Source organism: Colias eurytheme, chromosome 22, assembly GCF_061535395.1.
Source record: "Colias eurytheme isolate Ceu_HAF_F1 chromosome 22, ilColEury1 Martin Lab GWU primary, whole genome shotgun sequence".
NCBI classification, from domain to species: domain Eukaryota; kingdom Metazoa; phylum Arthropoda; class Insecta; order Lepidoptera; family Pieridae; genus Colias; species Colias eurytheme.
In genome coordinates this window covers 4651437-4723525 of record NC_143001.1, presented here as the reverse complement: position 1 = coordinate 4723525, position 72089 = coordinate 4651437, and the positions used below count along the sequence as shown (strand labels likewise).

The window sequence follows — 72089 nt, the reverse complement described above, 5'->3', positions numbered from 1 at the left end:
TAACGAACAAGTCTATATTTCAATCATCGTTATATCCAAACTTATGCTATATTCGAAGGCTTTGAACCAAATATTAAGCCCGTAGTAATATATTCATGGGTCTAATACTCGAATTACCGTCATTCCTTCGTTACATATTGTCGGGATAATCAATACATTTGACAAATAGCTTGTCGATTATAACTATTAAGGCTGCGTATTAATTTTATACGAACAATTATTGTCATATGCGACTACTCGCATATGACAATAATTGTTCGTATAAATCGTACAATCGTATTCATACTAAAAATCCATACTAATATTATAAATGCGAAAGTAACTCTGTCTGTCTGTCTGTTACTCAATCACGCCTGAACTACTGAACCAATTTGCATGAAATTTGGTATAGAGATATTTTGATACCCGAGAAAGGACATAGGATAGGTTTTATCCCGGAAATCCTACGGGAACGGGTTTTTCTCTGAAAACGCGGGCGAAGCCACGGACGGAAAGCTAGTTATTTATATGGAAAAAGTACATTCCTTTAGAGTTCAGGTGATTTGTGTTTTCAAATTAATTTCATTGGTTTGAACTACTTCTAATGGCTTTTTGCTTTTTTATTTACTAAATTATTAATGAATGAATAACTTTAACTGTTTTAATAATTTTAACGTTATATTTTAAGTTAATTAAACAGAATTATTTATAAGTTGAGAAACTGTAATAAAAACTACCTAATTTACAATTTTAGACGAAACATAATATAGATGTTACTTGTATTTTTTTGAGCTAAAATTACATTAAATTAAGAACAAACGCTGCAAAAACTGTTAAAAGCTAAATATAAGCTTTTATATATTATATATTAAAGATCACATTAAAATAATATCAATACAAGAAAAGCTATAGTAAAACCTTAACATCAGAACCTAAAACGGTATACAGGCGTTGATAGGCATTTCAAAGATTAAACATTTTTGCGCCGAGCGCGATCTTGAATAGCAGGCAATATCAAAGCTTCATCTATTGAGCGAACAAAAATTTCTAGTCTAGTCTAGAAAACGATATACATCTTGACATAGGATTCCCTGGAGAAAGGAGTGGAAGTGTTTAGAATTCGACAGGTAAGGATTTGAATCATAACGTTTTTGTTTTTAAAAAAAGGAAACCCCTTGAGTATAGTTAACATAATATACAATAATTATTGTTCCTTTCCAATAATTGTAATTATGTACATTAGTAAAGTGGACGCTGCAAACAATATTATCTAGGTTTGATAAAATAAAATATGCTATGCATAAAAGGATAAGAGATTAAAATTCAGTCATGTAGAGTGAGATTAAAGTTTTTTTCACGTTAATCTCCAAGTTGTAGTAGTAATAATGGTCAAATTAGTAGATTCTATATTTTCCTATATATATATATATATATATATATATATATATATATATATATATATATATATATATATATAAGATATACTAGCGGTCCGCCCCGGCTTCGCCCGTGGTACATGTTTACGTTTTCTCTAAAAACTAATCTTTCCATGATAAATTATCGTGGGGACGTGATACAAACAAAAGATATAAAACAAGGGCATCTTCGTATATCTTGTATCCACATAAGTTTCGAACTGAGGCGTTCAGGGGGAGCTTTAAGTACAATGCAACTAAATGCTGGAATAACTTGCCGCCTCCGTTTCGCAATATTCAATCGTTATCAACGTTTAGATTAAAGTACAAAAACTATCTTATTCAGACGCAGTTAGATCAGCATTAGTTGCATTGTAACCTCTTCTACCAACTAATCACTTTTAAGCTAGGATGGTGCCCTTCACTCGTCGAAACATGCTTTCCTTGGGTTCACGTCCATGGTTGTCAGTTTATATACCTATTGTAGCAGAATCCTTTTTAACTTTCATTGCTTTGTTTTATTTATATATTTATTTACCAATTTAGTGGTTCTACTTAATGTATTATGCATTAAATTCTTTTATATGTAATATATTATAATACGTGTATGTGTGTATATATATTATAGTATATTATTATGTCTATATTTTACATTATACTATTAATATTGTATTTATTTTCTTTTCTTTAATTAAAATATATTATGACGAAGTATTGCTCTCGGGGCTCACTGAAAATCGGTGCTGTGACGTTTTTTTTGTTTACGTCACAGATGTTCACCGAGTGATTTCCCCTTTTAATGGCATCATGCTTCACAGACTACACACTTCAATGTGTATTTTTAAGTATTGTAGTAAGTAAGTATTATAAGTATTGTATAAATTGCTTTGAATTATGTACGTGTGAGGCTATGTGCCATTAAATAAACGTTTTTTCTTTCTTTCTTTCTTCTTTCTTTCTTTCTACATAAGAACCATCGTCGTACTTCAAGGAATATAATAAAAAAAGAATTATCGAAATCGGTCCACCCGTTCTCGAGTTATGCGCTTACCAACACATTTTGCGATTCATTTTTATATATAAGAAGACTAGCGGTCCGCCCCGGCTTCGCCCGTGGTACATGTTTACGTTTTCTCTACATAAAAACCATCCTCGTACTTCCAGGAATATAATAAAAAAAGAATTATCGAAATCGGTTCAGCCGTTTTCGAGTTATGCGCTTACCAACACATTTTGCGATTCATTTTTATATTATACTAGCGGTCCGCCCCGGCTTCGCCCGTGCTACTTACGTTTTCTCTACATAAAAACCATCCTCGTACTTCAAGGAATATAATAAAAAAAGAATTATCGAAATCGGTTCAGCCGTTCTCGAGTTATGCGCTTACCAACACATTTTGCGATTCATTTTTATATATAAGATAAGACTAGCGGTCCGCCCCGGCTTCGCCCGTGGTACATATTTACGTTTTCTCTACATAAAAACCATCCTCGTACTTCAAGGAATATAATAAAAAAAGAATTATCGAAATCGGTTCAGCCGTTCTCGAGTTATGCGCTTACCAACACATTTTGCGATTCATTTTTATATATAAGATGTATACCACTATTCGTCTCTAAAATATTTTATTATAATCATCACTAGGTACTTCTTATAAAAGGAAGTAAGTGTCGCTGTCTGTCCCTGTGTATGCCATAATCTTAAAACTATGCTACGGATTTTGATGTTTTTTTTTTAATAGATAGTAGTAAAAATGAATCTAGGTAACATCATACTCTCACAAAAACACGTGACGCAATGACGAATTCCGATCTAGCCGAGATAATAAAGCCTATTCCTGGATACCCGACCTCGTTGTTAAGACCATTCATATTGCAAATGATTTATTGAATATTCATGTTCTGAAATAGCAAATTCGTTGATGAAATTTCAATGCAATGGTTATGACGCTGAAACCAAAGTGGATTCAAGCAAGGATTATCCATTGATTTGGCTTATCTTAGATTTGGACAATTGTTAGGAATTTCTGTGTTTAGGTATTGTAATGATGTGCTATTAATCACTGCATAGTAGAAAACAAAGTCGCTTTCTCTGTCCCTATGTCCCTTTGTATGCTTAAATCTTTAAAACTACGGAACGGATTTTGATGCGTTTTTTTTTAATAGATAGAGTGATTCAAGAGGAAGGTTTTAGTATATAATTTAATAGGTTTTAGACAAAGCGGGCGTAGCCGCGGGCGGTAAGCTAGTAAGTGATAAATTATACGATACTTGATAAGAGAAAGTTTGGTATGATTTGATAAAACAAGAGAAACGTAATTATTAACGTTTTATATCTCTGTCTGGATAAAATTTAAAAACACATCATAATTATAATTATAACATTTCGATTATGGATTGAAAATTATAAAGTATAATTTAAAAACTCGACCCAACTTTTATTTTTAAATGAAAATGGAAGAATTTTATTTATGATTTATTTATTAATTTATCAATTTAATATACGACACCAATAAAATTATTTACAATCATACAAAATGGGTTAACACGGTAGGTACATAAGGGGGCCTTATCGCTTACTAGCGATCTCTTCCAGACTGCCCAAGGTAAGAGATAAAGAAGAAGAAAATGTTACGCGGGTGGCTGTGAAAACTGAAGATAGAATACATAAAATTTATTTTTACTACATAAAGTTTATTTTACATTTTTCTCATTATAATAGAGACTTAGGAAGATAAAAATCTTTAATTCTAATAAAATAATGTTCTATTTAAATTCCACGTTAATATATTGCTACAATTTGTAGAGAATATTATTTTAATCGCTAGCTCGAGGCAGAGGTTTTCTCAGTATTCTATTTAAAGACTTGTTTATAACTAATTTAATGTTTATCATAAACAGATTTTGCCGCGATATTTAAATAGTCGCTGTGATGTTTAATATTTTTATTTTTATTTTTAACTAGCGGCCCCGGCTTCGCCCGTGGTACATATTTACGTTTTCTCTACATAAGAACTATCCTTGGACTTCCGCAAACATTAAAAAAAAGAATTATCGAAATCGGTTCAGCCGTTGACACGCGATGCCGTGACAATGCGAAACGGGTTTCATTTGTATATATAAGACTAGCGGTCCGCCCCGGCTTCGCCCGTGGTACATATTTACGTTTTCTCTACATAAGAACCATCCACCATACTTCAAGGAATATAATAAAAAAATAATTATCGAAATCGGTTCAGCCGTTCTCAAGTTATGCGCTTACCAACACATTTTGGGATTCATTTTTATATTATAGATATATAGATATAAAGGAATGGAATACGTACGTACATGGATCATGTACGTACGTACATGTATGAATATCCATGTATGTGTACCTACATATTATGTATTTTGATTACTTACCGTTAAAACTTAATCACGTTAAAGCTTGTGCCGAACTAAATAAAAAAGAGCGTGTGTGCCGAGCACCCGTGTCAGAAGTGGAACTTCATTGGCAATATTCAAACATACCAAAATCGTCGCCTTGATCCGTGACGTGACGTTATTGTCATGTCATGACGCGACCTCGAAATTTTACTGCGAACGCGCCTAAAGAAGTTCACTTCCATAAAATAATCATAAAATTCGGTTCACCCAGTACAAAGTACTGAAGTAACATACCCGAAAAGTACAGTCGAATTGAGAACCACCTTTTATTGAAGTCGGTTGCAAAAATTATGAAATAGATTAATCACTTCAATCTTCTAAATCATCGAACTAAAGTTATAAACTACTAAAAACAAAACGTTTTAATATCCTCTAGCACAGACTAATAATAATATACTGCCTCTAGACGTCGAAAATTTATGACAAAGTATGTCCTCGAAGCCTTAACGTAATTTACTTTCAAGGTCTCAATCGCAATTTGATTTCTATTCATAAAACATAATTCAGCATATTTTCAACAAAATTATGGTTCTACACTGAAATAAGTATACGATAGCGTCAAATTACAGTTCTTTAGTGGTTGTAATAACCTAAAATCAAAATATGTCTAAAAATTTTAGATCTAGGAAAGTTATTAGTACTGAAATTATTGTGGAACATTCAAGAAAAATATAGACTTAATTGTAAATTAATAAATTAATTAATTAATTAATTTTCTTAATTTTATTGTAATTAATCATACTACTGTGTGATTTCTTGTATTTTTTCGTGTGTAATATTGTTCTTATTTTCTTATTATTATTACGACTTATTACGCACTTGTTCTAGATTGGTTTAACGATAAAAATATTATGAATAAAATGTCTTAAATTGTGTGGTTTTTTGTATAATTTATCTTAAATAAGATTGGCATTTTATTCAGCTCTTGGTGCTAAATCGCTAAAAGTATTTAATAATTTGCATACTAATTCCATTTTAAGAACTGAAATCAATTATATGTTATTATTTAAATCTCCTTGAATCTTGAAAAAGAGGTTTTACAATAATAGAAGATGCAATGTCTCGAAAGAATGCTTCAAATGGTATGTGAAATATTTCCTTATTACATGACAACACATTCTTTGTTAAATTTGCAAAATTGTTTAATACTTTTAAAGTAACTTTGCTATAAAATTAAAATGTTTATTAATTGAATGATCTTGTTTCTATACATTACTTTGGCTGCATATTTTGGTGTAGGTATTTCTTAAGACATCATGTAGATTCTATAATTATCTGTATCTTAGTTGTTAATTAAAAGTTAGTCATTCATATATTATCTATTATAAACAGTCTATGCCATATTTTTTTTTTTTTCATTCAATACTTTTCGTGTTAATTTTTCTGCTTGTCACACCTAAGGGCGTATTCAGAAAGAAAGCTTGAAACTTATAAGCGCTTATCGGCGCTTGTCATGTTCATATATTTTCATTGTCACATTGTCAGCGCTGGTAACCTGCGCAGGAAAATATATGAACATGACAAGCGCCGATAAGCGCTTATAAGTTTCAAGCTTTCTTTCTGAATACGCCCTATAGATAGATAGCAGATAATATAAATCCATAGCCACAAATGTTGCCGTATCCAAGGCAACAGGTAGACTATATATTATTCTATCTTGAATTCAATGGACTAAGCTGTGTACAATGTCTTTATTACAAGAGTTTATTGTTGCTGATCTTCAATATTATGGAGGTAAATCCCTTCTTAATAGTAGAGGTTATGAATTTTTAAAGGTAAAATGTTTGAATAGGAGAACGAATATACCTAATGACAATATCTTATATATAAAATTCTCGTGTCACAATGTTAGTCTGCATACTCCTCCGAAACGGGTGGACCGATTCTCATGAAATTTTCTGTGCATATCGGGTAAGTCTGAGAATTGGCCAACATCTATTTTTCATATGTACCACGGGCGAAGCCGGGGCGGACCGCTAGTTATAATATATTTGTTAGGTTATGTTAGTACCTATAAGTACTATATTATTTATCTATACTGTATTAAAAGATATCATAATATTATATCTCTACTTATACGATTATACCTGAAGAGTTTGTTTGTTTGTTTGAACGAGCTAATCTCAGGAACTACTGGTCCGATTTGAAAAAATAACGTTGATGTTTGAAATGACATTAATGAAATCTTATTTATATTATGTTTACATAGAGCTTCTTTGCGTTTATATTTGGGAGATTTTTTAGTAAACTGTATCAGATTTTTACATGTGTTAATCGAATTTAAAAATTAAGCTTTTATACCAACATGTTTCATCGTTACACAATATTATGTTTATTACCATTCATACAATCAAGGTACATATAGGAACATAATGGGTATAGGTTTTAAAAAGCGGTCAAATCCCGAATGAACAAAAAACCGTGTTCCAAGCCAGGACAATTAACCTGGAAGCTATCACAACTTTAATGAAACTCCACAAACTTTTTGGTAACAAAGAAAGCGTGTAACAAAGTTCTTTGTGAATTGTTAGACGGTAAAATCGGTGTTTGCTATGTGCTGTGAGAGATGTTACGCACTAGTTTACGCCCGCGGCTTTTTGCTTTGCTCTAAGGAAGTAAATGAAAGTCGCTAAAGTAGGATTTTGAGGGTATGTAACAATATAATATAATATACTTACGGTCATATTATTATGGATGTGTATTTTTATACAGCTTATGCTAGATAGAATACCGTCAAAATCGGATCAATACAGCAAAGCCCATACCTACACTAGAACAGACAAAAAAAAGCAATTATTTCCTAAATAGTGGAGTAAGAGCGTTTTAAAAACCACCTACTGCGATTTGCTTATTTTACTTATTTATCAGAGAGATTTATTTTGATATTTGAAGTAGAGTCCTCCATTTGATTTAGGGCCGATTTTTCAATGCTTGGATAAAACTTATTCGTCGAATAATGTATAAAACTACCATTTTAAAAACGTATTCTAATTGCCCGTATTTGACAGTTTACGTGACATTTTAATATTATGGTGTAATACTTTATTGGACGGATAAGTTTTATCCAGGCATTGAAAATTCGGCCCTTATTCGCATAGATCTAAAAATGGATGCATTGATGCATCGTTTTCGTAATGAAAACCTAATTACCGATGGATTTATTTTGTCCAACACAACAAAGCTTTTATGGAATTATTATGTGTTGTTTCTATTAAAATTTATTATTCTATAAAATATTTGTAACACATCTCATTGCATACATAATTCTATCATAATAAACACCAATATTAAATGAGTATTGGTTTAGAATCAGGAAAAACTAAATATATGAAAACGACACATACAGTTTAGGGAAGCGGGGTAGATTATTGCTTATAGTATTATGATCTAAAGAGGCTTATGTTCCCTTCAGAGACAATAAAAAAGGCTATTGGTAACATTACTTCGGTGGATAATCTTTACATATTAATATATGTTAAAAGGATTTTTGTCATATAAATATAGACTCTGTAGGAGTTTTTCTTTCATGAGTGGAATAATTGTTTCCCTGTTGCTGGAAGGAATTGTACTCGATAAAGTCTACTAGAACATACTGTATATTAATTAACTTTGCTTATATGTAATACCTGTTCATGCTTGCCATACTAGTACTGCAATATAGTACTCATTCTATCATATCTTCTTCTCTTATATATAAAAATGAATCGCAAAATGTGTTGGTAAGCGCATAACTCGAGAACGGCTGAACCGATTTCGATAATTCTTTTTTTATTATATTCCTTGAAGTACGAGGATGGTTTTTATGTAGAGAAAACGTAAATATGTACCATGGGCGAAGCCGGGGCGGACCGCTAGTAATATTATAAAAGCGAAAATTTGTGAGAATGAATGGATGTTTGATACTCTTACACAAAAACTGCTGAACCGATTATCATGAAATTTGGCACGCACACAGAAGGTAACTTGGTTTACATAGAATAGTATTTATCCCGGAATCCCACAGGAACGGGTACTACGTGGATCTTTCTTCGAAAACGCGGGCATAAGCTAGTTACAAATATTCCCAAAACTCAGTCATCAATTTCACGTTACCGAACGAAAAATATCTAATCCACAGATAGGATCTAGAACGTTCATGACATGAAGTAAATCGACTCAAACAGCTTCGGTTTCGGTCCACTTACGGCGGCAATTAATTTGGTACCGAATTCAATTACAAAAGATCACTCCAGAGATCCCCTGATGAACAACATTGAGATTCGGCACGAGCGACTGTCGCCTATACCACTTGGAGATAAGAACGATAATGCCCTGATGGGAGCTGATAAGAAAAATCTCATTCGGAAATATTTTGTTGGTAACTGATAGCAGAATAATGCAAGCGAAGAAACAAAATGGCCGGATTGTGAGCGTGAATCAATTTTGCATGTTCGCGAATAAATTAACGTCAGCAGTGTTATTTTGCATTTTATAGTATCTAGAACTCTTTGTATTACTATTATTGTGAACAAAATTTAACACAAAAAGATTTTTATAAACGCAGAATACAGTATTACCATAGTCTAAGTAAGTGATAAAACAAGTAACATCAAATTAAACATCCTCAAAGGTCACCTTTATCACACAAACAAACAAAAGAATACATGTTATAGTACAGCACAATAATATCTTAATAAATAATATATAAAACCACATACAAAACATGTACCATTAAAACTTAAACAAAACTATCAAAAGCCACACCATATCAAAACAAATTTGCATTCAAAACACAACATTAAAATGAAGACAACCTTGAAGCACTAGGGAATGAAAAGCTCAAATAGCAGTTGCAAATTGCAGTCACAACTCGTTACATAAAATTTATCTAACTGTTTGCCACGACATATGAAATGAACCTCGTGCAGAGAACGTATTACCCGACTTGTGACCTGAAAATAGGAAAGCAAAGTTATAATTAGGCCACTAACCGTCAACATTACCTAAATCGATGCTTGCTTGTCCTCATTCTTCGTTGTGTGGTATGAGTATAAGCGCTTGAATTGAATCTATAGTAATATTATAAAGCTGAAGAGTTTGTTTGTTTGTTTGAACGCGCTAATCTCAAGAACTACTGGTCCGATTTAAAAAAATATTTCGGTGTTAGATAGCCCATTCATCGAGGAAGGCTATAGGCTATATATCATCACGCTAAGACCAACAGGAGCGGAGCCACGTGGGTGAAACCGCAGAGCGAAGCTTGTTTTTTATATATTTATTGATGACTACTGTTGGTTGTTGATTTACTTGCGTTATAAGAACCTATGTATTATGTAGTTATCAGTGCTAGATGAAATTTGCCTAGATAGATAATCTTACTATCTAACTTAATGTTGGTGTTGTATTTTAAAATTGTCCTGAAAACACAACAAAAATATATATTTATCACATAAAGCACATTATAAAAAATAAACTTTGCTGTACTTATGCAGTTTATTAATTGTTGGAAACTATGACAATAGTGTATCCTTTCTCTGACAGTATAACCTCTATGTGTCTTACAATATTCATATTTAATATTCTACTAAGAAACTTCAGAAACTTTAGTTCTCGGGGTTTCTTGGTAGTTGAAGTCATCTTTTGCAGTGCTCAAATAATCATAAATTACCTGGTAATTTTCATTTCATCTAAGAATAGCATTAGTAAAAGTTAGTAATTGTTGTTTTGACTATCCAAGAAAATGTATTAATTACGTCGTGGGCAATGGAGTGGAACTAAGAAAACGTGTTCAATAAAAGGCTTAAGCGACATCTCATCTCATCATTTTTTGACGTGACCACGTCTTATAATTCGATAGAGCCGGCTGCACGCACGTAAAAACATGACTCATGCGGCGTTACCTCGCTCTGAAGCGTTCCATGTAAGGCTTGAAGTGCAAGCGAGAGCGCGGAACGAGCGACAAAGAAGCACAATCGGACGTTGTCACGTTCAACTATCGTCAGTAAACCGACTTTACAGACAACCAATTTTTTTTTTAGTTTTTACTTACAATCACGATGATGATTTTAATTAATACCTGTTTATAAACAAACAGGCATTCATTACTGTAATCATTTTCTTACATACGTAGTAATTCCAAAAAGTAATAAAATCCCCCCTGATCCACCATAATCTCACAAATAACAATCAACAGAAAGCTACTACTTTTACTTTAAAGAAAAATCGATTTGAAATGCATTTGTCCCTTTGCAACAACAGCACAGAATTCCACTTAAATTAATGTGGATATTGATTTTGTAAACAAAGCGCTCGACAATGCCACTACTTGTAAAATGAAGTAGTAAATAAAATCCAACTTGAATCCTATATTCAGCGGAATGCGAGCTCTATTCATGCTGCAGCGAAACAAAACAGATTTTCCTCGTAAATAACTGTTTTTCGCCTTTTTCTCTCAACTTGGTCGCTTGCAAATTTGGCGTGAAATTGAATCGCATTGCAACATGAAGGTATCTGTATTGTAAATCTAACTTACCATCGATGCGCTTATTTTGTGCTTCGAACGCTTTTGTATGGAAACTATTAAAGTTGGTAATGTTATTTTAAACGCTGAAGTTTGTCGAGTTTTTGGTTTAATGTCTATGGGTGATATAGGGAGTGTGTTTTTATGTATTGAATTGAAAATGATATTTTATTTTATGCGTATAATAATAGTATATATTTTAAAAATTTAAATAAACCTATACCTACTTATATAAGACTAAGGATATACTTTAGTATTAAAATGTATCTTATTCCATAATACAAACATTACTGATCGAATGATTAAATTGTTGCAAACAAAAATTTAAAGGTTCATAATGCAGTACTTCTAACATTTAGCATAGTACAAGCGAATATAATACATGGACAATGCATGAGTTAGAATCGTATTTGTGTATATGTATATTATTATGTATGTGTGTGTAATGTGACTCATTATATCAGTAAATTAATCAGTCAGTCTGAGTGACTGATTGAGAGATCAATCGAGTGAATAGGGAAGTATTTAAATAAAACAATCTCTGTTTACACTAGTCGAATAATACATTACGTACAGTCTTAAACTGATGTATTAATTTTGGTATTGTTACTAACATAGATATATAAGAATATCGTTACTAATAAGTGAACCAATGATGTTTCAATGAATATATGAATTATTATTATTAAACAGTACTAACATAAGCCTACGGCTTCGCCCGCGTAGTTTAAGGAAATTTCCGTAAGAATGAGATGTCTTTTGACGAGATGTTTCTCCTCGATAAAAAGCTTGTGACATACTCAGCTTCATAATTATCACCAGACAGTATTATCATAAAAATATCCTACTCTAAACCACATTATAAATGCGAAAGTTAGTGAGGATGGATGGATGTTTGTTACTCTTTTACGCAAATACTACTAAACCGATTACAATGAAATTTGGAATGTAAGTAGCTGAAGACCCAGAATAAGACATAGGCTACTTATTATCCCGGAAATCCTACAGGAACGGGAACTATGCGGGTTTTTCTTTGAAATGTGGTTGAAGCCGCGGGCGGAAATCTAGTATTTTTTTTTTATGTCAGAGCAAGCAACGGAGCAGGTGGGCCACCTGATGTTAAGTGGTCAAGTATGGTACAATTCTTCAGTTGCAACGTGAAATAAAAACAAACAAACACAATTTCACATTAATAACACTAGTAAAGATAGGGTTAATAGGAAGAGAGAATTCATATTTTATAATACTAGTATCTAGGGATAGACAGATAGAACACACGTTTTTTTCTTAACACATGCGACAAATAGAAGCTTGCTTTTCCCATTATTTACTGGTCTTTACCGGGCATCCGTTGTGAATGTACAACGTTCTGGCAATGTAGTTTGAATTTCAAAGCGAGGCTACCTAGGCAATTTGCATCACACAGCCTATGAAAAAGAGACGTTATTTGGCTGTATACTTGATTCGTACAACACTATTATTAAATGAAAAGGTATGTTATAAATGAATGTTCTGGTGTTTATGTAAAGTTATGTGGGTTATATCTAGTAGCTTTCTACAAATTTGTATTATGTAGAGGTTTTTGTTTTTAATATTGAAAAGAGGATAAATATTTCTTGTTGACTATGTAGTAGAAAATTATGATTTAGTTTTAATGCATTAAAAAAAATCGATTGCTTCGGCAGATTGCCGTGTACAAACAAAATAAAGACAAATAGAAAGTACTAAACATTGCTTATATTTACATAGGCTACGTTTATTAAAACACTAGCTTTCCGCCCGCGACTTCGCCCGCGTTTTCAAGGAAAAACCCGCATAGTTCCCGTTCCCGTGGGATTTCCGGGATTGCGTCATTTTCCCGAGATAAAAAGTAGCCTATGTCTCGGATATCAAAATATCTCCATACCAAGTTTCATGAAACTTGGTTCAGTAGTTTAGGCGTGATTGAGTAACAGACAGACAGATAGAGTTACTTTCGCATTTATAATATTAGTATGGATATGCTAATTGGATTGATCCTTCTTGAAAACGGCAGTTATTATACCAAAACAACGAAATATAAACAAACAGTATGAATTATCAAGAAAAATACATACTCTTAGATGAACAGCCATTACAAAAAGATCCATTATGGTTTGGGTCTTTCCTAATGAGAGTGTGTTTTTGAAACGCAATCTATCAAGCCTGCTTCGTCGACAATTTTGTAGGTAATGAATCGAAAATCGCTGAGATGAAGTTTTATACAAATAGGTCATAGGTCAATTAAAGGTAGTTTTCGATAATTGGTATTTAACGTTTTTGGATAAGCTATACGACATTCAATACCTAAATAAAGTATTAAATAAATTGATCGACGTATGAATTTTAAGAGGTTATCAATCTTGTACATATTATATATTGTGTATAACAAAAATGGATCGCCAAATGTGTAAGTTGCTAAGCATAAAACTCGAAAACGCCTCGATTAATTCGGCTAATGGTTTTAACGTTTTTCTTGAGGCACAAGAAAAGATTCTTATGGAGAGGCAACAAGAAAAAAATGCAATAAGGCAGAACAGCGTCTCTATTTTATGCATTTTAAACGATTATTAATTAGAGTGTTCGCATTATGTGAAGAAGTTAATTCATTAACCTCGTAATTGATGATAGAAAATTAATTTATAAGAAACAGAATATTGTTATAATTTGTGAAGGTTTATTATTATAATTTGTGTAAGTGGTGAGCTAAATTAAGAGCCATAATATTAGACTTTTCCATTTTAGTTATTGATTTCTCTTTAAGTATATTGCGTAGGTGTACCTATACCTACTTATGAAATAGGTATACAATTTAACATCTCAATGATATTGAATTATATAATATATGTAAGTCAGATTATATTAAAAATAGGTATAATAAAGCCCGGATTTTCACAGACCAAAAAATGAAAACCAAGTCTTCATAAATTTCTATTAAGCGACATTTAAATAAAAAGTGCGTATATTAATTTAAATTAACTCTTAAATGTACAGTCAGAAGCATAAATATATTACCATTTGCAGATTAGCAATAATATCTGTCATAAGAACGGGTTCAATAATATCTGTCTGCCCGTATACAGCAAAAATATCTGACATTAGTAGGCAGCATAATAAAGTGGCATCAAAATTATGTGACGAAAATGTTACAGCAAATAATTGTGACAACCTCTCGAAGCATAAATATGTGACGTCACCTAGGAGGCAATAATATCTGACACAATTTTATATTTCTATATTGTAAAATAAAATTGATTCCTCACAAAAAGCATAAATATGTGACACTAGCTTTCCGCCCGCGGCTTCGCCTGCGTTTTCACAGAAATACCGCATAGTTCCCGATTCCGTGGGAATTTTGGGATAAAACCTATCCTAAGTGTTAACCCAAGTTACCCTTTATTTGTCTGCTAAATTTTATTGTAATCGGTTCAGTAGTATTTGCGTGAAAGAGTAACAAACACACACACACACATACACATCCTCACAAACTTTCGCATTAATAATACTAGATTAGTAGGATAGGAAGTAGGATTATAGTAGGACTAGTAGGATAAGATAGGATAGGATTTTAAAAAGGCAAAACGTTATTTATTGAATTAGTGTTATGTATTTTGCTGGGGTAAGAATATGAACAAAAGACACATTATATTTTGTAAATATTTTTTTTAATAAAATTACGATAATATGATAACTTGCCATAATTTTCGATACTCAATAAAATAATAGCAATATTATAGGCTTAAGGGCTAATTATTATAGGTAAATGAAAATGAATAACGGAGCAATCGTGTCAAACGCCGCTAACGTCAAATATAACAAAACATGTGACAAAACAATTTCTAAATAATACATGAAGGTTACACTGAACCTTCAAATAAAATAAATCTACCCAAGTGGGCATTCATATAAGTATATGAATACTTTAATTTTGTCATGATATGATATCCTTCTAATATTATAAATGCGAAAGTTCGTGAGTATCATGTAAATTTAGCACACACATAGAAGGTAACTTGGATTAACGCTTATGAGAGCTTTTATCCTGGAAATCCCACAGGAACGGAAACTATGCGGGTTTTTCTTTGAAAACGCGGGCGAAGTTAAACTAGTAGGATATATGTAATATCTAGACATACAATATGTAGTATACAACGACGGCACATATTAATTAATATGGTAATAATGTTTTAAAACAATGTAGTTAAAATAAAATTTATTTATTTTGTACTAGCGGTCCGCCCCGGCTTCGCCCGTGGTACATATTTATGTTTTCTCTACATAAGAACCATCCTGGTACTTCAAGGAATATAATAAAAAAAGAATTATCGAAATCGGTCCACCCGTTCTCGAGTTATGCGCTTACCAACACATTTTGCGATTCATTTTTATATTATAGAAGATTAATTCAATATTTAATTAAAAATAAAATTGTGTCAGATATTATTGCCACCTAGTCGGTGTCACATATTTATGCTTTGTGTGAGGAATCGATGCAAAATACAGAAATATGAAATTGTGTCAGATATTATTGCTTCCTAGTTGATGTCACATATTTATGCTTTTTGTGAGGAATCTATGCAAAATATAGAAATATGAAATTGTGTCAGATATTATTGCCACCTAGTTGATGTCACATATTTATGACTAGCGGTCCGCCCCGGCTTCACCCGTGGTACATATTTCGAAATAAAAGGTAGCCCTTGTTCTTTCTCAGGGTCTAAAGATTATTTGTGCCAAATTTCATCAAAAACGGTCCAGTAGTTTATGCGTGAAAACCATACATACATACATACATACAAACCTTTCCTCTTTATAATATTAGTATAGATTTGTATGAGGAATCGATGCAAAATACAGAAATATGAAATTGTGTCAGATATTATTGCTTCCTAGTTGACGTCACATATTTATGCCATGAGAGGTTGTCACAATTATTTGCTGTAACATTTTCGTCATATAATTTTGATGCCACTTTATTATGCTGCCTACTAATGTCAGATATTTTTGCTGTATACGGGCAGACAGATATTATTGAATTAGTTCTAGTGACAGATATTTTTGCACATCGCCCCCTAGGCATATATTATTGCTCGTGACTGTACTCCCGCAGAATAAAAAGTCGTACGCAAAAATGTTGTATTGTAAAGGCTTTTTGACTTAGTGATCCTAAGAAAATACCTTAAAAAGCTTTTAGCCTGTCCGTCTGGGAGCTTACTTATATTATCTAATAAATATCGAAAGTTTGTAGGGATGTATGGATGTTTGTTACTCTTTCACGTAAAAACTACAAAACCGATTACAATGAAATTTAGCACACATATAGAGGGTAACTTGGATTAACACATAGGATAGTTTTTATCCCGGAAATCCCACGGGAACGGGAACTATGCGGGTTTTCCTTTGCAAACGCGGGCGAAGCCGCGGGCGGAAATCTAGTTATGTTATAAAACCTCCTTACATTGGCTTAGTATTTTACTAATGGTTAGGTTCGATAGATCGATCATTTATGGTGCTTTGGGGTTAGAGCATTTTATGAAATATTTTGGTTCGTTTTTCAGACATTTTTTTTAGAATCGTGTAAGTGACATACATTTTTTAGGTAGGTGTGTGACAGTTAACATATGTTTGAATAAAAAATAAGTACACACAGTTACGGTAGTTGTAGTGTAGTTAAGGTAGTTGTAGTTAGTGGGTAGTTTGTAATAAAGAATTAATTTTAAAACTTTTATTGCTACATTTTGTATTAGTTGAGTGTTTTATACTTATATTATAATGTTATTTAACGTTAGCTTTGTTCATTTATAACAGAAAACCTTAGCGATTTAAAAATGGCCTTATCATAATATTAGCAACACACGAACATTTGAAAGTCATTTTACCAAAGAACAACGTCTGTAATTTATTGGTATATTTATGCTTGATCATTGGCAAGAATTTCCTTGCAAACAGTGACCATAACATATTAAATGATTTTACAGTCCCCAATTGAAATAAAATTCATTTCCGTGGGACATACCTCCGCCATACGGACTACTGATATCCACTTATTCGGCATGTTTTTTTGAACACAATAAGAACCAAAGACATTCTTTGCTTCGCAACATTTATGCTCAGAGAAATCCTTTAGGGTGCTTTTCCACAAGTGATGTGCTATGCAGCTATAAGTTAATGTAAATAAACTATTTGACTGATGACTGGTACCTATGTTCACATGACTCATATCCACATGACGCTTCCGTAGCACGCACCCGTGGCACGTATCCGTAGCACGTGTCCGTAGCACATATCCGTAGCACGTATCCGTAGCACATATCTTTAGCACATATCCTTAGCACGTATCTGTAGCACGTATCTTTAGCACATATCATTAGCACGTATCCGTAGCACGTATCCGTAGCACGTATCCGTAGCACGTATCTTTAGCACATATCCTTAGCACGTATCCGTAGCACGTATCCGTAGCACGTATCTTTAGCACATATCCTTAGCACGTATCCGTAGCACGTATCCGTAGCACGTATCCGTAGCATGTATCCGTAGCATGTATCCGTAGCACGTATCCGTAGCACGTATCCGTAGCACGTATCCGTAGCACGTATCAGTAGCACGAATCCGTAGCACGTATCCGTAGCCCGTATCCGTAGCACGTATCCGTAGCGCGAATCCGTAGCACGTATCCGTAGCACGTATCCGCAGCACGTATCCGTAGCACGTGTCCGTAGCACATATCCGTAGTAAGCATCTGTAGCACGTGTCCGTAGTAAGCATCCGTAGCGCGGATCCGTAGCACGTATCCGTAAAACGTATCCGTAGCACGTATCCGTAGCACGTATCCATAGAAAGCATCCGTAACACGTATCCGTAGCACGTATCCATAGTAAGCATCCGTAACACGTATCCGTAGCACGTATCCGTAGCACGTATCCATAGTAAGCATCCGTAACACGTATCCGTAGTAAGCATCCGTAGCACGTATCCGTAGTAAGCATCCGTAGCACTAGTCCGTAGTAAGCGTCCGTTGCACGCATCCGTAGCATGCATCCATAGCACACATTCATAGTAAGCAACTTTCTATATATTATACATAATTATTTTAGTTAAATCCGGTTACATCAGTGTCACATACATTGTATGAATATGATTGGTATCAAACGCATTCACAGTAACAAGCATAGCACAATCTCTGGTGGAAAAGCACCATTTTGCTCTGAGATCCTTTATTCAAGGTGACAAATTAGTCCATGTTAGCTGCATGCATTTTATCTCGGATTTATTTAAGTCACAAGCTTGTTATGTATGAGGTTTTATTCTGTGTGACTAGCAGAATTGTTGCAGAAAATGTATTGTTTTTATATTATGTAAATAAATGTTATTAGATAAGGGTTGTCTGTTAGATTTTATTAAGACCTTTTTAGAATTTTTACAAATTTTGTTGTGATTATCACCTAAATTCTACTATAAAAATAATAATGGTCGCTGCTTAATATTTATGATTTATTTTCAGTTGAATACTATGTAGTTTTCTGTAACAATGTGTAGTATATGTTTCATTAACACCTTCTGGAACACATTTATCAAAACAATAAAACTAAAGTAAAATGTACGAAATAAAAACAAATATTAACCGTGAAATGTACAATTGGTCAAGTAATATTGAAATCTTCATAGTAATAAGCGTTCTTAGTAGCTCAAGAATCCATTCTAGAATTTATTAGAATACCTTTTTCTGCTTTGAGATTTCTTAAAGTACACTTTTATATTTCTTCATCCGTTTATTGCATCGCACTTCATTGTGTAGAACATTTACAAGGGATTTCATTTTATTATTTAAGTTTCTTACTTTGTAAACTTCTTTTAACGGATTAAAATTCGACCAAATTCAATGGTCCATGTAATGATAACATGTTTGTTAAGGACGTTTAAAATTGGGCGGATTATAAGATTTGCTCAGAATTAATTTCAAAAGCTGAAAACAGTACATTAACAAATAAACAAGCAATTTACATGTTCTTTGTGCTGAAGTTAAGTTGAGGTTGAGTTTACACATAATTAAAAACGATTACATATCAAACTTATTAAATTAAACGGCATAATTATTAAATCAACTAAGTACAACATATTATAAACTTATAACACAGTAGATCGTTTTTATTTTATTAAACGACAATTTTGCCTACATCCCATAATTATGATTGATCCGTGAACACGCGCTTTCCTCGGCCGAGCCACGTCCACACTGAGCTGCTTCGCGCAGCAATTGCTTCGCGAGGCTGCTCGCTCTGTGTGAACGTGCCTATTAAAAGACCGTGCTTAACAATGCATAGAATTCGGAATGGTTGGCGGCTAACGATTTGTGGAATTGTTGCTTTACCCTTTATTCCTAATTCATTTAGTAATGGTAACTATATTGTTTGTTATAAATGACTGAGCTGGTTTTGATGTGATTACGTAGTTGTAGATAGTTTTAAAGGTGTTGAAAATGACGCTTGTTTTTAAAAAACGTTCTGTTAAAATATTAAAAACTTATTGTATAATTTTACTCTGTATTATAATGAACTCGATACAATACATTTTTAACAAACAGCATAATTTAAAGCACGTTGAAAATATAATTACCCAAATGATTTAATTCCATTTGTTTTTAATCATTCGTTTATCCATTAATTGACCATTAATATTAAAACATGGATTACTACGCCTGCATGCTACTGCAACACTGCATAATTAATGATACGATTAACGCAATTTAACTGCCTGTTATAAATATTAAAATAATATTGTTATTGATAGTTATTATTAGCCTTTAAATAAAAAGCGAAACTCCATATAATAATACTAGCGGTCCGCCCCGGCTTCGCCCGTGGTACCTACATGTTTAAACTATCCTATCTCTCAAGTTGGATCGAACTGCACATGGTGTGCGAATTTTATTATAATCGGTTAAGTGGTTTAGGAGTCCATTGAGGACAAACATTGTGACACGAGATTTATATATATTAAGAAGATTATTACATACTATTTAGCTTTCAGCATGCGGATACGCTTGCATTATCTATAGATAAACAAAAAGTTATACTAAAATTATCCTCTTGAACCACTTTATCTTTTAAAACAAGGCTTAAAATATTAATATAGTTAGTATGAAAAGAATTTATAACCAAAATAGACTCAATTCGATTCCCAATCGCTACATAATTGCTACCAATTTAGTCATCTATAAAATAATTCTAATTACAATGCCAATAAATATTCATAAGACGTAATTATGATAAACCCACGAGTGAGGAAGCCAATTTGACAAATTTCCACACACAATTTGCTAGGGGAAGTTTTAATTGCAGATCGGACGATTTGTATGCAAATTATCAGTAATGTTTTTGTTTCATTTTGTTACTGAAACTGGTAATTAAATGAAATGTTTTATTGTTTTTGCGTGAACTTGTTAGAGCTTTGACATGAAGAAAATATTAGATAGGAGATACAGGCATAAATAAATTAAGCAATTATATGTAAGATTTTTGATTGCTACAATTTTAAACAGAACTATCCTATCAGTTTTAAAAATACTCTTTTTACCATAGTATAAAGTTATGGTTACAAAGGGTATATTTCATTACATTTTTGTTACTATGGTCAATAAACATATAAGTACTGCGTCAAAATGCATCCAAATTTCTTCTGCTTTTGTACTACCTGTTCATAACTGGACTCAATTTTCCTAAGAACCAACAATGATTACTTTCAAGATGTTGTTGGATCGTTAGTATGCAAATTCGACGTATGTTTGCATTTAATTTTGTTTCAAGGGGATTATTTTTATACGTGAATTTCGGAAGCTTCTAGAATGTTCCAAAGAGATGTAATCTATATTATGAAGTTTGTTTGTTTGAACGCGCTTAGCTCAGGAGTAGTTGTTTAAATATAGTTAACCTAGTGAGGCAAGAACTTATAGTGGTACTAAAATATTATAAAAAGGGCTAAAAGAATAGGTAGTTTCAAAAAGTTATCTTGAATATATGAATACTTTAATAATTCCTTGATACTATTTCGAAATAAAAATCCATTTATAAAATAATATTTATAATACCTGAAAACCATTTCAATAGATTTACACCTACAATTTCCATTTAGCTAAAAATGAGTTATGTCTATTTTAGTTCATTCATCAAATTCGAACAGTTCTTTACTATGCAAAATTTTGTTATTGGAAAAGTTATTCTATAACAACCGTGATAAGAGATAAATTTCTTTGTTCGCAATTATTACGCGTAATATAAGGTTTAAGTGAAGGTAATAAAGGTGAAAATTGATAGCTTTTTTTGGTAACAACGTTTAGATATTCCGCCTAGTCACGTACGCTGAATGGTCGAAGCGAAATTGGTATTTTCGCAAGTTTTCGCTAAATTCAAAGACACAGTAACTATTTCTGTCAATATGACAATTATTCCAGAAGATTCTTGTATAATTTTTCTTTGTTTGTTGTTTGTTAGTTTCTACTGAAACTAATACGTTTATTTGTGCGTTAAATTTTCGATGGAATAACAATGCAATATCAAATTCAAACACTTCTCAAACATTTATTTATTCAATTAGACTTCTTCGAGAAGCACTTTTGAATCGTCATTAAATATTTTTAACATTTACCACCGATTCGGAAAGCAGTATCTACGGAGAAGAACCGGCAAGAAACTTCATATCTAACTAATAATAAATTTGGTCATTTGACCATGTACGGCATCTGTGTCATACTATTGCTATACTGCTTTTAATCCATTATACCGCAACGCCGTACAAAAGTCATGGGGACAAGGGGAAAATTCTCCTATTCCGGCTTGTAGTCTATAGGTACCTATAGAATTATTATTGAATTTCCACATTATAATATTAATTAAATATCAATTATTATAACACACGCACTGACACAAAATGTAAAAAAGTTTTTAAAATAACACTATAATGTTTATTCAAATTCCAAGAACAGCACATTATTGACTTTAAACCACACAAACAACACATTAAATATAACCAATACACAAAAGAGATTCACGCTATCAATAACGAAGTACAATATTTGACAACTCGACATTTTGTAAATAAAATAAAATGGCGACGAAATAAAGGCGGGAAACAGCGGATTGGTCTTGCCAGAGGCAATATGAAGTAGATTGAGCTTCTTGCTACACATAATATAGAAAGCGACTTCTAGAATGTTCGAGTTAAAGTTTAGAACGTAATAAAAGTTAACTGTTATATTGAAGTAGGGGACATGGTCAGCAAAATTGTGGTACTGCAAGTAAAAAGTATAGTATTAAGTTATACTATGTAAGAAGTGTAGATTTAGTATAGTACTAGCGACCCGCCCCGGCTTCGCACGGGTGCAATGCTGATACTATATACACTACAGAAAAACTGTGAACGTTGTATATATAAAAACATAGCGGCCCGCTCCGGCTTCGCACGGGTATAAAATAGATAGCCGGGCGGCCGGCCGGTACCGCCGCAAACGCTACGTCCCGCAATTTTTAAATCTGTAATATCTTCGAAAATATTTACTTAAATCATACGGTGTAAAGGGCCATATAGATCTATATTAAATGAACAATGTATTCAAGGTATTTAATTGGTTAAGGATTAATGCTGTATTGGTTAAAATCGCTTCGAAAATTAGCCATTATTTGTCGTATAAAGTAAATGACAAAAAAAAGTTATTGTGGGTTATCCATAAGAGATAGACATATACCATCGCGGACTTTTCTGTCGACCTTTTCAATGTGTATATTACTTAGTACATTATTTTGATAAAACTCGTAGGGTTCAGCTTGCGTTTGCAATGTAAGCGGAAAAAATGTAATTTTTTACGACACCACATTAGAAACCTCAAAAATAACACTACTTCTCCACTATTTGATGGATGTTATTATACATATAAACCTTCCTCTTGAATCACTCTATCTATTAAAAAAAACTGCATCAAAATCCGTTGCGTAGTTTCAAAGATTTAAGCGTACAAAGGGACATAGGGACATAGGGACAGGGAAAGCGACTTTGTTTTATACTATGTAGTGATAATACAACAGTCATATTATGGTTCTTTCAATCATAGACAAAGAATGAAGCTTAATTATGGAAAATGGATTTTTTATCTGTTCAACTTTATAACGTGGAGTCGTCGTCGTCGTCGTCGTCGACGAAAATAATAATAGGTGAAATAATTCTCGTCTTCTAATTCGGGGAATGATTAATTATAAATAATATTACCAAAAAACTTTGCTTATTGGTACAAAATTAACTGCGTAATTTCAACCGATATTGAAATTGTTTACACTGCATTATTATTTAGTGGCTAAGGATTGAATTTTGTTGTTATCCCGGGTCAGTCATGTATTGTTTAACTTGGAATATTCAATAAATTTAATTAGGCACCTGATTGATATAGTTATAGTTATTTTTAAAGTAGTAAATTAAGCTTAAAATTTCCAAACTCTTGTTATTGTATGACTTACCTAACTGCTGTTATAATACCGTTATATAATATGCATATTACAATCAAATGTATTCAGATATTGATGGATAACTTCGCTTGAATGCATTAATATCGGCTATATCCGCTTTGTGCTAACATCTATTGAATACTAGCGGTCCGCCCCGGCTTCGCCCGTGGTACATGTTTACGTTTTCTCTACATAAAAACCACTCTCGTACTTCAAGGAATATAATAAAAAAAGAATTATCGAAATCGGTTCAGCCGTTCTCGAGTTATGCGCTTACCAACACATTTTGCGATTCATTTTTATATATAAGAAGATATATATGAATATTAAAAGTTGCTCAGAAATGTTGCTGTCTCACTTGTTTTCAAATAAAGAAAAGAGACAGATATAACAACGTCGTGTAATTTTTGTATCATTCGAACAGTTTTAAAAAACAAGCTTATATACAAATTCAACATTTACAATTTTACATTGATTGATCATTAAAAAAAAATTAATACTAATAATCTTCAAGCAACGTATAATCACAGACTAATAATAATATATGTACTACGGTATAATCATGACAGAGCAAAGTTTTCACTTATAATACCACAAGAGCTTCAAAATTATCGGGTATTTTCCGATAGGTTCGTTGCAAACAAATGAAGGAGTCAAGTTTTTAGTCAAGGTTAAAAAATCACTCGCGCTTCGCGCTCGTGATTTTTCCTGAAAAACTTGACGACTTTATTTGTTTGCAGGGAACCTTGAGGGAAATGCCAGATAATTTTGAAGCTCATGTGGTATTCGGGAGATTATATTTTTTCCGTCCCAAATGTCGGCCAATAATTTCACAATTGAATTGAACCTGTCAGTTTGACGTCAACGACCAGAGAAAATTTTCAAAAAATTATCAGTATAATACCATGTAGGTTGTACCACGTGACGTCGAATGGTGCAATTCTATTGGTCGATATTTGGGTCGGAAAAATAATCACAACAAAACATCGATATTCCATACGCTGTTCAAGTAAACATAATAGGCTTGAAACTTCGATAAGAATCTAAAATTACCCGACGTAATCGCTCCTAATACGCTAATATTACGAGGAAAACCAGTAAATAACAAAGCCTATCGCACATCGCTGGGTCACTGTTATAAATAACTAAAATAACATGTTCGACGATAACTTATTACCTAATGGATAATGATTTTTATTAATATGTATTTAACTATTTAGCAAGATGAATTTTGACCTAATAGGAGACACATAGGCACGTGTTTTCGTAGCATATCCATATAATTATTTTTGGGCGAAAACATCGGTAGGTACTAATCTTATCTATATAAATCTCGTGTCACAATGTTTGTCTTCAATGGACTCCTAAACCACAATAAAATTCGCAGACCATGTGCAGTTCGATCCAACTTGAGAGATAGGATAGTTTAAACATGTAGGTACTACGGGCGAAGCCGGGGTGGACCGCTAGTAAAATATAATTATTATGGTTCATAGTGGATGTAAAACTTAATAAAAGTTTATATGGATGACAAAGCAATAACTTCTTTAGAGCAAATTATCTATCTTTCTTTCTAAATGATAATTAATAGCTAGTGTAAAATCCAATACATTTATTAAATATTGACTTAAAATTATTAAATATTGTTTTTACCGAACTTTTTAATAATTTGAATACATTTTATATATGAATTTTAAAGATCAAAGATATTCGAGAGGCCCTCATGGTAACAAGTTACATAAAAGAAACTATATTTTTATAAAACTTACTTGATCTTTTCACACCACCTTTGCACCTTTTCTTCAGTTCAATCGCTTTTCCTTACGTAACAAGAACAATAATAGGTATTAGTTACTCCAATTCATAAGAATGTATCTAACCATAAAATAAATAAATGTTGTCAGCTTATCTGACTATAAGCGCTCTGAAATTGCCTAACCCAAAGTAATATAAAAACTGTCAGAGGAGGTAATTTCAAATATAAATGGTATGATAAAGTATCATAGGAATTACGCTTTTAGGTCTATATTTATATGGACTTTAATTGTATGAAATGGATTTGCTATATAAGTGGTCAGATCTTTTAAATGTCCTTTTTCTTTTCGTGTATTGGAAGTTTCGAGAAAATATAGTAAAGAAGTTCAGAAATTTTTAGATTGCATATTGCGACTGTCGCGGTCGTAATCTATATCTACGTATTTACTAATATTATAAAGCTGAAGAGTTTGTTTGTTTGAACGCGCTAATCTCAGGAACTACTGGTCCGATTTGAAAATTATTTCGGTGTTAGATAGCAAATTAATCGAGGAAGACTATAGGCTATTAATATCATCACGCTGAGACCAATAGAAGCGGAGCCATACGGATGAAACCGCGGGGCGCAGCTAGTAAATGATATAATTATGTATAGGTAGCCATTATTGATTTTGTTACTAGTTTATGAAGTAATTATTATAATTAATATTACTTATAATTCCAAATAGCATATTAAACTGTAATTATAAGCACCAAAGGGGCTATAATTAGAAGCAATGGTAGGGAGAAATTATAGAATCTGAATTAAATTCATCGGTTTATTATGCCACTATTCCTAGAATAATAACAGTTATTTTATGTAATTATTATAGGTAGTTTACTGAATAATAAGGCAACACATTATATTTCTTCATTATACAAAATTAAATAATACTTTGGATATTTCTGCACCGATTTTCAAACCGTTTTCACCGTGGTTCTCGGTAAAAACCGAAGTATTTTATGTACCTAATAAGTATTAAAAATACAGGCAAAGTCGCGAACACAAAAATTAAAAATTGAAATAACTTATAAATAAAAGATTTTTAACGTATTTTAAACGCGTTTTATTCATTTTATTTTTTTCCCGACGTTCTACGGATAAATAGGTGGAGGTAGTTTACAAATATCAATTTTTGAATGACCGTCAAGACGTTTAAGATCTTAGCCTCCCCATGACACGTAGTATTTGTATTCTCTTTGCCCGTGACCACGCTCACTGTAAAGTGTGCGAAACGTCGGGAAAATAATATAATGAATAAATCGCGTTTAAAATCAGTTAAAAATCTTTAATTTCTAAATGTATAATACTTGCAAACAAATCAAACACTAGAAAATACTATATGGCAATAACTATTATGCCGACCAATTTAAGACAAACTTACCCATCTTTTTGCTAAGGACATTTATTTCAAAGAATTTTACAATTCACATAATCTAACGTTGTAAGTATAATAATATTTATAAACTTGTACACCTTGACAAAAAAAAGTAAAAAATTGCGTGTGAGTGTAGATTATTTTGTGCAATACGACGACCTACGACGCGCGACGTGGACGGTATGATTGCACAAAATAATCTCTATTTTGTTGTGTATCAAAAGACATTCGTGATAATCTCTCCTTATACAAGAATCGCTCATAAAACTAGTAAAGTTCTCAATACAAGTACGATAAGACAAACATAAAACAATTTGTTAAGTTCGAAGCCAAAGTTCGAGCACGCCTGAGATTGTAGGAAGTTTTAATCTATTGTTGTGTTATCTTTATATTGGGTTCATTACGTGAAGCTTAACGTTTGTTTTTTTAATTTTTCTACACTTATAGTTTGTTGAAATGTATTCAAGTATACGATTGCATTTATAGTTTTTGTTGCGGTGTGTTTACGAGCTAGGTTACAATATCGTTTAATTCATTATTCGTGTTATTATCTAGTGATTTATTTATTTCGTTCTAGCTTTTCATCCGCGTAATTATGAAAAACCTGGATTGTGCCAGTTCCCGTGAGATTTCCATACTAAAATCTATCTTATGTCCTTTCTCAGGTTTCAAATTATTTTTGTATCAAATTCAAATCCACATCGGTTCAGACTTCAGTGTCTCAGGATCTGTGTACCAAATTTCGTTAAATTAGTTCAGTACTTTACGCTTGAAGAAGAGACAGACAGGCAGAGTGACCAGAGGATATATTATGTTCTGTGAGAGTGACAGACGGGTAGACAATTACCATAGTACATACGGATACAACTTTCGCATTATTTAATACTACAAGAATGGATAAGGATTATCAATATAAACTGTTTGAAGTTAGTAATACATACTATTAAACAAATAGTCAAACTTACGAACTTCTTATAAGATATAGATGATTTTTAATACATAGATGATATCAATACAATAAGAAATAGCATAACAAAACCTTTCGTAAAGGCTTATCAGTTAAAGAAACCAGTGAACGGAAGAATTCTGCATTGCAATGGAAAATTGCACTATTCCGTTTTGCAACTTATAAATCGCAATGCGAACTTAATAACGAGGTAAGTTTTTCAATAAAGCCCATTTCTATGGGTAAGCACTTTGTATTCACTGCATAAAAATGTATTTAATATGCTCCTGATATTACTTGGACATTTCTTGAAATGGTGAACAAATGTTTTGCATTTTTAGAAATGTTGGTAAATTTTAGGTTTTAATGGTTATGGAGTTTTGGTAAAAGCAATATAAATGTTTGAAAACAGTTAATGTTTTCATAGAAATAGTTTTGTTTTGTTGAAACTTTGACTAGTCATTTTATTATCAGATACTTATCTATCTTATCTGTATTATGATATTTAAAGAAATTAGGGAAAAAGCTTAATGTTTCGGACGATTATCCTTTAACAACCAAAAAGGAAAATCTTTCGGGAATATTCTTTTATCTCTTCATAAACGCTATAGCGCTTATTAATTAATAGTAATTTTATATGTGCACTAGCGACCCGCCCCGGCTTCGCACGGGTGCAATGCTGATACTAAATACACTACAGAAAAACTGTGAACGTTGTATATAAAAACATAGCAGCCCGCTCCGGCTTCGCACGGGTATAAAATAGATAGCCGGGCGGCCGGCCGGTACCGCCGCAAACGCTACGTCCCGCAATTTTTAAATCTGTTATATCTTCGAAAATATTCACTTAAATCATACGGTGTAAAGGGCCATATAGATCTATATTAAATGAACAATGTATTGAAGGTATTTAATTGGTTAAGGATTAATGCTGTATTGGTTAAAATCGCATCGAAAATTACCCATTATTTGTCGTAAAAAGTAAATGACAAAAAAAAAGTTATTGTGGGTTATCCATAAGAGATAGACATATACCATCGCGGACTTTTCTTTAGACCTTTTCAATGTGTATAATACTTAGTACATTATTTTGATAAAACTCGTAGGGTTCAGCCTGCGTTTGCAATGTAAGCGGAAAAAATGTAATTTTTTACGACATCACATTAGAAACCTCAAAAATAACAGTACTTCTCCACTATTTAATGGATGTTATTATACATATAAACCTTCCTCTTGAAACACTCTATCTATTAAAAAAAACCGCATCAAAATCCGTTGCGTAGTTTCAAAGATTTAAGCGTACAAAGGGACATAGGGACATAGGGACAGGGAAAGCGACTTTGTTTTATACTATGTAGTGATGATAGTGATGATTTATTAAACGTTTATTCCATCAGCTGCAGCGTTAATTATTGTTTTGTTATAAATACGTTAAAACTATTTACATTTTCAGGAAAACCTAAAATTTATAACACAAAATACATTAATTAAATTCTAAAAATATATCATGCAAACTAACCATAGTTTGTGTGAAATAACAATTTTGTTGAATAAATACCTATTATGTGATTACGATTTTAAAAAGTTAGTACATTCCGAAATATTTGTAAAATGTTTGCCTAAAATAAATCGCATCGAAAAAACTTCGCATCGAAAGAACAAATGTTGTTACTTATGATGTTAGCTATCTTGTCCTGCGAGGTTGCTGGTGTTTTACAAGTAACCCTGTATACATATTATAAACCAACGAACAAACTGATAGCTACGATCCATTTTTAACCGAATGAAAATAATTGTACTTCAATTATTTATCAATGGCGTGTTTTATTACAAGCTGCGAAACTTTTATAAAACCTAGCCTACAATTTAACAGCGTTCAATCCCGAAATAGATAATAAAGACCTTGGTTTTAACGAACACAGTATTGGAGGGTTTATAAAATGTGTATAGATTTTTCACAATATGCCTGTAGATTGGCAATTTGTTTGAGTTGATGGTATGGCGGTAAATTATGATTATACAGTTTTTGGTATGGTTTTTTATTAGTGTACTAAATAAAGGGGGTTTCGTGTGAGTGAATATTTGATATTATAGAGTACTAGCTTTCCACCCGCAGCTTCGCCCGCGCAGTCAAAGAAAAACCCGCATAGTTCCCGTTCGCGTGGGATTTCCGGGATAAAACCTATCCTATTTCCCGGGATAAAAAGTAGCCTATGTCCTTTCTCGGGTATCAAAATATCTCTATACGAAATTTCATGCAAATTGATTCAGTAGTTAAGGCGTGATTGAGTAACAGACAGACAGACAGAGTTACTTTCGCATTTATAATATTAGTATGGATGGTGATCTGTGGTGTGTAATTTTGTTATGGTAAAGTTGATATTATGGGGATGCGTATTTGAGAGATAAGAAGTAGACGTACCTGCAGCAGGGGCAATTTTGAAATTGGACCCTTAATTGGGTCCTTAATTATGATGTGTATATTGTATAGGCAAGCAGGGGCAATTTAGAGAACAACTGAAATTGCTCCGACCGCCGACCTACTGAGATTGTTCCAATATTGCCCCTGCGGCAGGTACCTACGTGAGTAGCCGGCCTAAGTAGACTAGTAATTTGAAGGGGCAGATTATGGAAACTGAATCAACAATGTTACAATTGGTTTGATACTATTTGTTTCTAAAATTTATCATACTTACAAAAGCATATTTGCAATTAAAGAAACTCATAAGACGTATAAAAATTTAAGTAAATGAGAATTCTTATAGTCTCAACTCAAACGATGGTTTTGTATAAAAACTTATAACTACAGCATTACTCCCTCTTTCATGTTTCCAAATCTCTTATATATAAAATTCTCGTGTCACAATGTTAGTCTGCATACTCCTCCGAAACGGGTGGACCGATTCTCATGAAATTTTCTGTGCATATCGGGTAAGTCTGAGAATCGGCCAACATCTATTTTTCATATGTACCACGGAAGAAGCCGGGGCGGACCTAAGCCGGGGACGGGCTAGTAATAACTATAAAAATGAGAAATCTCGACGAAAATACCCTCAAAATAACTCCATATCACGATCAATAAACATAAGTTCAGCTAGACTTGTTTATGGTATCTCATAAAAGAATAACCCTATATCTTTTTTCCAATTTTTGCGGTCATCTTTATACTTCATGGAACAAGGGTCCATAATAACAGTTTATTATAGACAGTGAACTTAATTGGAACTATTTCAAACCAAGTTTGTGTGATGGAGAATTTTTAAATATAGTAAAATGTATACTGTTTTATGTTTTTGTAGGATCATTGAAGATATGATATTAATCGTTAAAATTATAGAATAGTAAGAATTAAGGGAAATAGGTATTGTTTTTTATGCTAGCTTCCCGCCTGCGGCTTCGCCCACCTTGTTGAAAACCTGATAAATTATGTATATATACTAAAACCAACCTTCCTCTTTAACGGCAGAAGCCGACTTTGTTTTATGCTATTAGAGATTCCATGTTCATATTTTGAAAACTTAATAACTTAAATATAGATTTTTAACAACCTTTTATAATATAAACACGCATTAGATTATCCATACTAATATTATAAATGCGAAAGTAACTCTGTCTGTCTGTCTGTTACTCAATCACGCCTAAACTACTGAACCAATTTTCATGAAATTTGGTATGGAGATATTTTGATACCCGAGAATGGACATAGGCTACTTTTTATCCCGGTAAAATGACGCAATCCCGGAAATACCACGGGAACAGGAAGTATGCGGGTTTTTCTTTGACTGCGCGGGCGATGCCGCGGGCGGAAAGCTAGTTTACTATATATCCATAGATTATGAGAAAGATAATAAGATAATTATCATGCAGCTGATAACCACATATTAAATGACTGATAGCTATTTGTAAGAAACGTTAAAAGTAGAATTCTATAATAGGATTAACGATAATAGATTATGACGTCTGATGACTAGTAGTTGATAACTACAGTCTACAGAGTAATTAAAAAGAAAATAAACTTATAATAGGATCAAGAAGCTTATACTTATCTAATACACTGGAGATTTCAGTATGAACCTAACTTGGCAAATGGGTGTGAAAGGGATAAAAAAACATACAGGCGTCATTCCGTGTCATATTTTCTTGTTACAAGTTAATGTTCATACTGAAATCTCCAGTGTATATAAGCTTCTTGAATAGGATCATTCATTGCCATTTTGTAGCATGACGTCATAGATGTTTATATTTATCTATAAGACAGACAAAATATAATAAACCGTTTTGAGAGTTAATCGTTTAAAAAAAAAAATGACATTTTGCACAAAATGATTGACGTATCCCTGTCCCAGTAATATACTTTCATTCGTAAATTTATGAAGTAAAATAAGACAAGTATATAAACATAATTAAAGAAACACAACGCATTTATTAATTTATGATGATTTTTATTCACAAGTATTCGATTCTAGATGACAGATTTGATTTTCGAGTAACGTCTCTTAGACCGGGAGATATTGACACAAAATTTCGAGTCATTTGTAACAGGATGGCGGTTCTACAGGGGTCTTAGTACGCAATGACAAAAAGAAAAATGATGGTGTGAACGCTGGTACCGGCGGCTTAGTCGCGTGGGCGTTAGTCGAACTCGTCGGAAAAATAGCGAAATTCGAATATATTCGAGTTACGTAATAATTTTAGGCGAAGTATATTAGATTTCCTACCAATCTGTACAAAAATCAAGCAGAAAAAACGCATTAACAAATGTACTAAAAATATAACATCAGTACTGGTTTTCAATCCTACATGCAAAAGTGAAACACTCAAAGCGACAGAAAAAGTGGAGCCCATCCAGTTTTTACCTTATTTTATTCAGTAGGAGAGAACTGCTTAAAAATTAACGTATCCGCATGGTAAATAAAACAAGTGGTAACAGAGTAATGTAAGCTGAATACATATATTATTATAAATAAACATTCAGTAAATGAGAAAAAAATCTTTTTTTTTTAATTTCAGTCTCGTTATTGTTGTATTGAATAATTAAAGTCGTAATTAGATTTTCTTATTTAGTCTGGTCTCATCTAATTTAGTCGTAAGTTTCAAATAATAAGAAAAATATTTTGAGCAAAATTCACACCTTGGTAGGTACAGTGGTTGACGCGTGAGCGTAGCACCGTGGGGTCCTGGGTTCGATTCCTAGCGGAGACGAAGAAAAAAAATGTCTCGGTCTGGTAGTAGGTACACAGAAGGCTGATCACCTACTTGTCCCTACCTCAAAGAAAATCGATCAGTGAAACAGATGTATAATGCATCTGCCCCTTACCCCACTACATGTTAACATGGGACTTCACTCACTTATAGGTAACCCTAAAGAAGAAACTCAAAATATGTTTTCCTAATATTCTTATAAAATTTAATATCACTTTCAAAACAAATGATTTAAGTACCTACTCCAATTAAAGAAAAACGTACTTAAAAAACCCACTATTCAAATTATAATATGAATAGCACAAGCTCCCTATTTATTTCTACTCTGTGCCGCGACAAACGTCTAACATTTATGTATGAAGCTACACCTGTCTCAAAGAAATGAAAATATTCCTAATGCATAGGCCAAAAAGAGCTTTTATTGCTTGAAGCATCATCACAATTCGGTAGTTAGTTTTTAACTTAATCTTCTTGATAACAGATTTTTTTCTGAGAAATATAAATGTGTCATCCTGATTCTTCAAAATTAGTCACTTATCAATAATTACGATAAAAATATTCTTAAATAAAAAAAATACCTGCCATTCAATAAAAATAATATTATTCTAAAATATAATTATACAAATCTCATAAAATGCTTGGTGATAATTTTAAGTTGATAAAATATCAAAAAGTAAATTATTCAGATGAAATCGACTTATTTACTCAAAATTTGTTCTTCAATTTTGTTTAGCAAGACTTTGGCACTTTATTATTACATTATTAAATTCATATCGCCTAAACAATTAATATGATCTTGATTTAACATTAGTACTAGAATATGTTGTGAACATAATATTTTATGGACATTCAAAGTTGAAACCTATGGTTTGTATTCTGAATATAATTATTTAAACCACTCCTGAATATGCTTCAATTGCAAGGTAATTAAAAATTGGCCACCGTTTGGTATGTACACTCGAAAATTTTTGATGTTCACTCGAAAATTTTTGAATGATAAGAAGACGTATATGCTACAAAAAACAAATTTGTAAATACAATATAGTGACATTTATCCATCTGCCCACAATATATTTTATATTTTGAAGCGGCTTTTTTGTACAACTCTGGAAACAAGATAAATGAATGTCAAAACTGTGAAGAACTTATTACGAGTAAGTACAAGAGATTATTACAAAGTTCAAGTCCTTTAAACAGCATACAAATCTCGAAGAGCTTATTTCAATACCAGTAACGTAATGCGTAATCCCTTATCATGGCAACCTCATTAAAAACTGATTTAGATAAAAAAATACAGTCTAGACAACGCTTATAACGTTTAGTAGTTTAGCTTGTATAGAAAACGCTGACCATGGCTCGAGTGTGGTTGTCGTTTTTATTTCTAAGCTTTGTTATTTTAAGTGAAATACAATGTGCCAAAATACTTGCAGTGTTTCCGACTCCTTCTATAAGTCATCAAGTGGTTTTCCGTCCTTATATCCACGAATTGGTTAAACGAGGCCATGAAGTCGTTTTGGTTACACCGGATCCCGCTTTTCCAAAAGGAAAAGCTCCTGCTAACTTAACTGAAATTGATGTGCACGACATATCATACACGTATTGGGAAGATATTATGAGCATACACGATGGTAGGAAGGGAAATGCACTTAAACAATTAACAATTGTGTTCGAAAAATTTACATGTGTGTTTGAAATACAGTTGAATACACCAGAATTTCAAAGGATATTAAAAGAAGAAAAGGATACCTTTGACCTGATAATAGTTGAAACCAGCGTTCGAGCTGCACTAGGTCTCGGACATCTACTAAAGAAACCAATTATACAATTTAGTTCCTTAGGCGCTGCATCATCACAGTTCGATCTATATGGAGCTCCCATGCATCCAACTGTCTTCCCCACATTTGTGAATCAAAGAGTATACAACTTGAGCATGGTGGAAAAATGCTGGGAGTTCTTCAAATATCTTACACTAGAATATTTGGTAATGTATACTTACAATTATGACATTGATGTGGGGAAAAGATACTTTGGCAAAGACATGCCACGTTTTGAAGAAATATTTAATGAGTATGTGCATTTGCTGATATTGAACGAGCATCAGATATGGGCAGAAAATCATCCAATACCACCAAATATATTGTTCGTTGGTGGAATTCACCAAGCACCTGACACTGCACTTCCTTCAGTACGTATATACGTTCGTTTTAAGTGTCACTCAAACTCAAACTCAAACATTTATTTATTCAATTAGACTTCTTAAGAAGCACTTTTGAAACGTCATTACATATTTTTAACATTTACCACCGATTCGGAAAGCAGTATCTACGGAGAAGAACCGGCAAGAAACTCCATAGTTGCTCTTTTAAATCATGTCAGTTTTACAATTTAATTTAAAAAAATACGTATGTATATATTATAATAACACGCCAAAGAACTGTCCTGTGGTTTTTACATGGGTGACAACCCTCCATGGGTTTATATCGTCCACATATTCCTGAATACTGTAGTACGCTCTCTGAACTAGTACATTTTTTACTAAGATTTTTTATATAAGTTTTAAATTTAGAACTAAACTCTTTAATATTATGAGGAATTCTATTGTAAAAGCGTATACCTTGACCCATAAATGAATTTTTAACTTTAGCTAATCGGAAAAAAAGGCATTTCAATTCTATTCACGTCATTACTTTCAATTTATAAGCGTAGAAAATCTATTTTATACTTGCTTTATACTTAACTTTATATTTAACAACTATCAATGTAACCTATTAAATTAATCGTATATAAACAGTTATCTTTTTCTCCAATATTATTCTTTTGAAATCAGTACATTGCTCTGTAGATACGATATTCTCTTATCTTGCAGCTTACTTACACACGCAGCTTATGTAAAAAATACAATATTTTTATGTAGATACTTGTGCCGTCAGCACATTACAGTTACTTATTAGGTCAGGCATCATGTATCATTAATATGTATTCTACCAATTGTACTTCAGTCGTAAATTGGCTCCAATATAAAGAGGTTGTCAATCCGTTGTTTCATTTCCGCTATCCAAAATATATAAAGCCGCTACAATCTGGTGACCCCGACAAACAACAACACCCGACTAACCACAACGCCTGACAACGCGACAACCTGACAACGTATTTCGTGACCTCGGACTTTACACGAAGCCATAAGAATATAAAAATGACAACTGAAAATAGAGCTCCGTCAGCAAGCCCAGCGTCCGAGTTAGCAACAGTAACAGTATCATCTAGAATACCGGAATTTTGGTGCGATCAAGCTCGCTTATGGTTCGTGCAGTGTGAAGCCATCTTAACACCTCAAAAACTAAGCGACGAGGCGAAATTTAACTTAGTCGTCACGAAATTGGGAAAAGACGTCATTCAACAAGTAAGCGACATATTGCTTCAGCAGCCCCAAACGAAGAAATATGACACCTTAAAAGCAAGATTATTAGCAGTGTATGAAGAATCAGAAAACCGGCAACTCCAAAAACTTTTGAGCGAAATCGACCTTGGCGACGAAAAACCCTCTCAACTCTTGAGGCGCATGCGAGATTTGGCCCGCGGAAAAATTCCCGATGAAACGCTGAGTATCATGTGGCAAGGTCATCTTCCAGCTGCAGTACGCTCCGTTCTCGCCGTCACCGACGTAAAAGATTTGGAAAATTTAGCTACGATTGCAGACAAAATTATGGAAAATATAAGACCTAATCAAATATCGGAGGTTAGTAGCAAACCGTCGACGTCAGCTGATACCGTTTCCGTGCTGCAAGAGCAAATAGCTCAATTGACTCTTCAAGTGATGGAATTACAGAACATTTATAGATTGCAACATAAAAAACGAAATTATAATTATCGTAATCGGTCTAGTTCGAGATCCCGTGGACGTAACATGATACGGCGTGAGCCGCGGAGCGCCGACAGTCTTTGTTATTACCACGCGCGATTTTATCATAGAGCTAACAAATGTATAGAGCCGTGTGCTTGGAATAAAAAACCTAAACAGCAGGAAAACTAGAAGGAGTGCAATCGCAGGCGGAGATTTGCACTATTAAGCCATCGCACCGCCTTAACATTACCGATAGAACATCGGGACTAAATTTTTTAATTGATACGGGAGCGAATATATCAGTGATCCCTGTGACTAAAACTGTGCATAAGCGACCGAAGTGCGATAATTACGAGTTATACGCTGCTAACGGAAGCGTTATAAAGACTTATGGTGTAAAGACACTTACATTAGATTTAAAATTACGTAGACCTTACCGGTGGACTTTTATTATAGCCGAAGTGAAACAAGCAATATTAGGTGCTGATTTTTTGGGACATTACAAACTTTTAGTGGACATTCATCGTCAAAAATTAATTGATACAGTGACAAACTTATGTGTAATCGGTTCAGTAACTTTGAGTAAACATATACCAGTGAACACAATCGACTTTAATCATAAATATAGTGATCTGTTATCGCAATTTCCGAACATTACTAAGCCAATGCGTTTCATAGAGACTCCACGACATTCTATAGTCCATCACATCGAAACAAGCGGCCCACCCGTATTTTCGCGACCGCGACCTCTACCGCCTGACAAATACAATAAAGTTCGCGCAGAATTTCAGCGAATGCAAGAGATGGGGATTTGTCAACCATCAAAAAGTTGCTGGGCCAGTCCTTTACATGTGGTAATGAAAAAGAACGGAGATATTAGACCCTGTGGAGATTATCGACGCTTAAATGCGATAACTAAACCGGACAGATATCCCATACCGCGTATACAAGACTGTACATACCTATTGGCAGGAAAAACTATATTTTCAAGGTTAGATTTGCAACGTGCCTATCATAATATTGGTGTCGCCGAATCAGATATTGAGAAAACAGCCATAACTACACCCTTCGGCTTATATGAATTTAAAAGAATGACTTTTGGACTTAAGAATGCAGCGCAGACATTCCAACGATTTTTAAACAACGTTGTGTTCCGTGACCTTCATTTTCCAACTGATTCCGAAAATGGCGAGAAAAGCGAGGAAAACGTTCCATTTTTATTTTCCTACATCGATGACGTCATCATTGCGTCATCAGGACACCAGAGCCATACGAAACACTTACGAATGGTTTTCGAACGTTTGAATGAGTTTGGAATCACTATAAATTTATCAAAATGTGAATTCGGCAAAACGGAATTAAGTTTTTTGGGATATAATATTTCACAACAAGGATTAAAACCATTAGAAGATAAGGTCAAGGTCATAAAAGAGTACCCAAAACCACAAACAGTCGAAGAATTACGACGATTTCTAGGAATGCTAAATTTCTATAGACGTCATTTACCTCACGCTGCAGAAGTACAATCAAAACTAAATCAGTACATACATAACTCCGGCAAGAAAGATAAAACTCCGATACAATGGACTGATGAAGCATCAACAGCCTTCGAGCAATGTAAGGAAAACCTTCAAAGTGCCGTTACATTGTCATTTCCCGCCGCAGATGCTACTATTGCTATCATGACCGATTGTTCTAGCACATGTGCCGGTGCAGTACTTCAACAGAGAGAAGGAAACTCATGGAAGCCTCTCGGATTTTTTTCACAAAAATTAAGCGAAGCGCAACAACGCTATAGTACATTCGATCGAGAGTTGCTAGCTATATACATGGCTATAAAACATTTTAGATATATGGTCGAAGGCAGGCCATTAACCGTGTATACTGATCACAAACCTTTAATACATACATTCAAAAATAATACAATCAGCAAAAATGATACGCCGCGAAGATTACGTCATCTCGATTTCATACTGCAATTTTGTACATCAATAGAACATATAAGCGGATCAGAAAATGTAGTGGCCGATGCATTATCAAGGATAGCTACAATAGATATGCCATCGCCCATCGATTACGAAAAGTTATCAAAAGCTCAAGAAAATGATGAGGAACTCAAGTTATTACTACAATCGAAAAATCTAAACTTTAAAAAGATAATTTTACCGCCTAGTAACATGCCAGTGTATTGTGATGTAACTATGCAGAACGCAAGACCATATTTGCCCGAAGAATTTCGTATATCGGCTTACAACGCCATACATGGAATTAGTCATCCTAGCATACGTACGACACGAAGACTCTTGCGAGACAGATTTATATGGACATCTATAAACAAAGATGTTACCAATTGGACACGTGCATGTATAGAGTGTCAACGTTCCAAAGTACATAGGCATACTATTTCGCCTACTGGAACTTTTACGAAAAGCGACCGATTCGAGCATTTGCATATCGACATCGTTGGTCCTTTACAATATTGCAATGGTTATCGATACATTCTAACCATGATCGACAGAAGTACCTCTTGGCCAGAAGCTTTTCCCATAAAAGATATTACAGCAGAGACTGTAGCTGAAATTGTCTATTCAGGATGGATTTGTCGGTTTGGAAGTCCTATACGGATAACTACCGATCAAGGACGACAATTCGAGTCAAGTTTGTTTACAAATTTAGCAAAGCGAATGGGTATTAAAAAGATAAGGACTTGTGCATACCACCCGCAAGCGAACGGTGCTATAGAAAGATGGCACAGAGTATTGAAAACAGCTCTTATGTGTAGAGGCAATGCAGTCGACTGGGTTGGACAATTACCATCTGTTTTGTTTGGACTAAGGGCGAGTCTACGAGACGACACACAGACAAGTGCCGCCGAAATGGTTTATGGTGAAGCAATAAGATTACCCGGAGATTTTTTCCAGCTGCAAAGGCCTAATATTTCCGAGAATGAAACATTCCTTAGCCAACTGCGTAAAAAAATACACAACATATCGTCAGTTCCTAAAAGAGAGTCCAGTAAACGCAATATATTTGTTCATCCAGAATTGCAAAAATGCACACATGTATTTGTACGTTGTGACAAAATGGTAAAATCGCTGACACCTCCATATCGAGGACCTTTCAAAGTTTTGGAAAGAAATGATAAATATTTCAAAATATCACAAGCAGACAAAGAGAACATAATTAGTATTGATCGTCTTAAACCAGCCTTTATAATAAACATTGATGACAATAGTCCGAATACGGTAGCGCAAGCGCCTAATGTAAACAACTTGCCGACTGTAACACGATCAGGTCGCATTGTTAAACCTGTCGTAAGATTTAAATTGTAATTAGAAGTACTTACATGTTTATTTTATTTTTTATATCAATGCATTATGTTTATATTAACTTTTCAATTTTATTTTTACATTTATTTCTATTGTTTTATTTACATTTTTAACTGTATAATGTTGTTTTTTGCTATATACACTTTTATATACATTTTATTATATACCTTTTTCGATTATATTAGACAATTTTGAAATTAGAAATTTAAAGTTCATGCTAAAGATTATTTTTTATGTTTGTGATGATTATTATATTGTACAAGTAATGTTTACTGTTAAAAAAAATTTTTTTCAATGTATAATTTTTTTCCAAATTTAGGGGAAAGCTATGTGCCGTCAGCACATTACAGTTACTTATTAGGTCAGGCATCATGTATCATTAATATGTATTCTACCAATTGTACTTCAGTCGTAAATTGGCTCCAATATAAAGAGGTTGTCAATCCGTTGTTTCATTTCCGCTATCCAAAATATATAAAGCCGCTACATACTAATTGGACCTAAACTTTTCACAGGATCTTCAAGAATATCTGGATTCTTCGAAGAATGGCGTCATATATGTTAGTTTCGGAACAAATGTAAGAACAAAAGCCCTCTCAGTAGAAACAGTGAAACTTATAGCAAAAGTATTTTCGGAATTACCTTACAATGTATTATGGAAGTGGGATGAAGATGAATTGCCTGGCAAACCGAGCAATGTGAAGATATCGAAATGGTTACCCCAGGCTCAATTGCTAAGTGAGTTTCAGTTAATCTATAATTATCAGTTAAAAGATAAGCCGTCTGACTGTCTTTGAAGTGTGAATTAAATATTATTTTAGAATAAATCATCAAATATTATAAATAGGTGCGACTATTTTGTTTATTACTTACGACTTATTTTGTTAAGCAGCGTTAATAAATTAATGAAAATGGACATAAATAATTAGGACAGTGCTATTTTATAAGTTGAAAAATTACACAAAGAAAAAGGAAGTTAGTCATAAGTAACACACGCACTAAAATATTTCAGAACATTTGAGCATAATTTAAGTCTGTCAGAATTATCAAATTGTTCCTATTTATTTAGTCTACGAAGAAAAATTAAGGAATGTAACGTAGAAATTAATTGAACACTTCTATTTCACAGGACACCCAAACGTAAAACTGTTTATAACACAAGGCGGTCTTCAATCGACGGATGAAACCATTAGTGCTGGTGTGCCAGTTATAGGCATTCCCATGTTAGGAGACCAGTGGTATAACACAGAGAAGTATGTTCATCACAAGGTTGGTCTTCAACTGGATATACATTCACTAACAGAAGAAACATTTAAGGATGCTGTCAAAACGGTTATAGAGAATAAGAGGTGAGGTTCCATAGAAGTATCATATTATGAGGTTTGAGAAAAAAAAATGGTTGTCTGTATAGTCGGTTTACTGACGATGGTTGAACGTGACAACGACCGATTTTGCTTCTTTGTCGCTCGTTCTGCGCTCTCGTTTGCAATTCAAACCTACATGGAACGCCTCAGAGCGAGGTAACGCCGCATGAGTCATGTTTTTTCGTGCGTGCAGCCGGCTCTATCGAATTATAAGACGTTGTCACGTCAAACATTGTTAGCTTGTAACAAACATTACAAAAGTCGGTTATAATAAATAACAAGAAACGGACACAGGGTGAATGAACAGAAAAAAACCGGCCAAGTGCGAGTCGGGCTCGCGCACAAAGGGTTCCGTAGCAGCAAATATAATAAATTACAGTTAAATCAACCTATCTCAAAAACTATAAGAGATACTTTGATCAAACCAAAAATCGTTGAAAGAGTTAATTAGCATGCATCACCTCTATTTTTTTTAGAATTTTATACCCCGTAGTTATAAAAATAGAGGGGGGGGGACATACTTTTTACGACTTTGAGAGCTGATATCTCAAAAACCGTTCACTTTAAGAAAAATGTTTTTTAGAAAACTTTATATCATTTTAAAAGACCTTTCCATTGATACCCCACACGGGTATGTACATCGAAAAAAAAAATTTCATCCCTCAGTTACATGTATGGGGGGCCCCACCCCCAATTCTTTTTTTTACTATTTAGTGTCATATTTTTGTAGCGGTTCATACAACACATATTCCCATCAAATTTCATCACTGTAGTACTTATAGTTTCCGAGTAAATCGGCTGTGACAGACGGACAGACGGACAGACGGACAGACGGACATGACGAAACTATAAGGGTTCCGTTTTTGCCATTTTGGCTACGGAACCCTAAAAAGTTATTTAAAGATCATTATTTACTCTATAGTATATAGTTGGATGTTTTGCATTTGGCCGAACACAGGTAGGAACAGTTGCATATACAAAAAAACACACCTAACGTCAGAAAAGTGCTTATTTAAATATTTAAAATTTCAGCTATAAAGAAAACATGCTGAAACTTCGCACGCTAATGCAAGAACAGCCAATCAAGCCCCTGGATTTGGCAATATGGTGGACTGAGTACATCCTTCGTTTTGGCGGGAAACATTTAAGGTCTCCAGCCATGCTTATGTCTTGGTCCGCATATTATGAATTACCCTTAGTTTTTACTTTATTGTCAATAGTGTGTGTATTGTTTGTTATATTAATATTATTTTTATCTTTTATTAAAAGGCTGGTATTTAAAAGTGTTAAAGCTAAAGTGAAAAATAGTTAAATTACTTATATTTTAGAGACACTTATTTTACTATAATCTTTGTAAAGTTGCTTATTAGATTATTTTATTTTACCTACATAAAATTAATATAGTTGACGATAGTGTTATCCTTAAGTTACTGTTTTTATTGCGCTATTTTCATTTATTTTTTATTATTATTAATCGTAAGCTTTCATATAATTTATTATTTTAGTTACAGTAGTCATACTTATTGTAGCGGGCTCTCTATTACATAATTTGTATATTAATTGATTACCATTTTTACCTTATCAATTGATTTTTCCCACCACTTAAGGCTACTTTCTTAACTCCACATTTAACGATGAAGTTAAACTATGTCAAACAAAATATTAATGATTGCCACAATTAGATTTCCTTCCTCTGATTTATTTCATTTAAAGCTTTTCTTAAATCACGCACGAGACCGCTTGACTTGGTGTGATTTCCTTGCGTCTCACCCCGCACACACGCGTGGTTTGTATTTTTATCTGCATGTAGTGTTAGGCTCGTCCAGGACATGGACGCGCGTGTTTTCAATAAACATATGAAACACTTACTAAGAGAGGCAGGAAGTGGAGCAGTCTGCTAATCGCCTTAATGCGATAATGTTATGATGACTAGGCACAATTTATTTTGAGTCCTTATGATAAACACCACAAATTGAATAGATTATTTTTCCGACCCAAATATCGACCAATAGAATTGCACCATTCGACGTCACGTGGTACAACCTACATGGTATTACACTGATAATTTTTTGAAAATTTTCTCTGGTCGTTGACGTCAAACTGACAGGTTGAATTCAATTGTGAAATTATTGGCCGACATTTGGGACGGAAAAATAATCCCCCGAATACCACACGAGCTTCAAAATTATCTGGCATTTCCCTCAAGGTTCCCTGCAAAGTCGTCAAGTTTTTCAGGAAAAATCACTCGCGCTTCGTGCTCGTGATTTTTTAACCTTGACTAAAAACTTGACTCCTTCATTTGTTTGCAACGAACCTATCGGAAAATACCCGATAATTTTGAAGCTCTTGTGGTATTATAAGTGATAAACACCACAAATAGAATAGATAAATTCTTATAGAATTGACAACACTTCAGTTTCATCATGTCACGAGTGTGGTTGTCATTTTTATTTCTAACATTATATTAAGTGGAATTCATTGCGCCAAAATACTCGAAGTTTTTCCGACGCCTTCCATATGTGGTTTTCCGCCCTTACATCCATGAATTAGTGAAACAAAGACAGGAAGTCGTTTTGGTTACGACTGATCCCGCTTTTCCTAAGGGCGTTTGTCCACTACAAGGAATTTTACGGTCCGGCATTCCGATTTTTTACGGTCCGGTATAGCACGCCATAGGACAGGCTCCGGCTAACCTAACTGAAATTTATTTACATCTAAATAATATGTAGTAAATAATAATATCAAATCGTTTTTATTTTTTACTTTTCCGTTTTTGAAGTTGGTTTTTTTTTAACGTAGTTATTTTTTGTAATATTATATTAGTTGTATCATTTATTAAAAGGCTAATATTTAAAAGTGAAAAAGTTAAATCGAAAACTAGTTAGGTCATATTCGCAGACAATTCTTGTTCTATTTTTAACCGACTTCATCATGTTAACTTCTTATACGTTTTATTAGATTATTATGTATTTTAACTCACATAGATTTATGATTGTATATAGCGTTAACATACTGTATACCTATATTATAAAAACTTTTCTAAATAAAAAAAACACCTGTTTTCTTTTATGTTGTTTATTTCAAAAGGCCCCTACACTCACTCACGCGAACAATATTTTGAAATATTTTAAAGACTATTTATAAGTTAAATAAAATATTTCTTGGTTTAATTAAAAAAAAAACTACCACAGTTAATATAGTATTTTATTGTCTGTAGTTACATTTAAAGGTTCAAATAATGTCCATAAGCAATCTGTAACGCGTTACGCTGCATGTACCTAAACGTTGTAGTTGCGTTTTGTGGGTTCATGGCGGCTCTGATGCATTTCCGTCAAAGCCGTTAAGTGCTCTTCCAAAATCATGCACACTTCTATGCAAATAAAATACTTTACTACATCACGCATTTGCGCAACAAGCTGCGTGATACGGTGCAGACAACTTATCACTTTAATGCGATGATATGAAATAGTCAGAAACGTTTTCAACAGATTAATTACTAAATTAATGTTTACGCAAGTCCTTATCATAAAAAAATTCGTACCTCTAGAAACGATTTAGATAAAATATGTATTAACAACATATAGAGCTAAATATGGTTCGAGTGTTGTTGTCATTTTTATTACTAAACTACATTAATTTAAGTGAAATTCGATGTGCCAAAATACTTGCAGTGTTTCCAACTCCCTCCATAAGTCACCAAATAGTTTTCCGGCCTTACATCCACGAATTGGTTAAACGCGGACATGAAGTCGTTTTGGTTACTCCGGATCCCGCTTTTCCTAAAGGACAGGCTCCCGATAACTTAACTGAAATCGATGTGCACGACATATCATACGATCATTGGGAAGACCTTCTGAGCATACATGATGGTAAAAAAAATAGCATTCTAAAACAATTTACAATGTTGGTCGAAAAAGTCACATCCATGTTTGAAAAGCAGTTACATACACCAGAATTTCAACGAATATTAAAAGAGGAAAAGGATACCTTTGATCTCATAGTCATTGAAGGTTTCTATCGTACTGCACTTGGTCTAGGCCATCACCTGAAGAAGCCGATAATTCTGTTCAATTCCTTTGGAGGTATGTCATATCAGTTCGATCTAATTGGAGCTTCCATGCATCCAATTGTCTTTCCTACACCTGTTAGCCAACGAGTGTACAACTTAAGTATGGTGGAAAAATGCTGGGAGTTCCTTAAATATGTTATCATAGAATACTTAATAGTACACACAAACGATTATGATCTTGATATTGCGAAAAGAAATTTTGGTGAGGACATGCCACGCTTTGAAGAGGTGTATGATAAGTATGTTCATATGCTGATGTTGAATGAGCATCGAATATGGGCTGAGAACCGTCCAATCCCACCAAATGTATTATTCGTTGGTGGAATTCACAAAGCACCTGATATAGCACTTCCTTCAGTAAGTTTTTAAATTCCTGTCTCAATCTCTTTAAATTCGTACGAGCCAATTGAGTACAAAATGCTTTATACATTATTCGAAACTTTATATTCAACAGAAATTAATTTCGCTTCAATATTTTAATCTATCGAGTGATCTGTATAATATTATTTAAGTAAGCAGTAAATTCTGTGTAATATACGTGATGATAATAAACGTCCTCATCAAGATTAATTAATAATATATTTTCGAGAAATATATTGTGTACTCATTAGATCTAAATTTTTTTACAGGATCTTCAAGCATATCTGGATTCTTCAATGATTGGCGTCATATATGTTAGCTTCGGAACAAATGTAAGAACAAAATCACTCTCTGAAGAAACAGTGAAGCTAATGGTAAAAGTATTTGCAGCATTGCCGTACAAAATATTATGGAAGTGGGATGAAGATGAACTACCTGGCAGACCGAGTAATGTGAAGATATCGAAATGGTTACCCCAGGCTCAATTGCTAAGTAAGTATCTTTGTTTACATTTAAGTCTGAGATCTATGAATTAAATATTGTAAAGATTGTCGAATAGCCTTTATAACAATACAGTTTCAGATGCAGAAAATCTGAGATAAGAAATGGGATACTGAGATTCTAAATGATTTGCTAACAATTCAATCAATTTTGTAAAATTTATTCAATTTCGTTTTCATTTCATTTCAGAGCATCTGAACATAAAACTGTTTATAACACAAGGCGGTCTTCAATCGACGGATGAAACCATCAGTGCTGGTGTGCCAGTTATAGGCATTCCCATGTTAGGAGACCAGTGGTATAACACAGAGAAGTATGTTCATCACAAGGTTGGGTTACAACTGGATATTCATTCACTAACAGAAGAAACATTTAAGGAAGCTATCAAAACTGTTATAGAGAACAAGAGGTGAGGTTTAAGAAAATGCTGTTTAATAATTTCCTAACTATGCCATATGTTATTTAAAACAAATATAACTAAAGTCGGTTAAAAAGATCACAATAAAGGACACAATATGTTGAATGAAAAAAAAGGAAGTGATTAATTAATAAACATTTATGAAAAGATTCAAACATACTAATTACACTCAATATATTTTATAGCTATAAAGAAAACATGCTGAGGCTTCGCACACTAATGCAAGAACAGCCAATCAAGCCGCTGGATTTGGCAATATGGTGGACTGAGTACATCCTTCGTTTTGGTGGGAAACATTTAAGATCTCCTGCTGTCAATATGTCTTGGTCTACTTATTACGAATTACCACTTATTTTTACTTTATTATCGATGGTGTGTGTTTTATTTATAATATTAATATTAGTTTTAACTTTTATTAAAAGGCTGATGTTTAAAAGTGTAAAAGTTAAATCGAAAACTAGTTAGGTTGTAATTTGTAGATACATCTATCACTGTGTTTAGTTGTAAACGTGGTGTAATTTAATAAGATTATTTATGCTTTACATAATATTATTATATGTATAGATTTTCAATTGTAAATAATATTTATATGCTGTACAATAATATAAAAACTATTCTATCATAATAAAGTAACTGTGAAAGTAAGTATAATTTAAATAGAATTTCAAAATATCTTTAATACAATATAAACAATTAGAAATAAATTACGTTTTGTGTAATTCAATGAAGAATATGATCACTAGACATCGGATTATATGCACTAACAAAATGCCAAAATATGCATGCAAATATGCACTAAAAAAGGCCGAAATATGCACTAAAAACGACTGATATGCCTAAAATATGCACAATACAAAATCAAAAAACCTTTATTATTTTATATATTTAAATCAAAGATTGTACAAATACAGTGAAATTTTCATGAAATTTAGTATAGTTTTTGTGCCAATATACAATTAGGCATTTTTACCTAATTTTCGAGCGCAAATTTGTGACGTTTGTCACCCGCGAGCCCAGTGTTGCCACCTTAAGACCTTTCCGGGCTAAATCTAGCCCTTTTTTGGAATTCAACCCATGTTTTAAGTTTTAGAGTAATCTAGCCCTATTTTGAATAGCTCAAAATTTACTTAAAATGGAGCCCATTTTGTAATTTTTCGCCATTTTACCATGCCAAAATAGGGTTTGTTTACTCGCTGAGCGTTCTGATTGGCTAATAAAGGTTAGTCGACCAATTAAAACTCCCGTTACTTAACGAAATATGCACTATTGGGGAAAAAGGCTAAAATATGCACTAACGCCGTAATTAGCGAGTTTTATGCATTTGCATATGCAAATATGCAAATGCATATAATCCGATGTCTAATGATCACCATAATGCCATATTTTTGAATTCCCAATTGTTGCTTCAACGTCTACGAATAATCTGATTTATGTGGATTTAATCGAATTTTTATTATAAAAAAGAAATTGGTAGAAAATGATCATTTAAAACATTGTATTGTATATTTTTGAAAATGATTGAATTTCATAATGATCTTAATTTTGGGACAAAATAATTATTAAGTTCTACTCACATTGTTTACTAGCTGTGCCCCGCGGTTTCACCCGCGTTGCTCTGCTCCTGTTGATCTTATCGTGATGATAATATAATATCATAGCCTATATAATATACCCTATAGGCTTTCTAACACTAAAATAATTTTTCAAATTGGAGTAGTAGTTTCAGACCTGAGATTAGCGCGTTCAAACAAACAAATTCTTCTGCTTCTATGTCCGTTACCGTATGGAAAAACTTTAACAAAGCAACGCCTCTTTAGCAAAGCCTCCCAAAAAAGTCCTAAAATTTTAATACGAACCCCTTTTTATTAAATCAAGGCCTTCAATACCGAAGACTACACCTTCAATTCCAACACTGGACAGATTTGTCATGATGGAATAAGATAAGTGCAAATTCAAAAAATTCAAAATTATTTCTTTCTTTCCTTTACGGTCTTAAATATATTTGTGATTGGAACACTCCTAGTAAGCAAATAAAATGCTTGTGTCGGGAGGTTCCGCTCTTCCTTAGCACTATTACAGAAACAGAAATAAAAACATAACAAGTTAACAAACAACTTGAGACGAGTCTAAATTTAAATTTGTAGATTTTTCTGATTAGGATATTTGCTATTATATTAATCAGAGGCTTAATTTTATGAACAACAGACTGCCATGTATCAAAAAAAACTCACATTGATTTCAATCTTAATAGCGATTTAAGTAAGTACATTATTAAATAAATAAATAAAATAAAATATCCTTTATATTGAATTATTATGTACATTAATGGACGACTAAGATCCGTTAGGCAAAAATAAAAATACAAGAGTTACATTACATTACACAGTTATTGAAATAACACAAAAAAGTATCAATTTAGAAGTTATAGATATTAACGCAGAAGCCGGGCATAAAATGCCAAGATGCTGCTACCAAAATTCGTTAAAGCATTTATAATCGAGTTACTAGAAGTAAAAAGAATATTCCTAAATCTAGCAACGCGATGCCTGATCAATGCATCGAGAACCGGCACGCGAGCTTCCGCGAACATGCTAGACGCGCTACACCAACGCGGTAGTTTGAATAAAATTCGGAACGAATCATTGTATTGATTATTATTATATTATGATAATCGGCTATCAATTACTTGTTTGAATATTGAAAAACATTAAATGAATATTGAATATTGAATTTGAATATTGAAAAAAATTACATGTTCTAATACATTATTATAGTTTTCCTGTAATGTAAACGTAATTGAGATAATATTATATTAAGCAAATTAAGTAGTCGTAAATAATGTCGTTTTGGTCACCGACGCACCTAAGCGCAGCGCTTACGGGATTGCAGATCTGCAACACCGTGGAGGTTTTTTGCTCACGCCTATACTTGCATTTTGTGGATTCACGGCGTTTCTGATTCATTTCATTCAAAGCCGTTCACTGAATAATCACGCACGACACTGCGTCATCTGCCTGAACATACAAACACTAGATCACGCATTTCCTGCCTTTGCTGCGTGATGCGGGACAGTGAGCCAATCGCCTTAATGCGATGTTGCGACGATGACTTTGCAAAAATATTTGGACAAGTTATTAAAAAAGTCGTTATCATAAACACCCGGTACGGAAATGATTCGGATAAATTTATTGACATCACTTCAGGCTCATCATGGCTCGAGTGTGGTTGTCACTTTTATTTGTAAACTACATAATATTAAGCGGAATTCAGTGCGCTAAAATACTCGCCCTATTTCCGACCCCCGCTATAAGCCACCAAGTTGTTTTCCGTCCTTACATCCATGAGTTGGTGAAACGTGGACATGAAGTCGTTTTGGTCACTCCGGATCCCGCTTTCCCCAAAGGACAAGCTCCGGCTAATTTAACTGAAATCGATGTGCACGACATATCATACGAGCATTGGGAGGTCCTTCTTACTACTCATGACGGTAAGAAGGATAGTTTTCTAAAACAAATTATACTAGTGTTCGAAAGACTTACATCCGGGCTAGAAATGCAGTTGCATGTACCCGAACTTCAACTTATATTAAAAGAGGAAAAGGATACCTTTGATCTCATAGTAGTTGAAGCCTTCTATCGATCAGTCCTTGGTCTGGGCCATCTACTGAAAAAGCCGATTATAGTATTCAATTCCTTTGGTGGTGCATCAACTCAGTTCAACCAGTTTGGAGCTCCCATGCATCCCGTTGTATTTCCTACACCTGCGAACCAACGAGTATACAACTTGAGTTTGGTGGATAAGTGCTATGAGCTTTTTAAATATGTTATGTTAGAGTACTTCTTGACGCTGACATACAAGTATGATTTTGACATGGCGAAAAGAAACTTTGGTGATGATTTGCCAAGCTTTGAGGACTTGCATGATGAGTACGTTCATATGCTTATGTTGAACGAACATCCGATATGGGCTGAAAATCATCCAATTCCACCAAATATATTGTACGTTGGTGGAATTCACCAAGCACCTGATATAGCACTGCCTTCAGTGAGTATAATACAGTTTAGTTTTAAAATATACGTGCCAGTTGAATTCAAAATCCATTCAAATTTTACACAGCTAATAATATGTTAAAAATTAAATATATATTTTTTAATTAGACAGTCAAGACATTACTCTTCCCCTTCATACACGGGACACAAAACTTTGTAATGAATTGATGTATTTATTAAATCTCGTTCCAGGATCTTCAAGAATATTTGGATACTTCTAAATACGGTGTTATATATGTTAGCTTCGGTTCAAGCGTAAGAACAAAGACACTGTCAGTAGAAGCAGTGAAGCTGATGACCAAAGTGTTTTCGGAATTGCCGTACAATGTGTTGTGGAAGTGGGATGAAGATGAATTGCCTGGTAGATCGACTAATATTAAAACAAGTAAATGGTTACCTCAGGCTCAATTACTGAGTGAGTGCGTTTCCATTTTTGAATTATAACTTTCATTATGACACCAGTGAAAACCTATTAATATGAAATAGATAATTCTATTAATAAAATTATACTGAAAATTTCATTAATAATATTTTACAGAACATCCGAACTTAAAACTGTTTGTGACGCAAGGCGGTCTCCAATCGACGACTGAAGCTATAAATGCTGCAGTGCCCGTTATAGGCATTCCTATGTTGGGAGATCAATGGTATAACACAGAGAAGTATGTTCATCACAGAATTGGTCTACAATTGGATATACATTCGCTAACAGAAGAATCATTCAAGGAAGCTCTCACAACTGTTTTGGAAAACAAGAGGTGAGGTTTGGTCATAAACTCAACAAACAAAAAGCTTCATTTACAATAAAGAAACTTATTTTGTATTTAATCTAATAATTTTAAAGGAATTAAAGACTCATGTTCATTTACAGTAAATAAAGAAAAATACTTTCACGAAGATTTTCCCTCCTTTTCCTTGCTTTCTTCAGTACACCCATTAAGCGTTATTGTAGGTATGTATTTAATTTTAGTTTTATATTCGGATTCATTCAAATCTAACTGTACTTGCAGCTATAAAGAAAACATGATGCGGCTTCGCACACTAATGCAAGAACAACCAATCAAGCCCCTGGATTTGGCAATATGGTGGACTGAGTACATCCTTCGTTTTGGCGGGAAACATTTAAGGTCTCCTGCCATGAATATGTCTTGGTTCGCGTATTATGAATTACCATTAGTGTTAACTTTATTGTCAATATTATGTGTTTTAATTGTATCATGCATATTGGTAATACGTTTTATTGTGAGGTTTGTTTTTAAAATTGTAAAAGTTAAACCAAAAACCAGTTAACATTGCAGAAAATATCATAGTTTTATATAAGTGATAATAGCATATTTTTATACATATTTATATATTTTATTGCAATCATTGTACTACAATATATTGTTAGTTAATTCATTTATTACTTGTTGTAATTTTTACATGAAAATGTATCTATTATTTTATTACAATTTATAACACTTGCATGTAACGACACTTGTATTTTGTTGTTTGATTTTGTAATAATATTTTTTGGTCTTACGTAAATTACGTTACCAAGGATGTTCCTATCAAAACATAATCTTTCCAACAGATTCAAAATCAACAAAAAATGTCAATATGTAGTTTTAGATTTTTTTATAGTTCAATTATTATTTTTATTGAATAAAATAACTGTCGTAACGTAGTGTGTACAAATAATTTTTCTTCGTATATGCGAAACGAACCAATCACCGCCTTAGACTTTGCTATATCCTCTATAAAACCTCTTCATTTAAATCGGACTTCAAAAGAATGTATTTTATGATTTCTTAGAAAAAACTAACGCTTTCTTATCAAAGAAGGAAGTAATTAATTTATTAGAATATTATAATTATGGGAGATAAAGAAAGGTAAATTACAATGAGATATTCTGTTTATGATAAATCTGAATTTGCTAAATTATCATTTGATTGCAAATTTTATTAGAATTATTCAATATATTTGAAAAAAATTATTGCTTTCGTTTTGGTTGATTTAATTAATATTATTATCACTTCCTTTTACTATTCAACAAAATTAGATTTAATTTTTTATCTTGCTTGCGTATATTTGCGTACTTGCGTACTTAAACTAAATTACTTTTTATTTCTACTTAATTTTTGTTATTAGAAACGATTAAATATTATCAAATGTATCTAATAAATATCTTCTTCATCCTACACTAAAATAAAAAGGACAAATGCATTCTTATATTTCTCTATTTTATCAAAATTATTGTAGATCATGGATATGAATAAGGGCAAAATCTTCCCACATATTTGTATACCTATTCGTTTTGAGGTTTCATCTTTTACCATCCCTATCTACTATGCCTATATTATATTACTAGCGGTCCGCCCCGGCTTCGCCCGTGGTACATAATATTTACGTTTTCTCTATATAAAAACCATCCTCGTACTTCAAGGAATATAATAAAAAAAGAATTATCTAAATCGGTTCAACCGTTCTCAAGTTATGCGCTTACCAACACATTTTGCGATTCATTTTTATATATAAGAAGATTATGGTACAAAATATTATATGTATAGCAATGAAAGTTTTCACATACATCCAAACTGACAGAATTTTTCAAAAAATAGTTCACCGTAGTTTCAGCTAGGTATAGTTATTTAATATTTTGAATCAATTATGTGTTTCAAAAATGATGATTACGCGGTAAGATAAGGCACATGATATAAGAACAACCCTCAACTAGACCCACTATCATGCTCAAAAATTATCTGGAACAATACGCTATCTATGTATTAGGCATAATTTTCTAATAAGCTTTGTGGCGTAAACAAAAGAGTCTGAACCCTATTACCAGGAAATAAGGTGCTAATTTGTATGCATATTTTATATAGCATCGCTCGGTCATTTTTGACGATCTTTTTATAGCTCACTCAAATAATCACAATCGATTAATTATTTATAGTACGTAATTAATGATCCCCCGGCACGATGATACGGGACTTCACTCTTATGATCATATAAGATAATATATTATGTATCCTTAATTACATTAAATTGATACTGCAAACCTTATCGATCAGATATCTACTACTTAAATAAATTTAATTAGTAATCTGTATCAAACAATATTACACAGTTCTTTATTTCACCATGTCGTTTGTAAATTTAAATTTATTCTTTTTACTGTGTATTCTAATAAGTAGGTGTCAAAGTGCAAAAATTCTTGCTGTGTTTCCAACGCCTTCTATAAGCCACCAAGTCGTATTCCGTCCATACATACACGAATTGGTGAGAAGGGGTCATGATGTGATCCTAATCACACCCGATCCAGTATTTCCTAAAGGCAAAACTCCAGCTAATTTGACTGAAATAGATGTTCACGATCTATCATACAAGCACTGGGAAGAAATCCTTGCAGATCACAATGGTAAAAAAGAAAATATAATACAACAAGTGATAAATTTGTTCGATAAATTCACATCGACGTTTGAAAAACAAATACTTACGGATGAAGTGCAAAGGATATTGAGAGAAGAAGGCGATTCATTTGATCTCATAGTGGCTGAAGCTTGCGTTCGAACAGCACTAGGTCTTGGCCATTTATTGAAAAAGCCTATGATACAATTTAGTTCCTACGGCGGTGTTACCCAACAATACAACATGTTCGGTGCTCCCATGCATCCAATAGTATTCCCCACGCCTGTAAACCAAAGACTTTATAATTTAAGTACTCGAGATAAGATTTGGGAATATTTTAAGTTCCTCGTTTTTGAGGTTTTATGTTTACTTACATATGAAAATGACATTTCTATGGCTAAAAGGAATTTCGGCGATGACATGCCTTCGTTTGATGAAGCTACGAATAAATACGTACAAATGCTATTTATTAATGAGCATCCTATATGGGCTGATAATCGTCCCGTTCCTCCTAATGTTATTTATGTAGGTGGCATTCATCAAACAGCTGATAAAGAACTACCAAAGGTAAATTTACTATGTACTTATCTTTACTTTAATTTCTTTGATTGTGTTTTAAAGTTTAAATAAATATTTAATTTTTGTTCAGATACAATAAATCTATTTGTAGGGTCTTCAAGCATACCTCGATTCTTCTGAAAATGGTGTGATTTACATTAGTTTTGGAACCAATGTGAGAACTAACACTCTTTCCATAGAAACAATTAAATTGCTGACCACTGTATTTTCCAAATTGCCGTACAATGTATTATGGAAGTGGGATGAAGATGAACTGCCAGGAAAAACGGACAATATAAAGATATCGAAATGGTTGCCACAGGCTCAACTGCTGAGTAAGTATTGTTTTTGCTATATTTGACACAAAATTTAAAAGATAAATATTTTAATACTGATAATCACCTGCAACTATTTATTGATAAGATAATAACTACCTAGTAGTGGCATTAGAATTGTGATTGAATTTACTGTATTGTTACGATCCAAAATATTTCTAAACGAAGTGATCTTATCAACTGGAGTTGAATAATTAAATGTTTGAGCTTGAGTTGAGGACAATGAGAAAATAATTTCATCCGATGAAATTTTTTCTAATATACTAAACAGTAAACAAGTGTATTGAGTAGCACAAAAAGTATATTTTTGTATAATTATGAAAAAGATGAAGCTGTTCTAAATTATCGTACCTAAGTGCTTTTACATCTTTATAGGAAAAATTATACCCCACCAAACCATCGGTGACGTTGGATAATATTCTACTTTGACTCTGTTGAAAAATTAGGAAGTCGACAGGAGCGTAAACTATAATATCATCCTGCTTTTTAAAGCATTCCTCAAATATTATTATACTAACATATAAATTTTTATTGTCAATAAATAAAATATTTTCATTTCGTCCCTCTTGATGTTCATTTATTTACTGTCCTATTCATTATTGAATAATGATAGATTCTTAATATATAAAATAGATTAATAATGACTAGTACGTTTCTAATAGTCATGCTAAGTTGGGATAAAATCTTTTGCTTTCAACTTTACTAATTTTTTTTAAGCTATTGCATAGCTTCTATCGCTGGCCTTGAGCGCAGGGACCGAATCCAGAAATTTAGGAACGAAAAACCTCACGCTCCCCACTCTGACGGGCGCGGAGGTGTGGCTTGAAGGCATAGCATGCAATAGCTTTACCGCGGCAGTCCCCGAGTGCCACACGTATTTTTAATTTTAACAGTATTTATGACCAAACTAAGTTATTTAACCATTTAGGTACTGATTGTCTCGCAGGCTTTGCAGGGAAGCAAAGGCAATATCGTACAAAACGAACGCTTTACTGTGATGATTCACATAAGATTACAGAGATAAAGAAGTAATTACAATTGCATAGCAACTGAACGATATAAACATGATACTAATATTTCAATGTGAATGTGATACAATCTTACAAAATTAAAAAAAATGCATTGCGTGATGGGTTTCACTAATCTTCATCAATTAATAAGATAAGCGTTTTTTTCGATACAGACTTGTATCTGGGACTGTCTTGTGAGATACATATAGAAACTTATTCAGAAAACAAAGCTATTTTGCGATTTCTTTTGCATGACAAACACGAAAAAGTACTAGTAGCAGCAGACATACTGAATGAAAAAGATAAAACTCAACATACAAATATTTTAAAATATCTTAATTTTATTAAACACCAATTTCAGAGCACCCAAACATCAAGCTATTCATAACTCAAGGTGGTCTCCAATCAACGGATGAAACGATAAATGCTGCAGTGCCTGTAATAGGCATTCCGATGTTGGGAGACCAATGGTACAATACTGAGAAATATGTTCATCTAAAGATTGGCTTACAACTTGATATACATACACTAACAGAAGCAGAATTGACTAACGCCGTGAAAACAGTAATTGAAGATAAGAGGTGAGAGTTAAGTAAGATTTACGCTACCCAAAGCCGGGAAATAAATGAAACAATATCCATATATTTACAAATTTCAAGGGCGTGTCCCATCCTTGCCGTATTCCAGCCAAGTTCACGCATGAAGCAGTTCATACAAATAGTCGTACTAATATTATAAATGTGAATGATTGTGAGGACGGCTGTATCAGCTGTATGTGTATGTATGTTTGTTACTCTTTCACGCAAATATTACTGAACCGATTACAATGACATTTAGCACACATATGGGCTGTTTTCCAATTACAGAGCATAATGCGACTCAGTGGCGCACAATGCCGAATTATGCTGAAGCTTAATTGGAACGTGAAACGCACCAGCAGGTTGCGCTAAGTTCAGTGTTGAAAAAAAAAATATTCATAGAGTTAGCAATAACCTCATTAATGTGTAAATAAAGTGGTATACATAATAATTGGTTGAAAAATATTTACGGTTATTTTAAGTAATTTTGATTTTGATTATTTCACTAACATTTTTTTCAATGTTTGTACCTTCACCCATACTTATATTTATATTTTTAACACAATTTGAATTAACTTTGATTATTTCGAAAAAACTACAATGAAACGAAAGCTTTAATTTTTTTTCCAACAATTAATAATTACTAACGATAAATCGATTGCACGCATCAATTCACGCGCATTACTTTTAAGAGTGCTCGATTGTGCGTGATTGTGCGAAGCGTTGCTGTAGTTGGAACATTCAACGTTAAGCATTATGCCGCATAATGCGCTCTAGTGCTGTAATTGGAAAACACGGATAGAGTGTAACTTGGATTATCACATAGTATAGGTTTAATCCCAGAAATCCTAACGAACAGGAACTATGCGGGTTTTTCTTTAAAAACGTGGGATAACCGCGGGCGGAAAGCAATATAGTATACAATAATTGATCGATCCCCGAAAGGGGCACGTACAGGGCACGGCCCGGTGTCGACACGGTCGCGGTGTAGCGTTAATCAGATTAAACGCTTATATTAAGTGCTATAAATTCTGTTTTTATATAGAAACTAGCGACCCGCCCCGGCTTCGCACGGGTGCAATGCTGATACTAAATACACTACAGAAAAATTGTGAACGTTGTATAGGTATAAAAATATAGCGGCCCGCTCCGGCCTCCGGCATCGCACGGGTATAAAATACATAGCCGGGCGGCCGCAAACGCTACGTCCTGCAATTTTTAAATCTGTAATATCTTCGAAAATATTCACTTAAATCATACGGTGTAAAGGGCCATATAGATCTATATTAAATGAACAATGTATCCATGGTATTTAATTGGTTAAGGATTAATGCTGTATTGGTTAAAATCGCTTCGAAAATTAGCCATTATTTGTCGTAAAAAGTAAATGACAAAAAAAAGTTATTGTGGGTTATCCATAAGAGATAGACATATACCATCGCGGACTTTTCTGTAGACCTTTTCAATGTGTATAATACACATTAGTACATTATTTTACACATTACATTTAGTACATTATTTTGATAAAACTCGTAGGGTTCAGCCTGCGTTTGCAATGTAAGCGGAATAAATGTAATTTTTTACGACATCACATTAGAAACCTCAAAAATAACAGTACTTCTCCACTACTTAATGGATCTTATTATACATATAAACCTTCCTCTTGAATCACTCTATCTATTAAAAAAAACCGCATCAAAATCCGTTGCGTAGTTTCAAAGATTTAAGCGTACAAAGGGACATAGGGACATAGGGACATAGGGACAGGGAAAGCGACTTTGTTTTATACTATGTAGTGATGTACAAATTGTGAGTCATATCGCAATTATGAACTGATTGATCTGTCATCATGACTTTTCATTTTTATACGCAGTACTATTTTTCATAACTATAATAGTTTTGATTAAATGAACTCTTTAACTATCTTAAGATAATTATTTTTCAAATAATATGACTGTCATAAAAGACTACAGGCCCATGTTGAAAAAGTTATGGGGTCATTTGAACCACCACAAATGCCCCACAAAATCAAATGACCAAATTTACCCCGGCAATTGTCGGAAAATAAAAATAAATTCCAACTTTGTGGACCACCATTTTTGTACGGCATCTGTGTCATACTATTTCAATACTGCTTTTAATCCATTATTCCGCTACGACGTACAAAAATCATGGAGACAAGGGGAAAAAATCTCTACCTGTACTTTCGAATTCTCATCTGCACTCAGTTGGACAGCTTACAAGTGACGGCATAGTGCTGAATCTTATTATTTTGTGCTCTTATATCGTTCTAGATAGGTCACCTGGTGGTTCAAATGACCCATATTTTCAACCTCATTATTTTCTTTTACTACTTAATTGTGTTAATTATTAAATGTATTTAAAGCCACGTGTAACTTTTATATAAAATTAGGTGAAATAGTTGTATTAACTACCTCACCAAATTCATTCTCTAGATAAACAATAGATACGAATTTATTATTTGACTTTACTCTTACCACAGATTACTAAATAGTTACTACATAACGTTTACTACTATCTTTTTTATCATCATAATTACTCCCTAGTTCTAGGATTGAAAGTAATCATTTATTCTAATATGGTTATTTCTTACAGATACAAAGAAAACATCGTGAAGCTTCGATCACTGATGCGAGAACATCCAGTAAAACCTTTAGATTCTGCAGTATGGTGGACTGAACACATTATTCGTCATGGAGGTTCTCATTTAAGATCACCAGCGTTTAACATGTCTTTCTATACTTATTACGAATTACCGCTACTTCTTACTGTAGTTTCAATATTAATTACAATAGTTGTAATATCAACGTTTGTGTTACGTAAACTTAAAAATTTGTTATTTAACAATTTACGTGTTAAGTATAAGAAATTGTAATTGTATTATTATTTAATAGTTTAATTGAAGTAAGTTATTTATTCAAAATAAAGTCATAATTTTAAGTTTAAATGATATTATATTTCTTTTTAATACGCTTTTATTAACTTCACTTGTTAGTTGTTAGCTTGTATGTAATCGACTTCTTTAGACTCGATTTCGACTCACTTTAATCGGACAGATTTAATTCAAACTTTGAACACATATCAAAGATCAATGCAATAATTTCATGAGATTAAGCTTGTTTGTTAACTATAAGGTATAATTTTATTTTTATTGTGTTTTCAATTAATACGTTGCATTAGTTCATATTAATTTATTTTAATTAACTGATACAAATTAGTTTTCTCGATATTCAGTTTCAGTTTTATAATATTACTAGCGGTCCGCCCCGGCTTCGCCCGTGGTACATATTTACGTTTTCTCTACATAAAAACCATCCTCGTACTTCAAGGAATATAATAAAAAAAGAATTATCGAAATCGGTTCAGCCGTTCTCGAGTTATGCGCTTACCAACACATTTTGCGATTCATTTTTATATATAAGATTTTTAACATAATATTTTAACATCACGATGAGTTACAACAACATATTCAAATCGATATGGGTTAATCCCACAGGAAATGGAAGGGTCGGGTCAAAAAGAGATGTGAGGCAAATCTAATTACTTGAAAGACGTATATTTTTCCTTTTAAATTCGAAACCACATTAACGTTGTGATTTTTGCATGATAATGTCCTACGATAAACACAATATTATATTTAAACAGCTTATTTAGAGCAAGTAAAAAGATTTATAAGGACAATTGTCGTATAAAATCTAAAATACTTTAACGTTGTATTAATAAATTGTTGTTATTAATCAATTATGAAACCTTTTTCAAATTATATAATCTCGTACAAACGTTCTATCAAAAAACTTTATCGGGGTTGGAAAAAAATTTAGTGTAACATTTTTTCGTTACGCGTGACATTTTTCCGTTACGCGCCATCTTTTTCTTGTCCCTACCACGCGTGATTCGACGTATTTTTGTAAAGTTGCATATAGTAAATTATTTTTTGAAAAATAAGGTCATAAAGAAATTTCACTTCTTACGTGTGTTCACTAGTAGGTACATGCACACATTTTTTTTATAATATTCCTTGAAGTACGAGAATGGTTCTTTTGGAAAGAAAACGTAAATAAAAAAACATGTACCACGGGCGAAGCCGGGGTGGACCGCTAGTATTATATACTTAAATTGAACATTCATAAATTTTCGAAGTCATAATACAAAATGGATGATAAAAATTTCAAACATTTCCTAAAAGCATTCGATTTGAACTAACTTTGTTGGAAATGTTTTCTTACGATTTGATTCAGTAATTTGAAGAATTCTGAGAAATTTACATATTTATTTTCGTTCTTTCGGAAGCATTATATGTAGACTGTAATTAATGGCTTCTCTCGTCATACGCAATACGCATACAATAGTGACATGCTAAACTAGATAAATACGATATGATTATACCTACCTGTTTATTTCTGCTAGTTGTCTAAACTATTACGAACTATTGGATAAAAAATAGTAACTTAAAGTGTTAAATTACTCAATATGATATTATGTGTTTTCATATAGGAGACTGTGAGACCCCACGTCCACAGTAGTGTTACGAAAAAATGATTTCCATACTTTAAGGTTAAAAAAAAATCAATAAAGAGAGACGACGCCTTTATGGCTTGGCTATTAAATTATTCACTGAAAACGATAGTCGAAATTGTTCAAAACACAACAATTTTTTTGAAAATCAAAACACATTACACAATACTTATATTGAACACAAGAATATAACACAAGAATACAACATAAGAGCATCAAAACCATATTCAAACGTCAAGTTAAGTGAACATTTTTGAGCTGAAAACAACTATCGCTAAGTAACCCTACGATAAATAACTGTCATTAGCTGCAAGAAAAATAACAAATATTCGTGACTTCATACGCGTCGATAAAAGGTTCCCTCAATATAAGTAGAAAACCCTGCTAAAGTTGTTTTCTTTTTTTCTCAGCTTTAGAGTAACCAATTTCCGTCTTATTATTTGAAAACGTAAGAGATTTAACATTTTCATAATCCTTTTCAGTAATAGATATTATTATTTATTAATTCGAAAATGTGTTTGTTTGTCTTTCTTCCACGTCGTAACGGAGCGATTTCAGTATATGATTTTTGTGTGTGGAGATAGATGGCTAGAGAAGTGATATAGGACACATAGCGGTGTCACAAATATCACTTTCCCATGTGAAGATGTCATTCGAATCACTGAAAGTTACAAATTCTTATAAATGGCGCTTTATTAAAATATGTATTTCTTATAAAACTAGATAAACGGGTGTTCTATTACATAATATGAAATAATACTTAATCTCTAATACGTTAATACATAAATGTTAAATGAATTTGATGACTACTTCATCGAGTTACGTGTTTCTAATTAAACGTCCATCACTGTATATAAATAAATAAATAATAAATATTATAGGACATTATTATCTACACAAATCGACCTAGCCCCACAGTAAGCTCAATTAAGGCTTGTGTTGTGGGTACTAGGCGACGATAAATATAATATAATATTTAATAAATACATATATAGATAATAACACCCAGACCCAAGAACAAATAATTGAGTTCATCACACAAATATTTACCCTGACCGGGGATCGAACCCGGGACCGTCGGCTTAGTAGGCAGTTACTTTACCACTGCGCCAACCGCGTCGATGACAAATTATTGACAACTGTTAATTTTCTTTAACCACGTGGGCAGAAAGCAAGTATTATATTATTGTATCGGGACTAGTTTTTATAACAGAATATATTATTGAAAAATCTCTAGTTATTTATTCACGTATACGATTAGTAGGTATAACATTATTAAGCTATTGCATAGCTTCGATCGCGGGCCACACGTCTTTTTGTTATATATAGGGACTAGGTTCTTTAACCTAATATGTGGAAAAATCTCTATTTACTCACGTACACGAAATAAACTGAAAATTACATTCGTTAAAAGTTAGTATTTGGAGTCTGCGATCCAGTGTATAGCCAGGAATGACCCAGCTGACCTAAAGTTTAAGTTATTTAGTTACCTAGTTTAAACTTCGTTCTCACACTTAGTACTGAATAAAAAAGGTAGGTATATTTTATTCGTTATTAAAAAGTACAATGTTACGAAAAAACAGATTATTTATATACCTATTACTAGGTTCAACCCGCGGCTTCGCCCGCGCAGTTAGAGAAAAACACGCATAGTTCCCGTTCCCATGGGATTTCCGGGATCGCGTCATTTTCCCGCGATAAAAAGTAGCCTATGTCCTTTCTCGGGTATCACAATATCTCCATACCAAATTTCATGAAAATTGGTTCAGTAGTTTAGGCGTGATTGAGTAACAGACAGACAGACAGAGTTACTTTCGCATTTATAATATTAGTATGGATAATAGCTTTATATATTATAAAATATAATAACAAGCAAATTATACAAGCATAATTATTCAAAATCATATGAACTTTATAATTCAAAGTTCATATGAACTGTATAACAACGAATCACGCGATGGTCGTATTGGTAGAATATTATACAATAGGGTAAATACCCGCGTGCTTTTTTACTGAAAAGTAGTGTTGTTGGTTCGTCTAAAAGCAACTAAGAAACAAAATATATAAAACAAATTATAATATAATAGACATAATTTTGCCAAAAAGCCAGTCACAGCGACTACATTTATTACTTTTAACACATAAAAAACCGTTGATTTCTGTTGAAAATAATAAACTTAACGTTACGCACATATTATTATGTTCCAGTCGTTATACGGCATTACTCCTTCACAATCCTCATTAAAAAAACACTAGTAAAACCAAAGGAAAAGGTAAGGAACCCTCATACAATCGTACCGGAGCGATAGTTTTTAATTTCAAAGACGATTTACGACCCTTGCATTATATAGTTATTCAACTACATTAGCGAGGCGTTGAGAAGAACAATGGTCGCTTTGAACAATAAATTTAAAGGACCTTTGAAAATATATTATTGTCTGGTGATTTTTAAGAAATACCTATATACATATAGGTTACTATAGTACTAGAAGTTTTGATAGGCCAGTGAACTTATGAAGTTGTTCTGTTGGGCTGAAGGTCGACTATTATCTATACATATAATAAATCTGTAGAAAGGTCAATTCTGTACATTGAAAATATTGATAAAATAAATAGCAGGGGGTGTTACTGGATCGATACCAAACCCAAATATGTGATTAAAAAAATTTTTGTCTGTCTGTCTGTATGTGAAGACATCACGTGAAAACTAACGGTTCGATTTCGATGAAACTTGGTATAATTATACCTTATTATCCTAGGCGTAAAATAGGATACTTTTTATCCTGAAAAAATACGAAGAAAAAAAATAATCTTAATTTTTCAGTATTATCCATAGACGTTGTTCTGTAGAACCGCGAACACACGTTGGGTATTATTATAGGCCTAGCCGTATTTGAGTCCAATAGATATTTATAAGATGTTATTGTCAGAGTTACTCAAAATGGAGAAATAAACCATCCACGCTAAGACCGACATCCGCGCGGACGAAGTCGCGGGCGGAAGCTAGTGTAGAATAATAATTAATGTATTAAAACATTAAGATAGGAGTTCATTTTTAAAGCTTTAGAATCTTACGCTCTATGAATAGTGTAACATTTTCAAGATAAATTGTAGAATAATAAAGTATTTTATGTATAGGGTGTAATTTTTGGCAGTATTTCAACAGGAGACGATAAAAGTTATTTTTCCTTTTGTATTTATTACATACAAGATTGGATGGATGACATATCCACTATTAGAATAGGTTTTGTGTTTGGTCCTTACTAGGTAAATAATAAAAATATCTAATTAGTAAATCGCTTATGACATTATAATATGAAGAAGATATTCTTAGGTATATAGTAAAATACTTGAGACTGCGTTTGATCTCATACTCTCAAAATATCTATATCCTGAAGCATAATATTACTTAAGCTTTCTCTACAAATATTTATAACTAACTGTGTCTTAGCGTGCTGATATATATATAGCCTTCCTCGATAAACGGTTTACTTAACACCGAAATAATTTTACAAATCGGACCAGGAACTACTGTTCCTGAGATTAGCGCATTCAAACAAATTCTTCTTCAGCTTTATAATATAGATAGATATATATATAGACTATAGAATATTTATAGACTATAGAATATTTGGAATATAAATTACAAATATTATATTTACATACTACGCATAAAACGGATGCTTTCTACGTTAACATCTAAACAATAAAAATATTATAATTAACATTATCAAACTAAACCATTAATATAAGAGTTAATTAAACTGATAAAAGTTGTGCGCACGTACAAAGTGAATGTAATTTAAATTTATTAAAACTTCGTCGTATCAAAGAGTGTATTAGCTAATTTACTGACGTCGAATATGTTTTACGTCTAAAAACTTCAGCCTTTTTAATGATCACTCATTTATTCAGAAATTGGATTAAACTGTATTGAGTGATAAGTTGAATCTGTCTAGTCTAAAGCCGGCTACTCACGTACCTGCAAACAGGGGCAATATTGGAATTGCACCCTTAATTGTGATGTGTAAGGTATAGGCAAGCAGGGGCAACTTTAATTGGCATATACAACAAAAATAAAATGGAATGTCATTATTTCACGGTCTCACTTTATAAAATAAGGTTAATTAATTTATAAGTAAATAAATAATTTTTTTTTTGTGTTTATTGTAGGCAAATTGTTCTACTCTTGATTCGAAATTTTCACTTCTATACAGGGTGTCCCACTATTGGTATACTAAGCGCGAAGGAACTTGTAGTTTTGCATACACTGATCACGTAAAAAATACTTTAAAAAAAATTACGTCCAAAATTTTTTGCTAAATTTTTCCTGAAAATCCATGTTTTCTTCTCTAGCTTCGCGTAGCCGGCATTTACCGCTTCTCTAATATGAGCATTTTATCTATGAAAACATAATCTTAAACGACACGTGCTGGTGGCAAAGTTGGGCGGCTCGCTTGTTATGGGTGTACACATAGAGTTTTAAGAATTCATCTATTTGAAAAAAAAATGCGTCTGGAATTTTTTAATTATTTTTTACGTACTCAGCGTATGCAAAACTATAACCTCCTTTGAGCTTAGTATACCAACAGTGGGACACCCTGTATACACTAACCCTAATATACCTTTCATTTACACCAGAATATTATCTTACATTATATAAACCACACGAACACATGATACAAACAAACACAGAAACTTATAACCTATTTACATTAAAGTTATCTGAGTAAAAACCTACAATTACGTCGTCTTGACTTTTCTTCTACCACATAAAAACCGTTTCAAACTTCTAACGCCAATAATGATCACAATAATTAAAACTATTAATGCAGATAAAAGAGAAAGTATTAAAGGTACTTCATAATAAGTTAAATAGGACATATTAAAAGCTGGTGATTTTAAATGAGCTCCACCATGCTTCAGAATATGTTCAGTCCACCATACAGCTAAATCCAATGGCTCTATTAGATAACTTCTCATGAGTGTACGCAACTTTACCATGTTGTCCTTGTAGCTGTAATAGAGAATATATTTGGATTAGTTCTAACTAGGTTTCCGCCCGCGGCTTCGCCCGCGCAGTCAAAGAAAAACCCGCATAGTTCCTGTTCCCGTGGGATTTCCGGGATTGCGTCATTTTCCCGGGATAAAAAGTAGCCTATGTCCTTTCTCGGGTATCAAAATATATCCATACCAAATTTCCTGAAAATTTGTTCAGTAGTTTAGGCGCGATTGAGTAACAGACAGACAGACAGAGTTACTTTCGCATTTATAATATTAGTATGGATTAAACACTAAAACCATTCGAAGTTCGAGTTTTGAAGCTGAAGCGGCTTCATTATTTGGAATCATACTCATCTATATCAACATTTTTTTTTTTAATTCGAACCAGTTCTATTTGAGATACTGTTTATACAAACTCAAACAAACTACAATCAAACAATTTATTATTAATTGTAATATATTCTAATATAATATAATTATATTATAAAGGCGAAAGTTTGTAAGGATGTATGGATGTATGGATGTTTGTTACTCTATCACGTAAAAACTACTGAACCGATTACAATGAAATTTAGCACACATATAGAGGGTAACTTGGATTAACACATAGGATAGGTTTCATCCCGGAAATCCCACTGGAACGGGAACTATGCGGGTTTTCCTTTGCAAACGCGGGCGAAGCCGCGGGCGGAAATCTAGTTAATAATAATAATAATCTTTTCAGCATAGAAATAGCAATGAAGATCTTAAAACAACTGTTAATAGGTTAGCACTACTAAAAATAACAGTAACCAGGTGCAAATCAACATAACATCATAATATTCTAAAATTATTATAATGAATCTATAACACTTAGCAAATCTTACCTCTTATCTTCAACAACTGTTTTAACAGCACTCCTGAATTCACTATCAGTTAAAGTATTTATATCTAGTTGTAATCCAATCTTGTGGTGAGCATATTTCTCAGTATTGTACCATTGGTCACCTAACATTGGAATGCCAATAACAGGTACTGCAGCATTGATAGCTTCATCTGTAGATTGGAGCCCTCCTTGTGTTATAAACAGCTTGATATTTGGATGTTCTGAAATAACAATCATATCTTATTATTTGACATTGTACAAGTTAGTGCGAAGTACATTTTTTTAATTACTCATCAAAATTTACATAATCTTTAATGAAGCAAAAGGTACATACACTCTTAGTTGAACGAAAAAAAAGGAAAAAAGTCGTATTACTCGTTAAAAAGGTCTATAAAATGTATACTGATATCTTACTTAGAAGTTGATGCTGGGGTAACCATTTCGATATTTTAATATTTTTCGACCTTCCGGGCAATTCGTCTTGATCCCATTTCCACAATATATCATAGGGAAGTTCTGAAAATACTTTAGTCATGATTCTTACTTTATCTGTTGGCAAATTAGCTGTCCTTACACTTGATCCAAAACTAACGTAAATTACTCCATTCTTAGAAAAATCTAAATATGTTTGCAGATCCTGAAACGATGCATAAATTTTGTAATAAAGAAGTTATTGATCAATCTTTCAAATATAGTTATTGGTTTTTAAAACGATGTGTGAGTTTATATAAAATATTGTTTATAATATACAACAAAGACTAACTGTAGAAAGGTTTACTGCTGGCGCTTGATTGATTCCACCTAAAAATACTACATTGGTTGGTACTGGATGATTGCTAGCCCATATTGGATGTTCATTTACGAACAACATTTGGACATATTTCTCATGCAATACTTCAAATGAAGGCGCGTCTTCACCGAAACTTCTCTTCACCATCGAATGATCGTAATCATACATTGCTACCCATAAATATTCGAATAATAGAAACTTGGAGAATTCGATGATTTTGTCCCACCAATTCAAATCATATACGCGCTGGTTTAGAAGTGATGGGAATGTTATTGGATTGACGGGTGCCCCAAATTGATGAAAATTAAAAGTTCCAGCACCGGCAGAGTTGAATTGGATTATTGGTTTTTTTAATAAATGTCCTAATCCTCCAGTAGCTCGAACTATAGCTTCAACTATAATTAGATCAAATGTATCTCCCTCTTCTTTCAATATTTTCTGTACTTCAGCTGTTTGTATCTGTTTTTCAAACGTGGACGTAAATTTTTCAAACACATTGAGGAACTGCTGTATTAAACTGCTTTTCTTTCCATCGTGTCCTTTCAAAATTTCTTCAAAATGGGAATATGAAATATCGTGAACATCTACTTCTGTTAAATTAGGTGGTGCTCGACCTAGAATGGAATAAATAAAAGATTTAATACAATTTATAATATAACTTACACAGTACAATTTAGATACATATATTTTGTAATTCTTAGTTAAGAATTGCAATAATACTCAGTGAAGGAAATAAATTCCCTAGTACCATGACGTTTTAAATAATAGTAATAATACACAATACTACAATAGTAACATTCAATAACTCATAATAAGTGTATTTGAGGTTTAACCACACCCCGGACGCTCCATACAAAATTATCGTTTTGACAGTCACACTGTAGAGACTGCAAATGTGTGTGTTAACGCTTTATGGTTGGCACATTTGTGACTAGCGTAAAAAAAATTCGCGTTTTTCTGATGAAATACATCCGTAAACAGCACAATATCTAACCATTTTCTACGAAAAACGATAATCAGAAATCCAAAATAATAAAATTACTTTAAGTCAATTTTGATTAATGTTGTCAATCTTCGTTGCGTATCGTCCTTGCAGAAAAATGTGGCCCATTTTAATCACGATCGCGCGGGGTGAGGTAAGTTTAATTTTGGCGGGAGGCGGAGAGTGTCCGTTCTGTAGCGTTTTGCTACTATTATGTATTCTGTGGTTTAACTGTCAAATTTTGGTTCTGATGTGATTTAAAAATTGACCACATGATAGTTTCACTAGTCGGAGAGTAGAGAGAGATTTCGCAAGCAAAATAACGATCTATGGAGCTGTTTTCTAAATAAATATAAAAATCCTAGGACATGCATCGAATCAAGATTTACCTATGTCTTTAAATTATTGAATAAAAAAAACATTTACTTCCAGTGCACACTTACATATGATACATACAAAAAATTGAATAGAAAAATTAAAACTAAGGATAAGCAAAGAAAATAATAAACATAAAAATAATTACATTTTTCACTTCTGATACGTGTGCTTAGAACACTGTACGCTCTTTTTTATTAATTATTATTGTCATACCTGGAGGAAAAGCTGGATTAGGAGTAATAACAACCACCTCATGTCCACGTTTCACCAACTCATGAATAAGAGGTCTAAAAACAACTTGATGGCTTATAGCAGGCGTTGGAAACGCAGCGAGAATTTTTGCACTATCACAATCTTTACCAATATTAAGAATTATCGTTATCAATAATAATATACACGACATGCTGATTGTATACAGGGAGACGGGCAAATGCTTGAGTACCTACATAATTAAAGTTGTTTTTTTTTAATCAATATTGGTGAGATAATGGCTATATAAGGGATCTTTATCCCGTGTTATCAGAATCATAATAATATATTTTTGGTATTTCTTTGAATGATTGTATGAAAAATTAATAGACAGGATTGTGATTATAATTATATTTTTTAGCTATTGCATAGCTTCTATCGCGGGCCTTGAGCGCGGGGACCGAATCGAGAAATTCCGTAACGAAAAACCTCACGCTCCCCACTCCGACGGGCTCGGAGGCGTGGCTTGAAGGCATGCTATTCAATAGCTTTACCGCGGCAGTTACCGAGTGCCACACGTCTTTTTTTGTATTCGCACGTTCTAAGGTAGTAACTAATACTTAATCTGTGGTTCAAGACATCGTAATGTCTGAATGAATGCCATCTTCAGCATCAAGCTTTTTACAAAAAAAGTGTCCGTTCGATTTTTAAGTTTCACTCACAATAAAAAAAGTATACCATAATTTTTAAAAGTCATTTGTCATAATCACTATTTAGACCGGACTCTCAGTGGAGTTTCGTTTGCAAAAATAGCGGACCTAAATCTGACTTCTGATATATATTGTATAGATCCCAGACATCCTATAGACAGATGTTGCCAACCAGTTTTGTGGTCCCCCTCTCCCCACCCCGGTAATTAAATATGGCATACAAAGAAAAAAATAAACATTTCCAAAACATGCCGCGTGGGGTATCAAATGAAAGAGCTTATTGAGTAGATCACGAATATATAGCATACTATAACATTTCTTACACTTTCTCTAAGATTTTTTAGAAAATTTACGAAAATGCTCCATTTTTGAGTTAACTTTAAACCACTATAGATTGAAAACTCATGAATATATTTTTTAAATTATTATTTTAAATAATTAACAATAGTCCATTGTTTACGATTCAATAGTTCGTACAGTGAAATAGTTGCATGGGGGAGTGGGGGGAGCATCCAAAGATGGCGAGTATATTTTCAAGTTTATGCCAAATCTAATCACACAGAGACTGATTCAAGAATTTTCGGCCATATTTTTCATTCTGTCAAACACAAAGACAGTGCAGAGATAATTATTCTAAGCCCAGACACCGATATTTTTGTATTAGGCCTTTATTTCTGGCATAAACTTGAAAATATACTCGCCATCTTTGAATGCTCCCCCCACTCCCCCATGCAACTATTTAACTGTACGAACTATTGAATCGTAAACAATGGACTATTGTTAATTATTTAGAATAATAATTTAAAAAATATATTCATGAGTTTTCAATCTTTAGTGGTTTAAAGTTAACTCAAAAATGGAGCATTTTCGTAAATTTTCTAAAAAATCTTAGAGAAAGTGTAAGAAATGTTATAGTATGCTATATATTCGTGATCTACTCAATAAGCTCTTTCATTTGATACCCCACGCGGCATGTTTTGGGAATGTTTATTTTTTTCTTTGTATGCCATATTTAATTACCGGGGTGCGGGGAAGGGGACCACAAAACCGGTTGGCAACATCTGTCTATAGGATGTCTGGGATCTATATAATATATATCAGAAGTCAGATTTAGGTCCGTTATTTATGCAAACGAACATCTCCTTGGAGCCTGCTCTAATTCTTTCTACTTACCTCTTTTCGTACAGATATAAGGCAAATCAGGACATAATAATTATTTCTTGTATATTAAAATAAACTTAGAGAACCCGTAAAAGGGACCATAATGATAACTTGTACTCCGCAAACATATAGCTAAGAACCATAAATTAATTATTGAATAACCAGTGATACCCAGTTTACTAGCTCGTAATAGATAAAAATCCTTTTATTCATCATGATACAGCACATATTTTTTCCGCCGTCATAACTAATGAAAATATAAATGTTTGCACAATATTATGCAAACATTCGATGAAAGTGTAGATGAAAAGAAAATGACGTTGATTTAAAAAAATTAATGACCCTCCATCGTCAATCGGTAAATAGGACATCGACTTCAAATAAATGAGTGTGTATAAATGCTTCTCTTAGCTGTTTTGGAATATTAGTTTTGGAAATAATCCTTTGGTTATGTTTTTCCAGTCTAGGTAAATATGTGTACATTTCTTTGACATGCCCTCCAGCCCCAACTGCTGGACAG

The 72089-nt window shown here is 33.0% G+C and overlaps 5 protein-coding genes across 6 annotated transcripts; 4 read left to right on the top strand and 1 right to left on the bottom strand.

The window, feature by feature from the left end:
* Positions 1-34650: 34650 nt before the first annotated feature.
* Positions 34651-41675, top strand: LOC149898663 (UDP-glucosyltransferase 2-like). Its single transcript, XM_090114883.1, has 3 exons — positions 34651-35337; positions 40838-41060; positions 41452-41675. Exons 1-3 carry the CDS (start codon positions 34765-34767, stop codon positions 41673-41675), a joined length of 1020 nt encoding a protein of 339 aa, XP_089971009.1. The 5' UTR covers positions 34651-34764.
* A 3591-nt stretch (positions 41676-45266) lies between these two features.
* On the top strand, positions 45267-47648 carry LOC149898662 (UDP-glucosyltransferase 2-like). Of its 2 annotated transcripts, XM_090114881.1 has the most exons (4): positions 45267-46112; positions 46385-46607; positions 46806-47025; positions 47220-47648. In XM_090114881.1, exons 1-4 carry the CDS (start codon positions 45279-45281, stop codon positions 47497-47499), a joined length of 1557 nt encoding a protein of 518 aa, XP_089971007.1. In that variant the 5' UTR covers positions 45267-45278; the 3' UTR covers positions 47500-47648. The 2 variants fall into 2 exon arrangements, with proteins under 2 accessions (XP_089971007.1, XP_089971008.1); XM_090114882.1 differs by lacking the exon at positions 47220-47648 and having other exon boundaries at positions 46806-47029.
* Positions 47649-50244: 2596 nt separating this feature from the next.
* Positions 50245-52373, top strand: LOC149898661 (UDP-glycosyltransferase UGT5-like). The gene is made up of 4 exons (XM_090114839.1): positions 50245-51078; positions 51276-51498; positions 51622-51841; positions 52094-52373. The coding sequence occupies exons 1-4, from the start codon at positions 50245-50247 to the stop codon at positions 52371-52373; spliced, it is 1557 nt and encodes a 518-aa protein (XP_089970965.1).
* A 1833-nt stretch (positions 52374-54206) lies between these two features.
* Positions 54207-59850, top strand: LOC149898660 (UDP-glucosyltransferase 2-like). Its single transcript, XM_090114838.1, has 4 exons — positions 54207-55040; positions 55144-55366; positions 56738-56957; positions 59571-59850. The coding sequence occupies exons 1-4, from the start codon at positions 54207-54209 to the stop codon at positions 59848-59850; spliced, it is 1557 nt and encodes a 518-aa protein (XP_089970964.1).
* A 7506-nt stretch (positions 59851-67356) lies between these two features.
* On the bottom strand, positions 67357-69902 carry LOC149898659 (UDP-glucosyltransferase 2-like). The gene is made up of 4 exons (XM_090115087.1): positions 69723-69902; positions 68123-68763; positions 67774-67996; positions 67357-67580 (listed from the first exon to the last, which is right to left on the bottom strand). Exons 2-4 carry the CDS (start codon positions 68315-68317, stop codon positions 67357-67359), a joined length of 642 nt encoding a protein of 213 aa, XP_089971213.1. The 5' UTR covers positions 68318-68763; positions 69723-69902.
* Between the last annotated feature and the right edge of the window lie 2187 nt (positions 69903-72089).

Coding starts and splice junctions, on each gene's coding strand:
- LOC149898663 (XM_090114883.1), top strand. CDS start 34,765: ATGAGCATACACGATGGTAGGAAGGGAAATGCACTTAAACAATTAACA. Junction 35,338..40,837: donor CTGACACTGCACTTCCTTCA/GTACGTATATAC, acceptor AACTTTTCACAG/GATCTTCAAGAATATCTGGA. Junction 41,061..41,451: donor ACCCCAGGCTCAATTGCTAA/GTGAGTTTCAGT, acceptor TCTATTTCACAG/GACACCCAAACGTAAAACTG.
- LOC149898662 (XM_090114881.1), top strand. CDS start 45,279: ATGGTTCGAGTGTTGTTGTCATTTTTATTACTAAACTACATTAATTTA. Junction 46,113..46,384: donor CTGATATAGCACTTCCTTCA/GTAAGTTTTTAA, acceptor ATTTTTTTACAG/GATCTTCAAGCATATCTGGA. Junction 46,608..46,805: donor ACCCCAGGCTCAATTGCTAA/GTAAGTATCTTT, acceptor ATTTCATTTCAG/AGCATCTGAACATAAAACTG.
- LOC149898661 (XM_090114839.1), top strand. CDS start 50,245: ATGGCTCGAGTGTGGTTGTCACTTTTATTTGTAAACTACATAATATTA. Junction 51,499..51,621: donor ACCTCAGGCTCAATTACTGA/GTGAGTGCGTTT, acceptor AATATTTTACAG/AACATCCGAACTTAAAACTG. Junction 51,842..52,093: donor ACTGTTTTGGAAAACAAGAG/GTGAGGTTTGGT, acceptor CTGTACTTGCAG/CTATAAAGAAAACATGATGC.
- LOC149898660 (XM_090114838.1), top strand. CDS start 54,207: ATGTCGTTTGTAAATTTAAATTTATTCTTTTTACTGTGTATTCTAATA. Junction 55,041..55,143: donor CTGATAAAGAACTACCAAAG/GTAAATTTACTA, acceptor ATCTATTTGTAG/GGTCTTCAAGCATACCTCGA. Junction 56,958..59,570: donor ACAGTAATTGAAGATAAGAG/GTGAGAGTTAAG, acceptor TATTTCTTACAG/ATACAAAGAAAACATCGTGA.
- LOC149898659 (XM_090115087.1), bottom strand. CDS start 68,317: ATGTATGATTACGATCATTCGATGGTGAAGAGAAGTTTCGGTGAAGAC. Junction 67,997..68,122: donor CAGCAGTAAACCTTTCTACA/GTTAGTCTTTGT, acceptor GCATCGTTTCAG/GATCTGCAAACATATTTAGA. Junction 67,581..67,773: donor ACCCCAGCATCAACTTCTAA/GTAAGATATCAG, acceptor TTGTTATTTCAG/AACATCCAAATATCAAGCTG.